Below are 70,039 nucleotides of genomic sequence, written 5' to 3' on the forward strand. Positions count from 1 at the left end.
CTTTCCAGCCAAGAGGATGAGAAGGGACTGGGGCATCTTCAGGTGACTTGGAGATGCCCCCAAGAACTCAGGTCTGTCTCTCCTACTCAGTTATCTTACAGGTCTATTCCAGGGCACTCTTGAGTCACCCTTGAATGAGCTGACTTGTCCACTGGGACTGACTGAAGCCTCTTGTTCCTTGTCAGCCAGTACGGGGCTGATGAAGAAAACCTCCCCTGCTTGCATTAATGCAACACTGGCCAAAGAAGTCAGGCCAGAGTTAACTAATTAGCTGGTACTTAGTGATGGCTGCAGGCACCTGCCTGTCTGGTGTGTGCACAGCCCATGCTGATGGCAGAAGGAACTGGGCTGCAGAGCTGCAGCCAAAGAGCAGCAGAGACCACTGTGCCCTGTAAGTGTTGTGAGGAGACCTGGCTGACACCTCAGCCAAGGAGGTCTGGTAGAAACCCTGGTCAAGGACAGCTGGTTGATCCCCCAGACATTCTTACCTGGATCTGCAGTGAGGTCAAGCATATCCAAACAAACCCCAAGAGTGTGCTCAGGGAAACAAGGACTCACAGAACAGTTTGGGTTGGAAGAGACCTTAAAGATTATCCAGTTCCAAGCCCCTGCCATGCAGGCAGGGACACCTTCCACTGGATCAGGTTGTTCCAACATGACCTTGGACACTTCCAGGGATGGGGCAGCCACAGCTTCTCTGGGCAACCTGTGCCAGGGCATCCCCACCCTCACAGCCAAGAATTCCTTCCCCATATCCCATCTCATCCTGCCCTCTGGCAGTAGGAAGCCATTGCCCCTTGTCCTGTTTCCCTCCCTGTCTTGGAGCCCCTTCAGGCACTGCAAGGGGGTTTAAGGTCTCCTCGAGCCTTCTCTGCCCCAGGCTGAACACCGCCGGCTCTCCCAGCCGGGCTCCAGGGCAGAGCCCCGGCCTCGCTCCAGCAGCTCCACATCCTCGCTGTGCTGGGGACCGGGGAGCTGGAGGGGAACCGCCCCAACTCACCCCCAGGCTCGGCTGCTCCTGTCCCAGTCCGACTCCCTGCCCAGGGAGCATCTCCGGGTGTCCCCAGCGGGGTCGGGATCCGCCGCTCTCCCGCCCCATCCCGGGAGCGCTCCCGGACCGCGGGCCGGGGCTGCCCCCGCCCGGCCGCCAGCGGGGCTGGACCCGCCCGGGCACCCCGCAGTTTTTATTCCCACCGTAATTTTTCAATTTACAAGGCTGTAAATGAAAGAGGAGGATGAGATTTGCTCAGCGCATTTTCCAGAAGTATTTACTGCTGAGAGCCACTGCAAAAGCCATTTAAACAATTGCTTTTATGACACAACACACATTAAAGAAACTTCCCTAATATTTTTTTTTTTTCACCCCTCTGCCATTTCGTGCCGTGCTGCTGCTGTTGTGTTCAGCTCGCTGCTTTATGGGCTGTTTGGATTTTAATTGGGCTGTAGCCCCAGGGAGCAGTGAAATTTTGGAGACTCACTTCGCTCTGAGTATGCTCACAGCTAATCGGGCAGAAAGGCTGGGTCCTGCCTTCGTGCCGGCTGAAATCCTGTGAGCTGGAGGAGCCGGCGTGTGGGGAGCAGAGCACACCCTGTGGGGGATGTGGGAGCAGAGCACACTCTGAGGGGGATGTTCCTCCAGCCTGAGTGCTGGTGATCCCCACATCCCTTGCTGGGGGATTCCTGGGGTGGGTTTTAGAGGATGAGCACTACGGCCATTTGATGCAGCGAGAACTGAGGACTGGGATGGTCAGGAAAGGGTTTTCACCAAGGAGGGGAGCACACCCCTAGCAGGAGACAGGACTAAAGACCTCTGGAGCTCCCCATGGTTTTTAAACTATTCTCATTACTTATAATTTATTTAATTATATTTTTCTTAATTATACTTCTATTAATTTTAATGTTTATTAATGATAACTTATTATTTATTTGCATTTTAACACACTGTTCCCAGTGGCCAGTAAGTGTTGCCTCGGGAAAGGGACAGCCCCCCACACTGGGGGGATGTGGACTGGGAGCCACATCCCATCTGCCTTGTGGCCACAGGAACAGCAGCCTATGGAGACAGCCTGGGAGAGATGGGGTTGTTCAGCCTGGAAAAGTCTCCAGGGTGCCTTTAGAGCCCCTTTTAGTGCCTAAAGGGGCTCCAAGAAAGCTGGAGAAGGACTTTGGACACGGGATGGAGTGACAGGACAAGGGGGAATGGCTTCAAGCTGACAGAGGGTAGATTTAGATTGGACACCAGGGAGAAATTCTCGACTGGGAGGGTGGGGAGGCCCTGGCACAGGTTGCCAAGAGAAGCTGTGTCTGCCCCTGGATCCGTGGAAGTGTCCAAGGCCAGGTTGGACGGCGCTTGGAGCAACCTGGACTAGCGGAAGGTGTCCCTGCCCGTGGCAGGGGGTGGGACTAGAGGAGTTAAAGTCCCTCTTACACAAACCATTCCACGATTCCACGATGCTGTGACAGGGATGTGACGACAATCCCAGGGACATCCCGCCCTATTGTCTCCCTGGCCGTGCCCCTCAGTCCCGGCGGGTTCGGAGGGGCTGGGGCGGCTCCCGGGGGGCTCAGGCCGGGGGGTCCCCGCAGGGTCCGTCCCTGTCCCGCAGTTCCTGCGGCACCCACCGGGCGGTGCCCGCGCTCTGCCAGCGGAGCGCACCCGCGTCCCGCCCCACCCCCGGCACCGCGGAGAGCCGGGCTGCGGGAATTAAGGCAGAAAAAAGGTCAAAAGAGCCCCGCTGGAGGCCAAAGGAACCGTGGTGGAAGGTCTCACGCAGCAGCTCCTGTCTGCGCTGGCCATCGAGCTGTGGGACGTGGAGAGCCAGGGAAACAGCGTTCAGCATCATCCAACCCAGCAGTCAGCCCGAATGAGACAGCTTCATACAATTACAGAATCGTTGAATCTCTTGAGTTAAAATGGACTGACCAGGATCATCAGTCCAACTCCCGACCGTGCCCAGGACACCCCAGCTATCCCACCAAGTGTCTAAGACCATTCTCCAAACGCTCCTGGAGCTCTGGCAGCCTTGGGGCTGTGCCCACTGCCCTGGGGAGCCTGTTCAGTGCCAACCAGCCTCTGGGGGGAAGAACCTTTCCCTAATATCCATCCTGAGCCTGCCCTGACACAGCTTCATGCCAGTTTGGTTTGGGGGGACATGAAGGGGATGTCAACTCTGCTTCAAATCAGAGGCAGTTCCCTTTCTTACCCCTTCCAAAAAAGATTCAACCCCTCACACTGTTTCCACTTTGAAAAGTCACCTTGTTCCATGTGCTTCCAAAAATGAAGCAACTGTGCAACCCCAAGATCTGCAGTGATGTCACTCACTTGTTTACACTGTGAATGGCCAAAGAGCAGAGGCTAAACTGGGGCACTCAGCTTTCTTGTGCCTTCTGAGATGCTGATCCAAAGTGAGGAAGAGCATCTTTAATTTCCCCACAGGAGGGGAAAAAACACTTGTGTTCCTACCTGCTCCTCAGAAGGGAAATATTTGTCTCCTTTGCCAGGTGCCAAACCTGACAAGACACAGGATGAGCACTGGGACCAGGATGTTGCAGTGCTGCAGCTCACAGGGCATTGGATGCTGCTTCAACAAGTGAAATCCCCTCCCAGGTTTGTCAGAGCTCAGCAAAATGAGCACACAGGAAAATGCACTGTGAGGGTGGGGAGGCCCTGGTACAGGTTGCCCAGAGAAACTGGGGCTGCCCCATCCCTGGAAGTGTCCAAGGCCAGGTTGGACAGGGCTTGGAGCAACCTGGACTAGTGGAAGGTGTCCCTGCCCATGGTAGGGGCTGAGACTGGATGATCTTTAAGGTTCCTTCCAATGCAAACCATTCTGTGATTCTTTGGTGGCTCATGGCAGAGAGTTAGAAAAGATGGTCTTTAAGGTCCTTTTCAACACAAACCATCTGTGACCCTATGAAATACTCCCAGCTGTTACAGCATCACCAGGAACCCTGGCCACCAAGGGTGGTCACACAGCGCTGCCCAGGCCCTGGCAAAGGGGGTGCCATGCAGCTCCTGCTCCTTTCCCTGGGGATGTGGCTGGCCTGAGAGCTTTGGGATGTGGCCTGGTGTTAATAGGTGGCCTCAAGGGACGGCCTTGCAAGAGCCATTGTGTCCCTGCCAGCAGCAGATCCACATCAGGCCGGGTATTTAACGGAGTGAGGGAGCGGAAGCGCGAGTGGATCCATGCCAGTCATTCCGGCTGCGCACTCTGCACAATGTGCTAATCCCCCCACGGCTGCAACCCCACACTGGGGGGTTGGCACTCAGGACTGAAAGGCTTCTGCTCTTTGTGCTGAGTGGTAGAGCCAGCCAGATCCCCCCAGGCAGCTCATGCTGACCAGAACCATCCCTGCCCGGGGGATATAACCGTGGTCCTTCCACCCACTGGCTTTGGGACATCGGTGGTGGCCTTACTGTGGTATTCCAGTACCTGAAGGGGCTCCAAGAGAGGTGGAGAAGGACTCTGCATAAGGGTATGTAGTGATAGAACAAGGGAGAATGGGTTTAAGCTGACAGGGTGCAGGTTTAGATGGGATATTGGAAAGAAATTCCTGACTCTGAGGGTGGTGGTGGTGAGCACCCAGCACAGGTTGCCCAGGGCAGTTGTGGCTGCCCCATCACTGGAAGCATTCAAGGCCAGTTTGGACAGGACTTGGAACAACCTGGTCTAGTGGAAGATCTCCCAGCCCATGGAGATCATCACCATGGGATGATCTTTAAGGTCACTCCAACCCAAACCATTCTGTGATTCCATGATTCCATGGGATAGCCGTGGAAGGGAGTTGGTGGAGCACAGCCTACCTCTAACCCCCAAAAAACACCAAAAATCAGAAGCACTTGAGTTATTCTTTTATTTCATTGCTTCTTAGTCCACACAGTCGGTATAAAATCAGAAAAAGCAAAGCGGGAAAAAAAAAAAAAGTAGAACCCCAAAAAACCCCAAAATTAAACAAAAAACAACAGCAACAGTGTCTGGAGTCCTCAGAGGCAGCCTGGGGTCTGTGCTGGTGCCTGTTCAAATCATGGCCAGACACTTTGCTGACACAGAGGACAGACATCTCGCTCTGGCACCAGAGCTGTTTCTGTCCCTCTGGACCACGGAGGGGGAAAAGGGAATCTCGGTTATAAATGCTTTATTAAAAATAATAGTAAGAGCAAATCGAAGTACAAAAGCAGTTATAGCTCCATTATATTACACAGAATTATTTCTCATTTCTAGCTCGGTTGTTTTACCTCAAGGTTGTTAACTGAATTTCCAGTGACTAAGGGTTAAATGGCTTAGCAGGATAAGGAATGGTAAATAGATAGCACCATTTCATACAATCTGGGGGGTTCCTTGCAGGGATAGACTGGGTTGGCTTCTTTCTCATGGGCAGTTTCGCTCCATGGCCAGGACAGAGCACGTTTTGATGGGTGGGAGCAGCAGTTCCTGGTGGCCCAGCCTGGCACGGCCTGGCACGGCTTGGCACACACCCCAACCCCACCAGAGGATGGCTCAGGCTGGATTGCAACTCCACCTAAGGGACTTAAAAGCCCAGATTCCCAGCGGGTGTGGTGGCAAGGCAATGGGACTCAGGCACATAAGTCATTTAGGCACTTGGGGCAATCAAAGCCTTTGCTCCGAAATCCTTCCAACCCTTTGGAAGCGTCTCCCGTCAGATCTGGACGTGCACTTCGGTTACCAGGATCACAGCATGTGGCAGGGGCAGGGAGCAGCCCCTCTGGCTGAGTAAACAGGCCTAACTCTGATTTACACCAGCCTAAAACCAAGTCAGAGCCGGGGGTTCCGATGGTTCAGCAGGGGCTGGGAGAGGGGAGGAGAGTTCAGCTCAGAGAGGATTTTGCATGAGAGAAAAAAAAAAATCACTGCGCTCTCGTTACACTGTTAGGAGTTCTAGTTCCTTAGGCACTTGCTTCAGGCTTTAAAACAGCGCATGGTCAACAAAAGCAAACAAGACTATGTACATATATGTAAAAAGTGTTATAAATAGGTTTTTTAAACCATAGATACTATATACATCTTCAATTAACAAGTAACCCTTTGAGTGTTTCCTTTTTGGGGTGGGTTGGGGTTGGGATTGGTGGGAAGGTTTATTCCTTCTCTCTTTTATTTTTTTTTAATTTTTTTGGGGTGGGGTGAGGGGTGAGGAGGGTGATGGGTGTGGGTTGGATTTTTTTTTTTTTTTTTTGGTTTCTGGTTAATTTTCTTTCCCGTTTTCTCGTCTATTTTCCCTGTCTCCTCCGCGGACGTCACGAGTGCCCCTTGTCACACCCCACCACGGCCGGGCCTCACTCGCGTTTCCGTAGGATGACGTAGATGATGCCGCTGGCCAGCGCCAGGGGGAAGGCCAGCCACGCCAGGATGTAGGCGAAGCCGTAGGTGGTGTTTTCCGAGGCTTGGTGCCAGTCCGTGTGCCTCACTGTGAAGATGGCAGCGCCGCTCATCACGCACAGCCCTGCCGGGAGCGACACGGGGAAGGGGGTCAGTGATGCCTCTGCTGCCTGAAATTCCTTACAGGAATCACGGAATCGACCGGGTTGGGAAAGACCTCTGAGATCATCGAGTCCAACCCTTGATCCAAACCCTGCTGTGGTTCCCAGACCATGGGAATGATGCCCCATCCAGTCTGTCCTTAAACACCTCCAGGGACGGGGACTCCACCCCCTCCCTGGGCAGCCCATTCCAAGGTCTGAGCACTCCCTCTGTAAAAAATTTCTCCCTAATATCCAACCCAAACCTGCCCTGGCGCAGCTTAAGACCATGAGAAATGCCCTAAGACTTGATTTGTGAGGTTTGGAAGGCAACATTCCCTTCTATCACAAGAATCTATATTCTTCCAAAGAGTGCATAACTGAGTTACAAAAAACCTCTTGCTTTTATTTAGTTACCTAATTAACAATTCAAAGCATTGCCTAACACTGCTACACCCACTTCCAAAACCCCTCCTCCCACAGCACTGCCCTCACCACACCTCCCACGTCTGAGCTGGAAGTCCCAGAAGACCCCTATCTTCATCTCCCTGAAGACCTCACTCCCTGAAGACCTCACTCCCTGCAGACCTCATTCCCTGCAGATACCACTCCCTGAAAACCCCATTTCCTGAAAATCCCAGTCCCTTAAAACACTGTTTCCTGCAAACTCTGTTCTCAGCAAACCCCACTCCCTGGAAATCCCGATCCCAGAAAACCCCACTCCCTGCAAACCCCACTCCCTAAAAACCCCACATCCTAAAAAACCCAGTCCCTGAAAGCCTCATTACCCTGAAAACCCCATTCCCTTGAAAACCCCACTCCCTGCAAGCCCCGCTGTGCCCGTGGCTCGCCCCTCTTCCCCCCTGCTGGCACCCACCCTGTCCAGCCAGAGGCCACTGTGGGTCCCCGAGGGGTGCCCAGCCAGGCCCAGCTCTGGCAGGCAGAGTTGAAGCTTTGTTGCAAACCCCCCGTGAGCGCTGGGCTCACACAAAGCCACCTCTATTCCTGCCCGAGAACAAGCTCTTTTAGTCGATCCCAGCAGTTCCATTATACAGCCGTGGGGCTGTTGTTGGAGCCGAGTTCCAAATCCCCTGCACGGACCTCAGGACCACCTACATTTAACCACCGTGATATTTGAGCTGCAATTCCACTTGACACTGCTCCTTTTGTTCTGGGAAAGTGCACAAGTGGGAATACGCTTCATTAAGGCGCTGCTGGAGCACTTTCCATTCTCCGAGCACGGAGCCGACTCCCACTGCCCAGCCCATGCACAGAGAGCACAGCCATTGTCTGCCCAGCCTGTGGGACAGGGACGGGCGTGTGGCCACCCCAGTCACCTCCAGACAGCGAAAATACAGCAGCAATTGTCCCCAGGAGGAATTTGGCAGAATGGAGGCGATGGCTGAGACTGCACTTGCACAGCATCTGCGCTGGTTTGGGCACTGAGAACACACTGGGAAGTGAGGGACAGCTGGATCCAGCTGCCTGCACCAAGGAAAGCAATAATGCATCACCACTTTGGAGTGTGATTTTAAGGACACGCTCCAGCCTTGCTCTGACAGGTCAGGAGGGCAAACCCTTCCTGGAATCTGTTCCCACAGGTCGGTGTGTGCTGGCACTGCCCCAGCCCTGCAGAGGAACCAGGCTGGGTGCTCCAGGTCAGCTCTGCAAACCCAGGGGTTTGCAAACAGCTGTGGGATATGTGGCAGGCACAGCCCTGGAGGCTGAGCCCAACCTCTCCACCCCACAGCTCTGGGGTGGGAGGGATGGGAGAGAAGAGATAGAAGTGATGATGAGATTGGAAAAGAATGGAAAAGTTGGGTCAAACCCTGGTAAATCCAAACCAATGTCTCTCCCAGGCTGGAATGACACAGCTATGAGGAGTGACTGACCCAGCAAGGGTGGAGGGGAGCTGTCAAGGGTCTTTTGTTGCCCTTTTGTCAGCTGCAAATCCCATCAGGGCAAATTCAAGTAGTCTTTATGATTCCAAGCAGTGTGGAGAAGGTGCTGGTGATGATCCTGCCTGGCTACTGCACAGCAGACCCAAATTGGCCTCATGCATCGCTTCTTGCCCTTCTCTCCACTTCCCACTGTCCTTGAGCTGAAGTTCTGGTGCAAACCAGTCCCTGTCCTCCTTCCTGGCTCTCAGGGCACCACTGCCAAGCTCTGCCACCCAACAGCACCCAGTGGTGCTGCCCCTGGCACCCACTGGTTCAGGTCCAGCACTGCTGCTGCCAGGCTCCAAAGCTGGAGACCCTCAGCCCTGCCAGGCTGCACCACCCTGGGAGGAGGTGCAGAGTGATGGAGGCAGAGCCTCCTCATCTCCTCCCAGAAGGAGGAAGGTCCTCTCCAGCTCTGCTGGAGCTGAGAACAAAGCACTCAGGTGGGTAAGACCCTGTCCCTGGCAGAGCTGCTGCAGGGCTTTGTGGTGGCAGGGCTTGGCAGGGCATGGATGAACACCTGCAAAGCCTGAAGGCCTCAGGAATTCCCTTCCTTGGCTTCAGGCAGCAGTGGCTTTCCACAACAAGGTGCAAGGAGAGCACATCAGGTTCAGCTCCTGTGACCAAAGCTGTCTGTACCCCCAGAGGGATCTCCTGGCAGCTCTGTGTCCTGTTTCCTACCAACAGCCCTGAGATTTAGGATCCCAAAGGTCACAGCTGTTCTGTGCTCCCTCCTCCAGCTCTGGAACCTTCGTGGGGATCAGGTCACACTTCTTCTGTCCTTCATACTGGCTGGGGATGGATTTGACCCACAACTCAGGCTCAACAAGGAAAGAAGCTGCGTCCCCTTAGGACACCCAGCACAGCATGGACAGGAGGGCTGCAATCCCCATTTTCTCCTCTTCTGAGATCAAGGATTCACCAGCAATCACTCAGGAGAGAGAAGCCTTCTGCTCCCAGGCCTATTAGACAGGCTCTCAGGCAGGTAATTGCATTATTAATGCCCATTTCCCCTCCTTGTCTCCATGGCTCTAATGGGTTTTCTACACATCCACCTTTCCAGAGATGCTGAACTGATCTGAACTCACCACCTGCATCATGGCCAAGCAGATGCACTTATCATAGATTTCATGCCAATAAAGGTTAGTTCTAAACTTCTCCAGGGTTTGTGAAGGCCAGGCACTTTGAGGATACTCAGAGACTTTGTCTATGCTCAGTGGATGAGTTTTACCACTGACTTAGTGGTAGGACCTAGGGTGGCTTCTAGTTTAACATCTAAAGCTCTAGGAAGTGATTAATCTCCTTCCCAGACACCCTGTCATGATGCAGCCAGAACCTCGAAGCCCAATTAAATTTTTCTGAAGCCTGAACACTTGAAAATCCTCTCCACTGGTTTCATATGTGGAAACATAAACAGAGTCACAGGCTTTACAGCACCTATATTTGGGAACTGCAACATAGGACATGAACTGTGGCTCATTTCCAGCAGCAAGTTCTTTAAGAGTTAAAAATAGTAGCTGACAGTTCCAAGTCAGCTGGCTCAGCCTGCATCTCCTGCAGCTCTTTGGTGATGTGGAAAGCACCAGGCCCCCTCATGGCAAGTTTATAAATAATCACTGGGTCCTCTTTTGCCAAAACAGGATCGCCAGGACTTCCCCCACCCTGCCAGCTGCTGTGGAAGCCTCACCCAGACTGGCAAAGGTGGGTCCCAGAGCCAGCACAGCCACCCTGGACCCTCCCTGTCCCACCCTGAGCCCTGGGGAGAGCAGGCAGAGCCCTCAGTCTGGCAGCCCCCATGACCTGATTGCCCCCAGCTCTGCTCCCAGTGGGTCTGGCACCTTGTCCCTCCAAAACCTCCCTGACTGGGGCAGCACCTTCCATGGTGCAAGGGCAGAAGAGCCTGGATATGCCCTGGCAGACAGATCCCATCCTGGGGTGTGGGGGATCTCAACACACCCAAACTATTCCTGCCCCCTTCCCTTCACTGGGCCATGCAGGAACCAGCTCCATGGCCCTCCTAGGCCTGCACCCAGGGCTGTGCTCATTCCCACACCACCCTCTCCTGTGCCTGGCAGCCCCATCCCCAGCAGGGGCATCCCCACCCCTCAGCCCCCTCTTACCAGCAAGGATCTGGAAGACTCCAGTGATGTAGAACCTGCCGCCCTTGGTGAGCGTGAACAGCTGGCAAAAGAACAGGAACAGGGACAGGACGCTGAAGATGACGGAGAGGATCATCATGGCTTGGACAGACTGCAGCCATTCTGGGGACAGACAGACAGACAGACAGATGGACACCTCAGTGTGGGAACTGCACACCACAACCCACCACTGCGCCCGTGGCCCCGGCATCAGGTCCTGTGCCACCATCACACCCCTGGATCTTGTGGATTGGGAACAGTGCAGGGATGAGGCCACATCCAGTGCTGCACAAGCTGGGGAGGGTCTCAGCACTCAGCATGGATGGGATGCTTCCCAGGATTTAGGATGCCACAGGGAAAAACGAACTGCAGGGCCAGGCGCTGCCTCGGGGAGCGTTTTGCATTGAAGAGGAGCAGAGAGATCAGCCCTGACCTAAAGCCTGCAGAAGACAAAGCCTCTCCCCCAGCTCAGTGCCAGGCCCTGGTTGTTCAGCTGTGCTGCAAACACAAAGCCATGTGCAACAAGCTGTGAGACACCGTGCTGGCCAAGCTCCGAGGGCAAATAAATAACACAGGCAGCGAAAACACCCTCTGCCCTTGTGGAGTCAAACCTTTTGGAAGAGCCTTCCCCAGCTGCCAAACGCAGCTGCCTCCCCGAGCAGACCAGTTAAACCAGCCCCTGCATGACTCACTGCCCAGCTATTTCCAGGCTTAGTGGGTGTGTAACTCCCCACGCAAAAAAAAATATAAATAAACAAGCCAAACGAGGCTCCATCCCATGAGCTGCTGCAGCTCCACAGAAAGAGGCAGCCCCCGAGAGCACCAGGACGGGCCACGCTCACAAATGCCTCTGCCTTCCCCTTTCCTTAGTGAGTCTGAAACTAAAGTGTATGTTTTCAGCCTTCCTTGAGAGGTCTCTGAGGATGCAACATCAATTAACTCACCATGAAAACCAGCAGGACTCAGAACAGGTTAACTGAGGCACAAACCACACAGTACGAGGCAGAAGAATCGTGCTTTGGGCTGGATCCTCAGGGAGGATTAGGGAGCACTGAAGCCTCAGACTCAGTCCCATGTTCCTGCCAGTTTTACTCCCACCATTCCCCTGACTGCAAGAACCAGCTTTCTGCAGCAAAGAGCTGAAATGTAGCAAAATTTCCAAATAAAGCTGTGCTGCAGCTTAGTCACCTCTAACACTGGGAGCAGCAAACAGGCCATTGGGACTGTCCAGGGCAGTGTCTGCTCCAGGGAACTGATCACTCCTCCCCACCAAATCCCTGCAAGCTGCACTCAGGGAGGTGAGAGAGGAATTGGAACTGGAGAGCGAGGATGGCAGTAATGATCCCTGCCTGAGCCCTCCCAACAAATCCATGCCTGTGGGGAACATCCTGTGCCACTCAGTCACGTCTGCTGCCTTTGACTTTGGACCAGCAATGCCTCCCCTTGTCTTTGCCTCTTGCCTCAGGGCCTTCATGTAATGGAGCAAACTCAGTCCCTGGAACCACCCAGAGAGGCCCCCTGCTCATCCCAGACAGCCTTTTCCTTCCCCTCCTTGTCACACTTCCCGTGCCAAACTGCTCTGGAGCATCAACAAGCTGCTGCACTTCACTCATTCCAGGGCATTGGGTTCCCTGTGCACCAGCTGCTGCTGTTCCTTAGGAAGGAGTAGCTATCAGTGCTTCCAGGAAATCCCTGTGTGGTGGGATGTGCACACAAAATATCCAATATATTTCACCCATCTCATGCAGCCAGGCAGGGAAACCCCCTTCCCTCACCCCCACCTGCCCCTTCATCTCTGGCCATGATGCATCAGTGGGAAACAGGGATGAGGCAGATCCAGCACCACCAAAAATCATCATATCTGGGAAGCTGAGCTTTCCCCTCACCCTTTCCCAAGCCCTGAAGCCACGTCCAGCCCCATGCACCAGCTGAGCCAAAGTCAAGCCCTGCAGTTTCATCCGGGACCCAGAAAGCCAAGTCTTTTGTGATTCCAAAGGCCGTGGGATCCGGCCTGGAGAGGAGCCCTTTCTGCTCCAAGGTGGACGCTCCAACTGCCGGTTATTTTCGGAGAAGTCTGTCTAGACAGAAAGCTGAGCCGAGCTGAGCTGCCCTTTAATTGCATCCGCCTCCCCATGCCTGTTTTTTGGGTTCTGAACGCAAATGATTTACGGGGGCTTTGCAAAATCCCATTGTAATAAAGGGCCGTGCCAGAGGAATATAAAGGCAGGCACTGAGGGGGGGACCCCACCAGGGCTGGAGGGTTTCGGCAGCCAGAGAGCAGCGTGAGCCCGTGAGCAGGGAAACCAGGAGATGATTCCACAGGCCAGAGCTCTGAACCTGCTCACATCCAGCCCTTTGATGACTTTGATTGGCCTCCTTTGTGAAAACAAGGGGCAGCATCCCCAGCCCAGGACTCAGAGATCCAAAAGCTGCTCCTCTCCTTCGACTCCAAGCTCAGCTTACCCCAGATCTCAGCTGTATTAGGACAGCTAATTGCCTCTAATTCGTTTAAAACCAGCCCTATGACTGCAGATAGGATTTTTACCTCCTCAGCCCCACACCCTTTTAACTCCTTTGCTGTCAGTGCTGTGTCCTGCCCACAGCCTTTCACAAACACAGCGAGTTTCCCGGAGGGAGGCCGGGCCCCGGGAGCTGCCCCACGGGCTGTCAGCACTGTTTACTCCCAGCCTGTTATTTGTGGTTTCCCCTGGGCAGCAAGTCGGTTGATCCATTTTTCTCCTGCATCTCTGCTGCTCTGTGTTTGTATCTTTGTTCTTCACGAGGAGGAAGAAAAGGAAACAGCGTGGAAAGGACAGATAACACCCTGCACGCCGCTTCCGGAGAGGACCCGTCGAGTGGCTTTAGAGCCCTTTCTGAGCAGTCAGAAACAAAGCAAGAAGTTTTTACAAAACAAATTCGAGTTTTCCCCGAAGTTCTGCAAGCCCTGGTGCGCCCACACCACTGCTCACAACAGCAGGGAAAAGACTTCACCCCAGGGATGCTGCAGAACACATTTCACTGCCCTAAAGTCCAATATGAAGGAAAGAAATCCAAAGGAGAAACTGGAACCTGGAGCAGAAATTACAGCTGAATCCCACAGAAATACAGCAGCAAACCCAGCTCCTCCCAGCAGAGCCTCAGCCCTGCTTGCAGGGAGGTTTTACACCCAGAAAGGACTGGCAGGGAGAAACATGCCCAGGGCCTTAATGGACAGGCATTGCCTCCCCAGGGTTTAATTCACACACTCCCCACCCTCTTTGGACCCAGCCAAGGGGAAAGAATAAAATGCAAACTGCAAAGACACTTGCTTGAGCAATCAGCTTATTCCATCACTGTAAAACACCATTACATTAGTGCTGTGCTTTATTTAAAAGCACCTGAGTGCTGGGACCTGCGGCGGATGGGAGCATTTTGCAGATAGATTTTCCCTTTACAAACTGTGTATGCACCGTACACTTAAAAAGCAACCACTTCTGGGGAGGAAAACATCCACGAAGGAGGTAACTGTGGCAATTATAATATATACAAAGCTAGAGGGAGGGGAAATTCATGATCAACAACTGCATGGTAAAACCTGCTCCTTCAATGCTGCAAACTAAATATCAGCAGGGTCAGGAACAGCATAGGCACCTACTGGCACAAAGGTACCAGCCCAGATCTGCCAGGAAAAGCCATGTTTTTTGAGCAGAGCTGCAAGAGCAGACCCCCAGGTTTCAAGGTCTGACCAAGAAGCTGAGCCCACCTCACATCCTTGGCCTACGAAGTGGAGAGGTCGCATCAAAGCAGTGGGTTTGATACTGAAACACCCCTTAAGAGGGCTGGAAAAGGGTGAGCTGAAGATGCAGAAATATCACTTCGGTTGCCTCATTCTCCTGGGGCTGCACTTCGGACCGAGGCCCCTCAGCAAATTGCCGAAGCAACTCAGAAAGCCGAAAAGGCTCAGCACCTGCAGTGCTGTTCCTGCACTGCCCAGACCCCTCTGCTGCCTCCCACAGCCCCAGAGCTCCCAGGGAACATCTCTCCTGTGGGGGAGAACAGCACCACAGTCCATCTAGCAGGGCCTCTGAGCTCTCCCAGGGAAAATCCAGCTCCATGACATGGCAACTTCATCCTGCTTTGGCCCCAGACCTCCAACAGGCACACAGGCAAACCTGCCCCTGCTGGTGCTGCTGGATGCTCAAACCAGGAAAGGCAGGGTTTGCACCCAAAAGACCACAGGGTGCTGGATTGAGGCATTCCTGGAAATCCCACCAGAGAAGGGCTCCCAAGGCGTTTGTAAGGGTCAGGGGATGAGCAGGTGGGAAACGCTGGTGCTGCGAGGAGGTAATGAATGAACACGGTGCTGTAATTCCTGCCCAAGACCTCCTGGGGCTCTTCTGTAGCTCCTTCAGAAGGAGATGAACCTCTCAAACCTGTATTTTCTTCTCTCTTCCTCTTCTCCTCTTGGCTCTCCTCCTTCTGCCTTCTCCTTGAAGCTCCATCCAAGCAGTCCATGAGGCCAAGCTGTCCATAGCTCTCCACAGCTGCCACCCTCAGACATCCCATCAGATCATCAAAGCTTACATCCTACAGGGGCAACCTCTGATGCAGCTGAGGCAGCAGAAAGCTCTGGCACCATGAAAACCACTTCCCAACAGCTCCACAAAGCCCAAACCAGCTCCTCTCCAAGACCCTCGGCGTGGTGGTTCTGACTCCCTTTGGCTGGTGTGTGAGAGTGAGCTGAGATCCATCATTCCAGACTCAGGTCCTCCAAAGGCCTTGGGTACCAGCTCCCAGGGATTTCAAGCCCAGGCACCAGGAGCAGGGATGGGCAGTGGTGGTGCCCTGACCCACAGGCACTTTGCAGGGGGACGCTCAGCCTGTGGCCACAGGGACATCCAAGAGTCTCATCAAGGCCAAAAAAATGTTGGATTAAGGGTTTTCCAGCACTGCACTCTGCAGAGGACTCCCCCATCCATTCTTCTGGTTTGACAGTCATCGTTTGCTCACGTGTTACCTTCATCCTCCCTTTCACTCCTCTTCCATGGGCCAGAGCACAGATCCAGCAGGGAAGGTTGTCTCACCCCCCTTACACAGAAAAATGGGAGCCAAAGAGCTCTGGAGCAGCTCAAAAAAACACAGCACCAGTTCCCCACCACTCCTTATCAGATGCTCTTTGTAAGAAGAACAAACAACAATAAAACATGGGTTTATGCAGAGGAAATCCCTTTCCTATCAAAGGCAACAAAGTTGTGGGAGAAACTGATCTGGAATACAAAATACTCTCCTGGAATAGGAGATTTTTAGATGTTAGGAATAAATTTGTAACTCAGAGGGTGGGCAGGCCCTGGCACAGGTTGATCCAGAGAAGCTGTGGCTGCCCCATCCCTGGAAGTGTCCAAGGCCAGGTTGGATGGGGCTTGGAGCAACCTGGGCTGGTGGAAGGTGACCCTGATGAGCTTTAGCAACCCAACCCATTCTGGGGTTCTGTGAATGTCCTGCAGTTTATTTCAAACAACTAAGGGACAAGTGACTGTCACCCACAGCAGGAAGAGAGGGTTCAACCCTGCCCGAGTTCGGCCGGTGCCACCCATTATTAATGACAAGGTGGGTGTTCTGGACCCACTAAAAGCTGCCTCTTTGCTACTCTGCTGCCAACTGCAAAGAGCCTGAAGGACCAGGTATGTCCCCAAATCAGGATATCTGTACATGGGGTCCACAATCTGGATGGGACCAGTTACAGGCTGTGCACTCTCCCACAAACAAGCCATCCGGTATTCATTGTAGGCCTTCACTCCAACACACCCAGCACCTTTAAACAAGGGTAATTTCCTGCTAGTTGGTAATTTCTTCCCTGTTTGCAACTGCCCAGCATAAGTAAAGCAAAAGGCAGCAGCAGCAGCAGCGCTGTGGCCACAGATGCCCATCATGTAGGCAAATGGTCACTTTAGCTTTCCAGGAAAAGCTGAAATCATTGTTTAAATCTTTGCATCAATAAACCTTTGAACTTTTAACTTGCTGGGGTGACTGGGCTCTCACCTCCTGTGCTAGGAAGTGTCCCCTTACTGCTGACACACTCTCCAAGCCTTGATCCTGTTGGTGCAGTCTCAGCCTTCCCAGTGGGCTGGGGGGAATTCCCTGTCCCCATCTCTCTTTGTTGAGATACTTTATACTCACTATCAATAACGGAATTAGACATTGTGAAATAATTTTCCTCTGCACAAGGCTACAATGAAGCCTTGCAACACCATTTTCAGCCACAAAAAGGATTACAACCAGTTAAACAGCACTTCCATCTCTCCCTCCCACCTTTCCCATGCCATGTGAGTTCAGCACCGCTGGAAGAAAGAGTTTGAAAGAATAAAGGCTGCAAAGCCACTCTGGGGGAGCTGACAGAGCAAAAGCAACGGGTTCAGATGTTTCAGTTATGCATTTTAAGGCGGAGGAGCAGCAGCACAATTCCTCCTGGGAGCAGCAGATGGGTCAGGGTCCAGATGTTTCTGCCTCATTCCAGGGATGAAAAGCTTTCCCGCCTCCTTCAGCACAAAGAAAATGCATTTACGACACCGTCAGTGCTGCTTAGGGACCCATCTGCCAGGGGAAAGAGGCTCTGGAAGAGCCAGAGTCGGTGTGCAGAGGAGCAGGGCAATCCCTGGGGCGTGGCAGTGGCTGCCCCATCCATGGGAGGCCCATCCCTGCTTGCTCAGGTTGTCCAGGGCAGATCTTTGCTCTGGGCAACCCCCCTGGGCTTAGCTCGTGGCCATCACATCAGTAAATGAGTGGGTGCATCACACAGCCCTCAGCACTCGGCAATCATGCGGATTGGCAGCCCGTGCATTTCCTAAGGGTGAGGATTTTCTTCTCCCTTCATGAAAAAAAAGCCAAAAAACCACCAGCCTGCCTGTGAAGAAGCCAGTCATGGGAAAGCCACAGAGCAGCAACAGGAAAAACTGTACAAAGACAACAGGAAAAATGTCTCCTGACATTACAGAAGGATGCAGGGATCTCCACGGATGCCCCCGACGCTTCCCCACTTGCAGAACTCTCACCGAAATCAGAGGAAGAACAGAAAAAAAAACCCAAACCCTCTTCTTGTCTGCATAAATAATTCAGCTGTGGCAAGAAAAAGCCATTTTTGGAGGAAAAAACTATCAAACTGTCTGGACATTTGGGGTGGAACCTACTTGAGAGCACTTGAGCAGCTCAGGCCCGGCCGCGTGCCCCGTGCCGGCAGCGGGGGCTGGCACAGGGCCCTGCCGACACACAATCCCGGGATTCAGAGCTGAATTCCTGAGATAAGTCTTTTCCAGGAATGTCTGACAGCGCAAACGAAGCAAAGATTGCAACATTTTTTCCATAGTTTTCGGCCTCTCGTAAAAAAAAAAAAAAAAAAAGGCATTATTATCTACCGAGCAAACAGCAAAATCGAAGCAACAAGCGGGCAGTTGTGTGAGGAGGAGAAGTGGGCACCTGCCCTCAGCTCCCTCCCCAGGGGTGGCTCAGCCCTCACACAGGGTTTGAGGCCTTCCAAGAGGAATTTGGGAGGTGGGAGCTCAGCCTCCACTGACACCAGAGCCACTCTGTACCCAAGGTCTGATGTCCCAGGAAGGCACCGTCTGGCAGTGCTGCACTCAGCCCTTGGGTTGTTCTGGGGATTATCTATAGGGTTAGGGGCACAGTCCCAAACCTGCCTCAGTGCTAAACAAAAGCAAATCCTGCTGGCACTTGGTTTTTAAAAAGTTCAGCTTCTTGTTGTGCATCCACAGGACAGGGCAGGCTCATCCGTGCTGAGACCAAGAGGGGCATCCCAGCACAACCAACCCCAAAGCCCCCATGCACGATGAACACAGGAGACCCAGCACTACCTAATTACCCAAACTCCACTTACTGAGTTCCACTGCTTTTGGAAAGAGAGGAAGGAATAACCACACCACAGCGGCCACTGCGATGGCCAGAAGAAAAACTGCCTCTATGTAAAGAGTAAGTTCTGCCAAAACTCCCAAACGAGGATTCCTTGCTCTTAGATCAGAGCAGACCTTGGCACTCCAGGATTAACCATTAAGTACAATCCCTGGAAGGGGGAAAGGAATTCCTAGGGCTGTCTACATCCCCCTGAACCACAGCTCATGTTCTGAGAGGGACGGAACCGAGGACGGTTTGTGGTATTTGATAGGGGATCATTCCTGTTTTTGAAAGTAAGCATATTCCTAGGAAAGAGCATATGAAGAGCATAAGGATGAGGCAGGAGACAAGTGTGAGCCTCAGAGGTGGCTCTGCCACAGCATCCTTGCCCTGTGTTGCTACTGCTCCAAGCAGTGGCTGACAGCAGCTCCCCTGGTAGCAGTGGGAGCCAGGGATGGGGCAGCAGGGAGGGAGGGAAGGAGCAGGACCTGCTGGAAAGGATAGGTGGCATTTTTGTTCTGTTTCTACAAACCTTTTTTTACAAATACAGATCTTAAAAGCCTTGTGTAAGCCCAGTAAAAATCCTTTTGTGTTCCTACAGCAGCAGTGAGCTCGAGACCCTGCCTCCAGGGCCCCACAAGGTGAAGGTCCTCAGCTGCACTGCTCCCACACTCCTGCCCCGGGGTGGATGGGGCACAAGCTTTTGCTCAAGCAAAACCCCCTTCTCATGAGAAATAAGAGCTGCCAGAGGGCTGTTTAAGCCTTGAGCATGATGCACTTCAACTCAATGAGCAGCTCACTGGGGCACCTTATCATAGAATCACACAATCATGGTTTGGGTTGGAAGGGACCTTAAAGCCCATCTCATTCCAACCCACCTGCCATGGGCAGGGCCACCTTCCACTAAATAAGGGCCATCACCCCAGTTCAGCTGCTCGACTGCATTTTTAACAGGGTCATCTTGACTACAGTCCCTTTAGTGATAAAAAACCATCATTGGAAAGGGTTCGTGGGGAAGCCCAAATTTGGGAACAGGGCAATGATAGAATCACAGAACATGTTGGGCTGGGAGGGACCCATCAGGATCATCCAGTCCAACTCAACGTAGACTCAAAACACACTGCAGGACGTTCAGAAAACCAGCCAGCCACATTTTGGACAGGCCCCTCTCAACACTGACAACTCCAGCACACGAACATCCTGTAAACATCCAGAAAAAGCCGTGCAGGTTTGAAAAGCACAAAGATTTGGGGAGGCTTTAGAGCCCTCGGCTCTGGGACTCCTGGGGGCAGTCGCTGCCTTTCATTCCAAAGCACAGGCTCAGCAGTTCGGGAGCTCGCATGACTGGCCGAGCACAGGCTGCCTACGCTGCAGATAGCCAGCACCAGCCAACTGCTGATGAAGGACATGGCTCCAGAAGGCTCCTCGCCTGGGATGCGATCCAGCCGCTTCCCGGCCGTCCCGGACACCACCAGGCGTCAGCAGAGACCAGCGGTGGGAGCTCCACTCCCACCGAAACCAGATCCTGGGCCCGCTCAGGGACGCGCTGTTGCTTTCAGCCCGGGGAAGGCAAGAGGGAGACGTCAGCATCCACCTTCCTGCGTGGGGCAACAGGAATGTTTTGCCCCCAGCATTAGGGGGAGAAAACTCCCCAATCTCCAAAATCCCTCTGACAGTCTCCCATCGCTCCAAGACCCTCTGGAAGCATTTAGTGCTCTCAGCGTGACTGTTTCCCTCCTCGCCAAGACCACGGGGCATCACTTTGCTCCGATGCCAGGACCGTTTTCCGGCACGAAGGGACTGTGCTCCCAGTGTCAGCCGTGGGATTCCCAGTTGCTTTCACTGGGGATTGCACTGGGAGTATCTGTTTCCACAGGAAAGCAAAAAAAACCAGGCTAACAAAACAATTGCTGGCCACAGCAGCACTGGCATTAGCTCTCTCTCCTGGAGAAGCTGAGGCACGGGCTTGCCTGACTCCCTGAGCATGGATTTTGTGTTACTGGTACCATAAATCACCCTGGAAACTCTATGTCATGGTGTCTCCTCCCCTGCTGACCTCAGCAAACAGCTCGCTGGCTGATGTCACCCAGTGTGACATCAGCCTTCACCCAGCTTGGTCCAGAGGTGGCTGTTGAGCCCCCCAGATGTGCAGGTGCCACGGGAGCCTTCCAAGCAGCTTCATCCCATCCCAGGGATAAAGCAGGACCCGAGCACTCAGCACATCCCACAAAGTGCCCAAAAGCAAACCACAGGGCAAAAGTTGTGCCCCAAAACTCAGCCTGTCACAGCAGGAAAGCACCAGGGCAGCTTCCTGGGTAGGGGTGGGGTGTCCTCTGGAGACAGGCTGTCCTTGGAGCATCTTTAAAACCCCCTCACACCAGAGCAAGAGGGAGGAGTGCCCAAAATAGCCCCTCTGCTCCCAGCAGGGCAACAGGGCCAGCCCTGCTCCAAGGGTCACCTCGTGTTTGTACATCCAAGTGGAAAACTGGGCTGATAACAGGAGAGCCCTCAAAAGGGTTCGAGCAGGTCACGTCCACCATGGCTGAGCATGCCACAGTGCCTGAGCCTGAGGGCAGCAGGGCAGGTGATGGGCAGAGGGTCTGGTTTCCATGCTAAGCCCCATCACAATTTCAAGGTCTAGCAAGGGTGGGGGGAGCAATCCCCCCTTTGTGGTCCACCAGGACCACAGCAGAGCCATCCCCCTCCATTTGGGGACAGAGCAGAGGAGGCAGGGGGAAGAGGTGTGGGGGGGAACAACTTCAGGGATGCAGGGAAAACCAAGGAGAAATCGCAAATAACCCGCACAGGCAAATCCCCCTTGATTCCATGAGTCCCAGGAGGAGAATAAAAGCGATGGGCAGCAACAGGCAGCACTCACCATTGTTGGATGATGCCAGGCAGTGGAAGACGTTTCCAGAGGTGCAGTTCTGCCAGAGATCCGCCGTGTGCTCGCCGTTCACCAGCCATTGCTACGAGAGAGACATAGCCCGGTGAGCAGGGCCCTGGGGGCAGCAGGACTCCGTGTGTCCCCCCCCTCCCCGAGCAGCCCCAGCACACCCCGGCACGCGTCTGCCCGGCCAGGAGCTCCCAGGCACACGCTTCCCTTTAGAGAGAGGTTTGGAAAGTAAATACTGATATTTGCTTTTAACTGCTTTCGCCTCAACGGCAGAAAAAACAGAAGCCCTTTATGCTCTTTAAACACGGAGCGAGTCCCGAGGGGATGCGCATTTCCCTCCTCTCGACCGGGATATTCGAATGCTTCCACGTGATTCGTTAACGACTCGGAAGATTTTTGTAACGTCTTCTGCTACAATTACCACCAAAAAAAAAAAAAAAAAAAAAAAAAAAGGCGAAAAAGCCCCTGGTGAAGCAACCCTGCAAGTCATCATCTCCACAGAACGGTTGCCGTAAAACCAAACCTTTTCCCAAGCAGCTGACGTGTTCGCTGGGCTCCAGCCCGAGGACAGTGCTGGGAAGACTGTGCCGCATCCAGCCCTCAGTCTTCCCGCTACTCGCAAAGTTTAAGCATTAGAAGTCGCCAGCAGGAGCCCGTCTGGGTTAGGAAACAGTCTGTGCCTAATTCACAGCCCCAGAGGAACAAAGCTGGGGAGCAGAACTGCTGGTGCCGAGGAGCCAGTGCCCAAATCAGCCCCGTGTAAAGGGGCTTCGCTCGCACGGGCTGTCCTGGTCCTGTGGGCTGGAGCCCCTTAGCAGGTGGAGCTCCTTCATGAGAGGGCAGTGAAAGCAGCATCATCCCCATGGAGGGGATTTTGGGTGCTCTGAGGCTGCTCCGTGATAGGGACCAATGCAGGGATGACGAGGAGATGGGTTCCAACAGTGCTCTGTCCTAATGTGGGTGCCCTGAGCACCCACCACACCACACACAACCAAGAAACCCACCAGTTACACCTGACAGCTCAAAGTCCGAAATCCCCAAATCCCGCTGTTAGTGAGACCAGCAAATGGCAAGTAAAGGCTTCCCCCTAAAAGCCAGGCTGTAAAACAAGCCGTAGATAAAAATACCACCTTCTGCTCTTGCCATGCCATGCCCCTGGCTCGCTGGCACCCCGGGGCCAGGGGAAAATCCGTACTTACACTGACGATGGTGGAGACGAAGAGCAGCACCAGCACGGTGACGTGGAGCACGATGATCCCCAGCAGCAACAGCAGCATCTTGGCGGCGGTGGAGGGCAGAACTGGAGGGGGACAGGGATGCTGCTGAGTGTGTGTGCGTGTCTCTGTGTCTGTCCGTCTGTCCTGGCCGGCCGGCCGGGGGCAGCAGGAGCCGCTCCGCTCCTCCCCGCCGGCTCCGGGGCATCCTGCTGGGGCAGCGCCCGCCGCCCGGGCCCCCTCCCTCGGGCCCCGCCGACGGAAGAGGGGTCCGAACCCTCTGCCCGGACCCGCTCCCGAAACCCCCGGGGATCCTCCGAGCCCTTGCCCCGAGCCGGATCCCCCAAGCCATCTCACCGAGGATTCCCCAAGTCACCTCACCGAGGGGGCTCCCCCAGCCCCCCTCTCCAGGATCCCCAGGGGGACGGTCCCCCGGGGAGGCTCCCTCAGTCTCTCTCCTCCAAGGGGGGCTCCGATCCCTCTCCGCAAGGGGAATGTGCTCCTGGCCCTCCTCGCCCGCGGCGGGAAGGCTCGATGTCGGCGCATCTCACCCGAGGGGCTGCCCCGGCCCCACACCGCGGGAAGAGGGGGTGTCACCTTGCTCACCCACCCATGGACCACCGGGGGTGATGCTGTCGGCGCCCTCCCCAGCGGGGGCTTTCCCGGACGACCCCCGTGGGGGTGCGGGGGAAGGGGGCGTCTACCTCGGCCCGTTTCACCCGAGCGAGCTACCTCGGCCCCTCTCTCCGGGGCTGCCCTCGCCAATCTCCCTTCGGCACCGCCAACAGAGGCTCTCCTGGACCCTTTCCAGGGGTGGGGGAGACTTTCCTCAGCTATCTCCCCTTGGCACGGCCAACAGCGGCTCTCCTGGACCCTCTCCCGGGCTGCGGGAGGGAGGTTACCCCAGCCCACCTCCCTTCGGGACCCTCAGTGAGTAGGGGAGGGGGCTGCCCTGACCGTTTTCCCCAGAGGATCCCTGGAGCGATGGAAGGGGGGCTCCTCCACTCTCTGCCCCAGGGTCTCTTCAGCCCCTCTCCCACTCGGTGTGGTCCTTCCCCTCCCCTCCCCGGCCGCCCCCCGCCCATCGCGGCTGTGGGAGCGGGGCTCTCTCCCTACTCACGTCGCTGCGGAGCCGAGCGGGGCTGTGCGGCGGGAGCGGAGCGGGGCGCGGAGCGGAGCGGGCGGCGGCGCTGTCAAGTTTCCCCTTTAACCGGGGCCACCGCCCCGCTTGCGTCTGTGGGACGGGGAGGGCTCAGCCCTCCGCCCGCCGCCCGCCTATAAACGCGGCAGCGCCCCGGCCCCGGCCCCGCCGCTCCCCCCGGGAGCCGCTCACCGTCCCGCTGCCTTCTCCCGGGCTCCGCATCCCTTTCCCCGGGCTCCGCATCCCGGCCCCGAGCCGCTCCCTGTCCCGGGCTCAGCGCGGCCGCTCCCGCCAGCCAGCGAGGAGATTTGACGGGGAGAACGCAGACCACCCTCTCTCCCCCACGGTGGAGCCCCGGCACCCGTGGAGGAGGGAGAAAGGAGAGGGAGAGGTGGTCGCGCCCCGCTCCGGAGCAGCTCTCCATGAGTGGGTGTCCCCGGGGTGCCCGCGGCTGCAGGGACAGGACAAGCTGTCCGAGCTGAGCACATCGGGGGTCCTCTCGCCCCTGTTTCTGCAGCTCCGGACAGATTCCGTGGGACACGATTTGGGGAATGGGCAGTGCTGGAGGGATTGTAGCTTTTGGACTCGATTTTTTTAATTATTTTTTATTTTTTTTTTTTTTTAGTACTTGAAAGCCAAATGAGGTGGAACTGAGCAACTTTCCACTAAATGGAGGGTGAGATTTTTCAAAATGCCAGAGGACACTGGCAGAGCTAGGGTTGTTCAGCCTGGAGAAGAAAAGGCTCTGGGGAGACCTTAAAGCCCCTTCCAGTGCCTAAAGGGGCTCCAAGAAAGATGCAGAGGGCATGGAGTGACAGGACAGGTGGGAATGGCTTCTCAGTGACAAAGGGCAGGGTTAGACGGGATATTGAGAAGAAATTCTTTCCTGTGAAGGTGGGGAGGTCCTGGCACAGGTTGCCCAGAGAAGCTGGGGCTGCCCCATCCCTGGAAGTGTCCAAGGCCAAGTTGGACGGGGCTTGGAGTAACCTGGACTAATGGAAGGTGTCCCTGCCCATGGCAGAGGGTGAAACAAGATGATCTTTAAGGTCTTTCCAACCCAAACTACTCTGTGATTCTATGATTTAGGTGCTCGAGGAAGAAGGAGGGGCTGCACAGCCGCTCTCACTCATTCCTCACCCCCAGCTAATCTGTTGATATAAAGCTCACACACAGTCCATCCCCCGGGGACCTGCACGCTCCTGGGAGTCCTGAGCACTTACCCCAACCTCCCCTTCACCTTTCCCATCCTCACACACCAGTTCCAAACTAACCCCACGTTGTTGCACAGACGAGGGAAGTCGGCGTCCAGCCACCGAGACTGTAAATCTTGGGAGACAAGAGGGAGAGGAGCGTGCTTGGCTCCCTCCTCCTGGCAGGCAGAGGCGTGTTCCCTGCAGCACTGGCTCTGGCTCCCCACACTCACGCAAGGGGTCCCGTCACAGGCATTAACCAGCAAGTGGGAGTTCAGAGTGCTCCGTGGGGGTCGGGGGAGGAGGGAACAGCGGCTGAAACGATGCATCCAAAGGATGCAATCTGCCCTCCCCTCCAAAAGATGCCCGCCCATTTCTCTGCTGCTTCCACCCCCCGCACCCCGTGACGCTGCTGCCTGCCGGTGCCGGCCGTGGCTGCAGGTCCCGGAGGACCGAAACATCTGGGCCAGAATCGGTACATTCCTGGCTAATGAGGCTGTTTCGGGCTGTTTTGCCTCTGTGCAGAAGGAGCCCCCACACTCGGGGCTGCACAGACAGAGCGAGAAGGGTCTTGTCCCCCAGGGGCTGCGATCCAGTCTGCTGTTAAAGACCCTCTTCTGATTTGGGTTTGTGTTGTATCTGGATTTGGGTTTGTTGTTGTATCTGGATAAAATATCCAACCTGTTCCCTGAAAGCAGAGGGGGATGATGCACAGTGGGAGGAGTGTGGGGGTTACATTCTGCTCCTGATCTCCTCCACGAATGTGGGAGAGTAAAACCACTGCAGCTTCAGTTCCGGCAAAGGTGCCAAAAGCAGCTTTTTAAGCACGGGAGAAATATCTGAAACTGAAATCGGGGAAAAGAACAGCCTGCAGGTAAGGAAGCCTGTTTTGGCTGGGAGCCGTGGGTTAGGAACAGTGGAGGGCTCCCAGAGAGAAGTGCACATCACCCCTGTGCTCCTTGGACCCTTCTCTTGGAAAAGTGCACGGTCCAAACAGAGCAGGGCTTGGGAAAAAACATCTGCTGAGCGCGTGCTGTGACAGCTCCGGTGACAAGGACCCTGCTGCTGCAGGGAGTGAGAAGAGTGCTGGAGGCACCTCCCATCAGCCAGAGATGCTGGAGGGTGACTGTCCAGGGGGGAAAAGGAGGCGAGACAGTGAGGATGGTCAGGCAGAGCCCTCGAGGTTTTGCTGGAGAGACATCACCAACACGGGCTGGGGGATCTCACGGTGTTTCCCACCGTGGGAAAAGCTGCCCCTGCTCACACTCGGTGTGAGCTTGGCCATCACTGCCTAAATAAAAGCAGGCGCCACAATAAATGGGAAAAATGTTTTGTGTACAAACAAGGTTGGCCCCAGGCTGTGCTGGGAACACTCTGAAGATCGACGGGTTGTATAAACACTGGGTAAAAAATGTGGATTTCTCGCTTTGAATCTATTCCTCGGGATCGCTCAAAATGCAACGCTTCAGCTTGGAATTCTGGAATAAAATAACGAGAATTGGGGAGAGAAAGTGGGGTTTATAACACTTTAAGGGGCTCAGATGCTAATCTGACATGGCAGTGATGGACTGAAAAGGACCTAAACCTCATTTAAATGTGTCTTGGCATCACCTCAACCAGAACATCATCCCCTACCCTGGACCAGGTGAATGAAACCACTCCTAAACCAACCATTTTCAAACTACATAAAAAGACAAGATCTCCTCTGTATGTCTTCATGTGGATGAACTTGTTTAACCCCAAAATTTTGCTCTGTCATCACAATTTTAGGGACTTGCTTCCTGTTTCCTATCCCGGTGATTAGCAACAGAGGATTGGGAATGCAAAGGGAAGGGGCAGAAATCTGCCCTGCCATCAGTGATCCCATAGCTCATGTGGGGCTGGGAATGGAACAAGGAGGGGAAAACCCTGTTTTCAAACAACTGGGCAACTGGGAAAAGGAGCAGAGCAAGGTATGGTTTGACTGACATTTTGTAGAGAATCTAGAGTGCACCCCCAAACAACACATATGCACACACACAAATATATATATATATATATAAAAATAAACACATATTCACTGGTGGAATGGCTACTGGAAAACCCATTTCAAGCAGAAAAAAATAGAAGGGGAGATTTTACATTCAGCAAATGTCTGTAACAACAGGTCTAATACCTCTTGGAGGAATTGACTTACTTTTCCTGACTTTTTGTTTTTCAACAAACCAAGAAGAATTTATAAAACATTTTAGTCCTGTCTGCATTCATGCCCCAAAAACAACTTTACCCAACTTTTTCCTTTCCACTCCAAGCCAGTTGTCAGCACTGATAGAGCCAGGCTGAAATCACTGGAGAAAATCACACTGACTTCAGTGAAACCAAAATTTGCCCACTGACCCCAAAGCCCACAAAAAGCCAAGCAAGCTTCCCAGCTTGGACATGACTGAACACACTCAGATCCTTTCAGAACTGGTGGTTCATGCTCATCCTCTGAGAGCAGATAACAGTACCCAGCCTGCTGTGAGGCTGAACCTGCCGAGGACACGGGTCTAAACCAGCTTTGAGCCACATTTTGCCCAAACTATTGATTTTTACACTCTTGGCTCCAGCAGTCCCAGGTCCGGCCCCTTTTGGAGTCTCCTCCAGGGTCCCCGGAGCGGTCAGTGCTGCCCCGAGGGGGAGGATGCTCCGTGCCCGCAGCTCCTGCGGGGGGATCACAGCGGACACTGCGGCTCCGCACGGGCTCGGAGAACAACAGCAACGAGAGCATGTGAAACAAATCCATCGGGGGATATCAAACCCAAGGACGGCCCTGGCAGCTCAGGAAGTCCTGGAGATGCTAATTGCTGGGAGCTGGGAAAGTAGACTGGGAAAATATCACAGAGTGCTTGCTGCCTTCTGTGCTTTTATCTCAGCATCTCCTGTTGGCTCTGGCAGAGGCTGCATCAGGCGCTTGCTGGACTCTGCTCTGAGCCAGCACAGTCATTTCTGTGATCCTCCACTGCCCAAATTTTCCTTTAGTCTTTTGCCAAAGTTTTCTCCCCTTTTTTCCATAATAGCAATGAGTTGGTTTTGTTGTTTTTTGGTTTTTTTTTTTTTTTCCTGACTGCTGATGCTCTTTGGGGAATTCTGTCTCCCTCAAGCATAATAATCTCCACTAGTTATGCAATATAGTGTTAACAGGGGGGTTGGCAAGGTTTGATTTCACCCAAATTCATATCAGACTCTTCCAGGAATTCAAGGATTTTTATTTTCTTAGACAACAAAACCTTCTTTCTGAAAAGCTTTTTGATAGACCTGCCTGGAGTGTTCACCTGGATCCTGGACTGACATGAATCAACAGTTTTATTATTTTATTGTCTTTCCTCCAGTCAGTAAGCAGTCTATTTACAAACACAGCTCTTCAGGAATGATTCAAAAGGAATGATGCAGAAGGGTGGGAATATGGCTGTAAGATGCAAAGGAATTTCCACAAACTAACTTTCTCAGCAACTTGGCTGATAAAGCCAGCAATAAAGCAGCAATAAATAGCAATAAAAGCAAACATGTTGTTCTTCAGACTGGAGAAAGGAGACATCACATCAGTGCAGAAAGGTGGATGGGGTGGCCAGGGATGTGATTTAGAAATGATCTACGAAAGCAAATCATATAATGGTACAGCAGCAGAGGCATCTCACACGTCAGCACAGTGTTGTTTCACGCTCCTGGAATACATCAAAAATAGAGGCTGTTTGAACCCCAAACCCAGCCCTGAGGGGTTGGGCTGAGCAGCTTCACTCAGCAGCAGCTCTGTCATGGGAGACAAATCCATCCGTGGGCAGGAGCCCCAGCCATGAGCCACGTGTCTGTTGGAATTTCCCCCAAACCCCCTCCCTGGAGAGGCATTTTTACAGGAGTTTTGTGGCAGGGCTGGCTCCAGGCATGGGAAAAAAAAAAAAAAAAAGACTCACATGGAAGCACACGTAGGATTCAGTGATCAAAGGGTTTGGGGGAGATCTGGGAGTATCAGCTGCCAGAAGTAACATCAGTACTGTCAACTTATGGAAAACTGGCGTGGAGGGAAGGAAACCCCAGAGGGACCTGGGAATTCTCTAACGTCTGGGAAATCTGCTGCAGGAAAGTGGAAAGTATTTGTGAAAGAAATTAGAGAAGCTGCAACTGAAATTCCTCTGGTCGTGGCTGAAACAGAGGAAAGAAATGCTCTGGCAATGTTGTGAGAAGGAGCATCGGGAGGGCAGGACAGCAAGGGAAAATTAAGAGTTGGGGAATTGTGACACCACATAAATACTGCCAGTTAGGAGAAAGCCTTAAAGGAGTCGGGCCAGTGGGAAAGGTGAGTATTTGGGGAGCTCTGAAAGCAGCACTGGAGGAAAGAGGAGGCTTTGGGTGCTGACTGATACTGGTGTGCCCTTGCTCAGATATTTTTTACGTGACTCAGAAAGGAAGGTGGAAGTGAAATGAAGTGAAATGAAGGCGAAGCTGTCGCTGGTGCCAGGACTGGTCTCCGGTAACTCTGGAGCTGGAGCCTTTCAGGAAGGGGCTGTGGGTGCCTCTGCTGCCCCACACTCAGCTGGGCACAAACTCACAGGGCCCACTGCCCGAAAAACAGGCAGCGCAGCCTACAAACCAGCTGTCTGGAGCTTCAGACCAGGGGAGCAGCCAAAATCACCAGAGGTTGGGAAAGGCTTCAGGAAAGGAATACAAGGAGAGTAACAGCACAGAGCTGGGGAGGATGCTAAAAAAACTAGAGGTGCCTGTGAGTTCAGTCTGCCATCAGTTTATTTTGGGGAGGCAGATCAGTGGAAAAAGGGAAGGTGTGATCAACTGGGCAGTTTTTCCTGCTTACATTTGGATCTTTCCTTTAGAAAGGGTGGCTGCTCCCTCCGACAGTCTCCAGCTCCAAGATACACACAAAGTAGAGGAAATCTATTTTTAGTCTCCTTGAGACAAAAGTGCTAGTAAAAAAAAAAAAAAAAACAAAAAATGTTAGAGAGACAATTGCTTCCTGTTTAGAGCTGCTGGGAAGGGAGATCCTGCCGAGACACTGAGGCTGGCCAGGACCTGGGTACAGCTCTCAGGAGCTGCCCTGGAGGAGAGCAGGGGTGGCAGGGGGGTCTGTCAGATGAGGAGGAGTCACTTGGGGATGTGAGACAAGGAAAGATGTTCTCAGCTCCTGGGAGCCCCCACACTGGGCTGGGAGGTCCCTGCCCTGGATTCCCGAGGGAGGGGAAGGGATTTGAGCTTCTGCTCCTTTGGGATTCTTGGTGCCTACAGGTTGAGCTCAACTGCTCAGGTTGAAAGACTCCAGAGGGTCTAAGTGACACCTGAGTCTAAGGAGACAATTTGCAAAATGACTTTCACACTGATTGAAGACTTATCTCTCTGAAAATTCCAATGCTTGATCAAATCAGTCTGATTCACAGCAAGAGAGCAGGTTGTGTGTCAGCTGGGGGGTTTGACTTAAACACTGATTCATCTCTACATCTTCAAAGTGTTGCTTCCACCAACAAACTACAACACCAAGAGGTTGAATTAGGAACCCAAAATTAAATTCACAACATTCTCAACAATTAATTAGTCAAATGTTCTTCCTCATTTGTGATGGCATTTTAAAATTTTTACAAAGCAAGACAATTATCATTAGAAATCAGCTTAAACTGCTGATTTTTCTGTTTAGGGACAGCACATACTGCAGCTCCTTCCGGGACAGTTTGTGTTTCTTCGGCTGTACTATTAAAAATACATCATGGATGTCAGCAGCTAATTATTCTGTCAAGCAGCTTTACTTCCCCTTGTGCTCTTTTCCACATCACACACACTCAAAAAGAGGAAGACATGGCAGTTCTTCTCCTAAAATCGCAGACTGGAAGGGTAGGAGTGGATCCCTGTGGGTGGATTTACTCTTAGTGTCATACAGGATATTTTCAGCTCCTTTCTGGCACAGAGTGAAAGAGAAAAAACTAAAGGGGGAAAAAAAAAATGTCCCTGGTATAAACCACACACCAAAGAAACCAATCATTCGACTTCTACCCAGGGTTCACACGAGGAAATGAAACTCTGAACGCGTCCGTGAAATCGTAACAATCTATTTGCAAAGAGCCTTAACAAAACCGGGAATATGTCCCACCACAGACACTCTGTGTGTTCAGGTGAGCCCTGCTGAGACATATCCCAGGATCTGCACGGTGCTGGGATAGGTCTTGCGCATCCCCATGCACCTCTCCTGGTCGATGAAGAGCGAGTTGTTTTTGACGACCAGGTCGTGCTCCAAGACAGCCTTGGAGCGGACCAGCATCTGCAGCATGTCCTCAGAGGCTCTGAGGCACTGGTGAAGGTTCCTGAGCGTCTCATTGATTTCATTGACCTCTTGGACAAGGCTGGAAAACAGCAAGAACCCTCGTTAGCAGTCCCGTCACGGGGGTGGTTTGCAGCAGAGCGCTGCTGATGGGCCCTTGGGGCACAGGATTTCCCCCCTCAGCAGGCTCAGACCAATGTGGACCCCCCATTCCTGTCAGACACAATGCTGAGGGAAGAGCTCCTCCACGGAGAGGAAGGGGTAAGTTTGCTCTGAGGCTTCAAACTTCCTCAGCTTTCAAACTCCAAAGATTTTCTGAGTTGGAAGGGACCCACAAGGATCAGCGAGTCCAGCTCTTGGTGTTATCAGCACCATGTCCAAACAATGGAGCTGATCTCAGGGTCAGCCTTTGGGTGTGTGCAGCCATCCCACTGAGAAGAGGGGCGAGCAGCTGTGGTTTCCCATCTCTGCTTGGGTTTGAGGGTCTGTTGGTTCACCCTCCTGCACTTCCCCATGCAGGGGCCCTCCCTACACCCACACAGGCTCACACAGCAGAGCAGGGCGGCTGGGAGAGGCTAAAAGTGAATGTGAAACAAGTGCAGGATGGAAAAAACAACAGCATGTGAGATGCTGAACCAGCTCTGGGGCTGGGTTTAAATCACTGTTAAAAGGGAATTACGCTCAGAGGGCTTCCAGGAGGAGATGTGAGCTTTGGGTGCCTCACAGGGGGCACTGAGAGCAGTGTCCCCAGAACCAGTAAGGGAGAACAGCCCTTACTGATTCTCCATGTGGTGAACCCTTCCTTGGAGTTACCCAAAAGGAAGGAGCTAAGTGCTCTCAACATGAGCCTGTTGGAAAGTAGAATCAAAGAATTATAGAATCCCAGACTTGTTTGGGTTGGAAGGGACCTTAAAAATCATCCAGTTCCACTCTCCTTCCACAGGCAGGAACACCTTCCACTAGCCCAGGTTGCTCCAAGCCCCATCCAGCCTGGCCTTGGACACTTCCAGGGATGGGGCAGCCACAGCTTCTCTGAGCAACCTGTGCCAGGGTCTCCCCCTCCTCATAGGGGAACAATTTGTTCCCAATATACCATCTAACCCTGCCCTCTGGCAGTGGAAAGCCATTCCCCCTTGTCCTGTCACTACCTACCCATATAAAAATTCCCTCTCCCTCCTTTCTGTAAGCCCCCTTCATATACTGGAGGGCTACAGTACAAAGAATAAAGGGCTAATCCCACAAAACTGAGCACATCCAGCCACCTGGGCGAGGCAGGAGAGAAGCTGAGTTTTATCCAAGTGGGAAAAATCCAGTCCCTTGTGGGGTGGCATCAGGTTGTGCCTGGCCACGCTGTACAACCTCAGTCATGTGGGCAGAGCTGGCCCAGCACCCCCAGGCTGGGACAACCACTCATTGCTTTGGATTCTACCAGGGCACTCAGGGAAGGATTATTTAGGAAAAGGATAAAAAAAGAGGATTTTTGTCACCCCCAGTGACTCCTCAGGGACCCTGCCAGCCCTGCCCTCCTGCCTCACCGGATCTGGGCAGTGTCCCGGCACAGCTCCACATTTGGTCTCCTCGTGCGCTCATCCAGCCGGGTCTGAGCCACTTTTAGCTGAATCTCTTTGTCCTTTATGGTTTTTTGGATGACTTGGATCTTCGTCTCGAGCTGGAAGATTTCCTGTCGTGTCTGGCGCGGAACACAAACACGTGTATTAATTAAAAAACATCTGCTCAAGTGATCACATCATTTCCCTTTTCTCCTGCCTGTGTGCAGGGAAAAAACCAAGCTCAGTAAGCAGACCCTGGGCTCAGATCACTGTCACTGTGCCACACATCCAGGCACAGATCCAGCAGAGTTTTCAGGGAAAAGCCTCTCTTTGCTGTTGCTGTCACATCAGAGGAGGTTTAGAAGCAGTGATGGATCTATTGAATTACCAGCTTCCCAAAATTCCTGCTTGCAAAAACTGATCATCCCTAACAGAGGGAAAGTTTTTAACGGCTCCTCATTTAAAGATGTGGCATCAGCAAGCCCAGTCTCAACCAGCACAGCCTCGAGCACTTCTCAGGAAGCTTCCCATGAGATCCCCTGCTCTGAGCCAGGTGCCCATCACCGACCTCCCCTTCCTCTGCTTGGCAGAGCAAGGACACGGAGACAACCACCCCTGGGGACGAAGCTGAAGTGGGAAGGGGTCCAGGCTACCTTGGCCAGGTGGGTCTGGATCTTGCTCTTGGCGTTGGCGGTCTCGGTGATGCGGCTGGTGAAGGCGTCGTTGACCTTGCTGAACTGGCGCCACATCTCGTCGGCCGTGCCCATGAGGATGCTCTCCGTGCTCGCCCGCAGCTTGGCCGAGGTCGCCCGCTGGCTCTGGGAGCGGAAGATGTTGTTGTCCGTGAACCTGGCCCACGTCTCCGGCACTGAGATCCTGAGTGGGGGGAAAGGAGACGCCCTGGATCAGCCCCTGCTGCTGAGGGTGGTCGTGTCCCTCACCTGCAATGCTGCTTTGGGTACCACAGTGTAGGATATTAAGCTCTAATGGAGCGTCCAAAGAAGGGCACGAGGATGGGGAAGGGCCTGGATTTGAAGCCATGTGAGGACACTGAGGGCACTTGGGGTGTTCAGCTGGAGGAGACTGAGGGGAGACCTCCCTGCAGTTCCAACTGCCTGGGCAGGGGCAGAGGAGGGGCAGGACTGAGCTCTGCTCTGGGGGGACCAGGGACAGCCCCCAGGGAATGGCTGGAGCTGTGTCAGGGCAGGCTCAGGGTGGATCTCAGCAAAAGGTTCTTCCCCCACAGGCTGGTTGGGCACTGAACAGGCTCCCCAGGGCAGTGGGCACAGCCCCAAGGCTGCCAGAGCTGCAGGAGGGTTTGGATGATCCTCTGGGGCACAGGGGGTGACTCTTGGGGATGGGGCTGTGCAGGGCTGCAGGTTGGACTGGATGATCCTTGTGGGTCCCTTCCAACTCAGCACATTCTGTGATTCTGTGATGGATCTTGTCAGTGTGCAGTGACGATGAAATGTAGATTAAATCTATGCTCTTAATTAAATTGCATGAAAGTGAAACATCTGGACCCGATTTGTTCAATGCTATTCATGAAATGATGATCTGTTCATGCAGACAACTCATGAAAGCTCAGACAAATGAAAGATTCTCCCAGAAAGAGTAGGGATTCCAATCAGATCTCCTATTTCCACGCTTGAGGCACTGAGTGCCAAGGGATTCCCAGCTCCATGACAACACACAGATCGAAGTCAATTCATTTTGCTCACAGCCCATCTCAGTTTCACACTAAACTGAACAAGCATTAGATCCCACTCCATTCCCTGTCTGTGTGTTTGGGATGAAGTTCCTGCCTATGCAATAGTCCAGAACAAGGTCAACAAAAGACTTAAATGCCACATAAGCTCCATTTAAAACCTGCTGATTCTCAGCACATTTCACCCCCCTCTGAATTTTAGCATCAATCCCTTGCAATTCATTTGCCTGCCTAAATACATCTGAGCTCTACTGTGAATAATTATTCAAACTATTAGAAAAATTGAATCAATCTGTGCCTCTCCATAAACTGTGTGTGTCTGCGTGAGCAGCAGATTTATTCCCTCAGCCCTTTGCCACTTAAGGCATATCTCTGCAAGTGCTTAGTTCATTTACTGCAGAGCCAAAGCTGAATTCCTGGCACCCAAAAGCAGCTGAACCCTGTCCCAGGACAACACTCTCTATTTCTTCATCTTGTGTGTCATTCCAGCTTGCTGCCAGGCCCTCTGCACGCAGGGGTGAACCCCCCAGACTTTACATCAGGGAAGAGCACTCAGGCAAGCAGTGACACATCTCTGAAAACATGCATAAACTTAACGGGCTGCGCAGAGGTGCTGGGCTGAACTCATTTGCAGGCTGATCTCTGTACCCTCATATAATGTTTAATTAGGCTGGGCCCGCTTTCCCCTGCTGGGTGTTCAGCAGAGGGTTGTTCTCCTTTCATGGTGAGCGGAGAGGAACGACCCCTTGGAGGTGATTTTGGGATGGATGTGCCAGGGAGAGGCACTGTGCCTCCCAGGGACCCCCCAGTGCCACCCAGCCCGCGCTCACGTGGCATCGATCCGCTCCACCCCTTTGTAGTAGTGGATGCCCCTGGAGGTGTTCTTCAGCTGGTAGCACTTGTTGTCGATGTGATGGCCCATCTGCTTGTCTGCCAGGTCCTTCTCCAGCTCTTGCCGGGCCTCCTTGTTGCACCTGCAGCACACAGACAGCAGGTCTCGGTGGGGGTGTAGGGGTGGAAGGGTGTCCTGCCCATCCCAGCTCCCACTGGGACAGCTGTGTGCATCCCTCCCACTTCCCATGGAGCCTGCACGGCTTTTACACCTGCAGGGGGTGGGTGGAGCAGGGCCCTGCTGGGGGTTTCCCATTAAAGTGCTGCACAACATGACGAGCCCCTCCTTACATGAGCTGGTTATTCACTGTGTTCAGGCACTGCTGGAGCCTCTCCCGGACGGACCTGATGATCTTGATTTCCTGGGCAAAGGTAAAGCACAGCTCCATCAGTATCCATGGCCTGGACACACATCCCCTCGAGCCTCTCCAGCCTTGCACTCCGTGAGAACTTCCCTGCCTGCCTCTCCCCCAGAGCAACGAGGGGGTGCAGAAAGGGCCCCCAGCCCCAGTGCACGTGTTTGTGCAGCTGAGCCCGGACCCAGTGATGGGAGGGGACAGGAGGGGGCTGTGCCCACTGCCACGGCCTCTGAAATCACTTCAGGGTGGGCTCCTAAGTGTTTTTTCGTCTTGATATGCACATGAAGGGCTGGTTAGATCCACTACAGGGGATGAGTCCTGATCCTGACCTGATGTGAACAGGCACAGTGGTTCCCTGGATCAGCAGTGTTGCACATCCCCATCCCCATCCCCAATCCCAACATATCTTCCTCCCCACAAGAGATCCCATCCACAGGGGACAAAAGGAGATGGAATTTGGTGCAAATCCCCAGTCCTTTCTAAGAAACACTCAGCCCTACCAGGGGAAGGCTCGTGCTGCTCTCAGCTCACTTGACTCCAGCACAAACCTATTGCACCTCTGAAGCCCCAGCTTCCAGAGGCAGGTGATCAGTGCTCCAAACTCAGGAATTTTTAAGCCCTCCTGTCTGCAGGAGCCAGCTGAAAGCAGAGCCTAAATATGTCCCAGCACTTAAAAACCAAAATGCCTTTATGGAGGTACCAGCTCTGATAACTTTCCTAAAAGCTCATGACTTTTAAACTAAGGTTTTAATGTTTTAGGGACTGATTCATAAGGAAAAATCTTTCAACAGAGCTGTGGCATCACAGTCCCAGGGGCTGCAATTTCCTTCCCAGCTTCATGATGCCTTTGCAGTGATTCTGTTTTGCTGTTCCCTGCATTAGGATCCCCTCTGCTGTGCCAGCTTTCATTGTGTTGGATTTTATTCCTAGTTTAAAGCAGACTATATAAAGGCAGGCAGGAGTGCATGTTTTTACAATTTCTATCAAATCCATTGCCTGAGCACACAGAGCAACAGCCCTACTGCAGCCACACTGCTCTGAGCAAAGCAAGGATGGGGGGAGGTGTAAAATCTTTTATTAGACCAGCTAATATAGTTGGGAAAACCAGACAGGCTGCTGGGCACCCGCTGCCTTCTGCATATCTGTGTGTGCATCTGTGTGCAATATAGATAATGTTCTACAGATAATGTTCTATAGATAATGTTCTAGAGATGTAGAGATATATCATAAAGATAGGCACTGCTCCTGTGCTGGCAGGGCTTGGAGAGGCAGGGCTGCCTCACAAACTCCATGGAGAAGGACAGAGGACCCCAATATGCCACACAAACACAGCTGGTTTTCAGCTACTCCTCCCTCTCTTGTCTCTGTCTCAGCAGGTTTGGGGGGGGGTTGAAGAGTTTAGCACCTCACCAGCACAAAGGAGCCAGGGAGGGAACAGGGCTGTGAAACCTGTTTAGGGTAGTTTAGGTAAAAATAACTCTAACACATGACCTGTGCTGCCAGAACTTACTGTGATGAGCTGTTTCTCCACGTCGTCATGGACTAGGTCGATGCCCATCCTCTTCTCCCGGTTAAGCAAGCACTTGTGAGCGACCTGTTGGGGACATGCCGTGCCATCAGCGCTGGCTGCAGGGGCAGGGTTCCCCACAGGGGTGGTGCCCGTGTCAAGGAATGTAAGAAAAGACGTTACAGGTGGGCACAGAGACGACAGCATGGGAAAAACCACCCTGGTTTAGCTGACAACGAGCAGCCGAGTGCAACATCAGCGTTAAATGGATGTGAGGGAGCCCACGTGTCCCTGGTGCCACCACAGCTGAATGCAGGGACCTGTGTCAGGCTCCATGCTGACCTCACCAGAGCCTCGTGGTAAGACACGGGCTTTTATCTCCCAAACCAGGATTTTGGAGATAAAAATGTTTGGTTAAACAATCCCTGTCCTGATGTGCTCAGCGTGCGCTGGAGCGGGGAACACGTGGCAGACGGCAGGGGATTTGTTTATTCCTAACAGAACTAATGGGCTCCTAATAAAAACTTTCTAGATGTTACAGAGCCGTAATGAAACTTTATTAGACGTTTGAATGGCTGCAGATGGTTTGGCAGGAGGCCACGGGGGCAGGGTCCTTACCTGGAAGGGGCCCTCGGTGTCGGCCAGCGCTCTCTCCAGCCGCTTCTGCATGTCTGCCAGGGAGTTGGTCTCCCTGATCATGGCATCCAGCTCGAGGCAGAGCTCCGACTTCCAGTACTCTATGTCGTTGACCCGTTCCCCCAGGTTCTTGGTGCTCTCTCCCTGGGTCCTCTTGGCCTGCAGGTACACGTCCTTGATGGCGCGGTTGAGGTCGGCCCGCAGCCGCTCCGCGTTGTGCCGCGTGGTCTCCGACTCCTTGTAGTTGGTCATGTTGGACCTGTGCCAGTCGTCGAGGGTGTGCCGGGTGAAGACGCCGTTGGGCCTCTCGGAAATGAAGGGAATTATCTTGGTGGGGGGTAACCCCGGGAAGCTTTCGGAGAGGGGGGCCAGGGTTGGGTTGAGGGCAGCGGCTTTGTAGTAGGCGTTGGGCATCCAGGGGAGGCTGATGCTCTCCGGCTGGTAAGGAATCCGGTTCTTGTAGCTGGCGGCCACGGTGCTGGTGGCAGGCAGGATCTTGGTGGGTGGTGGTTTGGGGTAGGTAAACTTTGCCTTTAAGGGGTAGCCGTAGAGCTCCATTGTGGAATGCTGCTGTCAGGTGCGTGTCCTGCACAAAGGAGGCAGAGGAAAACCTCGCTCAGTCAGTTCCTGCCCGTGTCCCACCTCTCACAGCAACAACTTGTGACACAGCCAGTGATGCCCAAGGAACCCACAAGGTGCCTGTACAGACCTAAATCTCTCAAAAACAAATCCCTCCTGACAGCAGCCCAAGTGTCTGGATGGACAGGGGTTTGGCTTTGCTGGTGGTATCTAGAGTCAGGTCTTGAAACGAGGAGAGAAACAAATCGTGGCTGCCAAGGAGGATGGCAGATCTTATACCTTCATTTTCCTTAATCCTTTAGTCTTTATTCCCTACTGCTTATTATTCCTTCATTTTCCCTGTCAATCTAGAGAAGTTCTTATGTGACAGGGACACGTTCTTCCCGTAATGCCCTTAAATTTAGCCAAAAAAGCTTTCACAAGCACAACCCTCTGAGCCAGTTTGGCAGGACCGAGGATGAGATGTCTGTGCTCAGGTCCAATAAAACCCACCTTGTGGGGGTTACCACAAACCAGTCACTGCTGGGGAAAAGCCACTGCCATTCCCTAGCTCCAAGCCACTTATTTGTTGTTATTTATCATCAATTTTATTATTTATCATCCATTTTATTATTATAAACTAATACCTGGGAAACAGCATTCGGAGAGTGGGAGATGGTTCCCCTGCAAAGAAATCCTTCCCTTTCAGACACTGACAGACAAGCATTTAAGAGAGAAAAAAACCCTTGGGAATGGCCTGGAGTTACTTTTCCATGCATTTCCAGCTGAATTCAATGGCTCTGCATCCCCCTCAGGATAAGCCATGCCAGGGTGGTACTTTCTACCCTCTCTGAACACAGGCACACACCAGGAGCTGCTGACCACCTAGTTTGGGTACAATTAGATGATAAAAGAGATACTAGGGGCTGAGGAGAAGTACCTGCTTTGCTGGTCCTGCCCTCCCAGTGGAAGCACACTCTCCCCTTTTGCTGTGAGCGTGGGTGTGCTCAGGGTTGTGGGGGTGTGGGGGTGCTGCTCCTCATCGCTGCAGTGCTGCACGTGGTGGTGGCACTGCCTGGCTCTGCCCCAGCCCCAGTGTGTTGGCACCACAGGGACAGGGCACTGTTGCTACGGGCAGTGGGTTCTGCAGTGGGTGACCGGGTTCTATGGTGGCTCAGGGGGTTCTGTGACCTGTGACTGGGCTCTGTGACCTGTTCTGGCCATTGAACCTCCCTGTGATGGCCACAGCAGTGGCCACAGGGCAGCACAGGGCCAGTAAACTCCCTCACATGCTACCCTAGATCCTGCCCTGGGCACCCTCCTGCTGTCGCTGGGCAGCTTTGTGCAGCCCCTGGGCAACCAGGTGCAGCTGTTGGGTGATGGATAGTGATCTTGGCCACCTGATTTAGTTGTAGGTAGCCCTGCGAGGAGCTGGACTCGCTGATCCCTATGGGTCTCTTCCAACCTGGGATATTCCATGGTCCTATGAACTCAGTGCCCTCAGTGGGCAACCCAGTGCCACCCCAGGCAACCCAGTGGGGGCCAGGCTGGACAGGGCTTGGAGCAACCTGGTCGAGTGGAAGGTGTCCCTGCCCGTGGCTTTAGATGAGCTTTAAGGTCCCTTCTAACACAAACTATTCCAGGATTCTAGGAACCCTGTGTAACCCAGTGCCACCCCTGGGCAGCTGGACCCCATCCCTGGACAGCCCTCAGTGCCATCAGTGGGCAACTCAGTACAGCCCTTGGGCATCTCAGTGCCACTCCTGAGCAACCCAGTGTGAGCTCTGGGTCTCCTGGGCCATCCTGGCTTCCCTGGGGTGGGGGTTAGAGGTGTCCCCAGGAGCCCCACCACAGCACAGCCTCCCCAGCACCAGGGTGTCGTACACCAGTCCCCCAGTGACACTGGGAATGTTTCTGGGAGCGGGTCCTTCCCCAGTTCTCTCTGGCTTTAGCCTGAGGACGGGCACTGAGACAGGGGAGTGATGGTGGTGGTGAGCACAGACACTCTGCTTGCCCCAAGGGGGTTTAATGCAGCTTTTAAAAACACCATTCAGTTCTGCTGGGTGGACTCGTTTGTCCCTCCTTATCCAGGGGAATATTTTCATTTTCCTCATTTAGCACCCTGGCTGAGCTGTGAGCCACGTTCAGGGCTCAGCAGCTACCAGGCTGGTAACTGTGCCCTCTGCCAGCTGCCTCAGTTTCTCCTCATTCTCCCAGTACTGCAGCTGCAGACTGAGACTGAACCAAAGTGTTTCCCAGCTCTGGTGGGTGCAGTGACCCCCAGCCCACCCCTCCTGCTGTCCATGCACACACACTCTCAGCCTCCACAAGGAAGCAAAGCCTCTTGCCAGAGAGCTGACATGAAATACAACCCAAACTATTCCATGTATACACTTCAGCACATTTTCATTTCACTTTAAACACACGTCTTGCTCTGGCCAGGTGGAGTATCAGCTTCATCAAACTGAAATAAAACATTCAGCACGTTAAGTTGTTTTTTCTATAGCTAAACCAGATCAAATAATGTCAGTTAAAGCAAGCCAAGCTCTGACCCTGTGCAGGACTCGTGCCCACCCTCAGACCAGCCCAGCTCTCTGCCCCTTGCTCACTCCCAGCCTCCCTCTCCGCTCTCACACCCTGCCCGTGGCTAATTCTGTTCAGATGAATCACTGCAGACAAGGAACACCACTAATTGTGGTAGGACACCACATGGGTTTTGAAGTATTTGCTAAATTAAGCAAGAATAATTGGCTAATATTGTAAATGGCCCACAGGTGCTCTGCAAAGGACACTCAGGACCTTCTGGGGAAGCACGAGAGCAGGAACATCATGATGGGGGAGGCTTTGGGTCCACCACAGAAGCACAGAACATCCTGAGCTGGAAGAGATCATCCAGTCCAACTCCTGGCCCTGCACAGACACCCCAACAATGCCACCCTGTGCCTGAGAGTGCTGTCCAAACCCTCCTGCAGCTCTGGCAGCCTTGGGGCTGTGCCCACTGCCCTGGGGAGCCTGTTCAGTGCCCAACCAGCCTCTGGGGGAAGAACCTTTCCTAATGTCCAGCTTAAACCTTGCCTCACACAGCCTAAAAGCTACAAAGATGAGGAGAATTGGCACAGGTGAAACAGCCAAATTCACAAGTAAGGTGACTCTCCAGTAAGAAGCTGCCAAGGGCACACAGCACGTGGTCCCAGATCCCTCGTGCTCTGGGTACCACACTGAATTAAACAGGCTGTTCACACCACCACCATTTATTTGACTAAATAAACCTGGTCCCTTCATTCTGCCTACAACTCCAAGAGCTGCAAAATCACTACAATTACAAGAGGTCCACACCCAGTTCTGGTGGGGGCACATCCAGTTTTGATGGACACGTGAGAACAGCTCGTGCTAAAGCCTCGACTGTTTTAGCTCAGAGTTAAAAAACAGGCTGGACACGTGAGGCTGATGTGAGGCAGAGGTGCCAATTCCCAGCACCTCAGCCCAGGTTTGCCTGGCTGACCAAACTGGAATTTCAAGGGACACATTTAGATACCTCAGTACAGAATCCACTGCCCAAAGCTGTCAGTCTTTCTGTCACAGCTCTACATTCTTGCTGTCTATTAATACAGCATTACACTGGATCCTGAGCTGCCCTTCTGCAAATACTCAGGTCCAGATCTTTTATAGCATCCCTCACGGGGCTGCTTGTACCCATAACATTGCCCAGTCACAGTTTTACACACAGTTGAATACTCCTGTCTCTCCTGTAAATGCTGCACCTGCCTGAAAGGGCTCGATTGTCAATTCACAGAATCACAGAATGGTTTGGGTTGGAAGGGACCTTCAAGATCTTCTCATTCCAACCCCCTACCATGGGCAGGGACATCTTCCACTAGCCCAGGGTGCTCCAAGCCCCATCCAACCTGGCCTTGGACACTTGCAGAGATCCAGGGGCAGCCACAGCTTCTCTGGGCAACCTGTGCCAGGGCCTGCCCACCCTCACAGGGAAGAATTTCTTCCTAATATCCCATCTAACCCTACTCTCTGTTAGTGGGAAGCCATTCCCTCTTGTCCTGTCCCTCCATCTCTGGTCCAAAGTCCCTCTCCAGCTCTCTTTGGAACCCCTCTAGGTACTGAAAGGGGCTTTAAGGTCTTCCTGCAGCCTTCTCTTCTCCAGGCTGAACAATCCCAATTTTCTCTCAGCCTTTCCCTGTAAGAGAGGTTTTCCAGCCCTCTTTTCAATGGCAGAATAATTTCCCCAAGTCACATTAACTCACTGAGATTAAAAAAAAACCCTGAAGTGTTTTTGGAGATCCCCTGGGGCTCTCCTTTCTTCTTCCAACAGCCCCTCGAAGAGCTTGTGTCCTTTTTCCATGGTTGGAGAAGCTCAGCTGTTCAGGACAACTCCACAGCCCTGTGCAGCATCTGGAAGTGCCACCATCCTGCTGGTTGCATTTTTTTGAAAATCCAGCCTCCCAATCTGCTGGCAGGCCCCTCTCCATGCTCTGCAGGTGACAGCTGAGTCCCTGCAGGGCAAATCTCCACGTATAAACAAGGGAAAATGCCAAATTCAAATGGGTGGTTAATTCCAGCTCATTTGAGTCACTTTCTTGGCATCCTTAAACAGCTCCAAAAGTACCATCCATCAGAAGGGTGCCCTGGAAGGACCTGACTCCTCTGCCTTGCTCTGGTTTGAGGTGGGGTGATCTCTGCAGGGCTCACCCAGGAGCTATTCCTTGAAAAACTGTTTAAAAATGGGTGTTGGGAAACCTTTCCTTTCTCTGGGGTGGGTGTAGCTGTGTGTGTGTCCTGCTGCCTGAAAGAGGTGTGAGCAATAATCCAGATGTTTCACACAAAGCTGTGACAGTCACCTGCCTGAATAATTCCTTATGTGTGTACTTCGTGTGCATTTTGTTTGGCCTGTGGGACACGTGAGGAGTGGGAGTCACCTCACTGAAGTTCAATAATTGTCCTTAACAATCAGTAGGAAGGAAAAGGCCTCTCCAGGGGTCGTTATCTGAGCTGTCCTGGGTGATTCTTTAGGATTAGGCAAATGGTGCTTGGAAAGGTGCAGTTCTCCCACGTCCTATAACAGATTCACCCAGACTTGGGCCTGTGACTGACCCAGGAGAGATGAGCCCTGTGTGTAACATTTTGTCCCTTTTTTGAGAAAAGACTTCCTCAAAAACATCCTGAGTCCTTCCTTCAGCAAGGTCAGACCTACTAAAAATCCACCCTTGAAGTTTTTGGTTTCCAAAGATATCAAACCTCAAGACTAAGCAGACTTAGAAGACTTTAAAGCCCTCCAGTGCCTAAAGGGGCTCCAGGAGAGCTGGGGAGGGACTTTTGGAAAGGGATGGAGGGACAGGACAAGGGGAATGGCTTCAAACTGCCAGAGGGCAGAGTTAGATGGGCTATTGGGAAGGAATTCCTCCCTGTGAGGCCCTGGCACAGGTTGCCCAGAGAAGCTGTGGCTATCCCATCCCTGGAAGTGTCCAAGGCCAGGTTGGATGGGGCTTGGAGCAACCTGGGCTAGTGGAAGGTGTCCCTGCCCATGGCAGGGGTAGAATTAGGTGAACTTTAAGGTCCCTTCCATCCCAAAGCATTCTGTGATTCTCTGAGATGATCTTCACCTCTGAACACGAGGCCTTTACCACAGAGAGAAACCAATAAAGAGATCAAAAGTAGGCTGGCAGATGAATTATTCAGTCTAACCATAGCACCATTTGATTGAGCTTTCCAAACAATAAATGTGGCGTGAACAAATCCCTGCAAATCCCTCCCTGAGCTCCAGTGATGAGTCACAACCACCAAACCCCAGGTGCTCGTCCCCAAGGTTGAGCACGGATCACTCGTGTCATTACAGCAGCTGTGATCTCAGAAAATGTTTGGAGGAGACAGTTCTAGGCACGCCCCCTGATTCACAGTCATAAAAAAAGGGTCTAGACATCAGCAGGAGAGAAGATGAACACATGTCCAGAGCAGAGGGTGAGGAGCATCACACATCTCTGCATCCCTGGGATCTGATGGAGTTTTGGCCTTCCAGCCAAGCTCACACAAGGTCACATTTTGAGGTCACCTCCTTGTCACACGGGACAGGCTTCATGAAACCATCCCAGGTAGCTTTCCTTTGTACATCCCACCTTGCTGCAGCCCTCCATTACCAAACCTTTCAACCACCCCAGGAGTTCCCTTCTTCCCAAGGAGTAGTCCAAGCCAAAAACTTGTCTGATAACTGATGGGAGGGGGGGAAAAAGGGAAATTAAACCAGTTTCTCTATATTTACCCTGAAATATCCCACCCATGAAAGCATTTACCCATGTGCTGTCTGTTAACATCACCACCAGCCCCATTATTTCAGGGCAATTTGAACACAAACTGAGCCCCAGCATCTGAGATCTCTGAGTTGTAATAGCTGGCCCTCATGATTGATGCTCCACACATGCTTTTGTGCTTAGCTGAAGTTGAGTTATTGGTGGCCTCTCCACGCTCGTTTACACTCCTCGTTTCTGAGCCAGATGTGAAAGCAATTAGCACACTGAGAAGACTATCTTTAAGGCTGTGGGGCTTTTTATAGGTTACTGTTTATTTTTGGACCTACTTTCTTGAGGTGAATTTTGGCAGGCCGCTCAAGGACTGGTTTATGTCATGACTGGCTATTGTTTAAAGTTTTTTATTGCTTTGGCAAAGGGCTTGGGTTGGAAAGGGGAGGGGAGAGTTACTGTATTTTCTCTCTCTGTCATCGTATTCAGGCCACTATTTCACAGACTGCAAAAGGATCAAAATGTCTGCAGGGCTGATAGAAACCACCTCAGCTCCTGCCTCCTCAGGAAATAGCGAGGGCTGAGCCCAGTCCTGCCGTGGAAGGGCCCAGAAAGCTCATCTGGAAAAACAAAAAACAAACCCAAAAACACAAACCAACGTTCATGGAAATTGCTTTTAAATAAAGGGATGGGAGGGAAGGTTTGGGAAGGGAAGGTTTAGGAAGGGAAACCTCTCAGTAAACAAGATGAGCCATTGGAGTGCAGTGACCTGACACTCCCCAGCCCGGGGGAGAGCTTGGCCAGTGCTTGCCTTGCTCCCACAGAGGATTTAGGGTACAAGCAGCTCCTCAGGCTGGGGAGGAAGCAGAGGGAACACCTGCTCCTCTCCATCCTGGTGCCCCTCTGCTCTGGAGCCAGGCTGGGAGAGCTGGGGGGGTTCACCTGGAGAAGAGAAGGCTCTGGGGAGACCTGAGAGCCTCTTCTAGGGCCTAAAGAGGGGTTATAAAAAAGAGGAAGAGCAACTTTCTACCCTGGCAGAGAGTGACAGGATGAGGAGTGACAGTCATAAACTGAAAGGGGAGACATTTAGATGGGATATTAGGAAGGAATTGTTCTCTATGAGGGTGGGGAGGCCCTGGCACAGGTTGCCCAGAGAAGCTGTGGCTGCCCCTGGATCCCTGGAAGTGTCCAGGGCCAGGTTGGACGGGGCTTGGAGCAACCTGGGCTGGTGGGAGATGTCCCTGCCCATGACAGGGGATGAGAATGGATGATCTTGAAGGTCCCTTCCAACCCAAACCATTCTGGGATTCCATGATCTGCCCTGGGAAACCTCAAGAGTCTGCAGCCAAAACACGATGACTTAAATATCAGCTGCTTTTATTTGGACTTCCCAAAATACAGGTGGCCTTGGCTGGTGTGTCCCTCACACACACACACACAACAAAGTACTTTTGACCACAGTTTGTTTTAAAACACCCCCTGGGCTGCACTTGACTGACTTTAACACTTCTGCAAAGGGATCACCTCCAGAGTGACTGCTCCTGCCAAAGAAGCAATAATTCCACGTTTCAGTATCACTTATTATTCAGGATCACTTGAGGGATTGTCTAATTCCAGACAAAGTTTCCTGCTATCAGATCTTGCCCCTGAGAGCTCTGATAAACAGAAAGTCTGTGTATCTAAGAGCCAGTTCAATATGTGATGTGGAAAGCTCCAACTACACCAAGATGCTGAATAAGAACAACAAAGCAGCCGCCCTCACTGACCGAATATTAGGCTGGAATTAGAGCCTGAATCTGAACTGGCTTTTTCTTCCAGAAAAGTTTGCCTTTCTTACCATACTGGTGACTGGCCCTTGTAGCTGTGCCAGCCCCAGCCAGGATGCCAGAGCTGGATGTGCCAGTGAAGTATGGGATGAATTTGGATGTGCTCCCGTGACACCCAGGCCCTCGGTGCTTTGGGTCAGCGTCGCTCTCTGGTTTCTGTGCAGCAGGCTGAGGATGTTTACAACTCCAAAACAAAGGGAAACCATTTCCATGCAGAGCTGAAACATAATTAAGACAGCTGTGATCAGATTAGATCCCTTAAATTACTCAGTATCGTTTGGCAGATCGTTTTTGCTGGAAAGGGCAGATCAGATTTCCTAATAAACCCATTTTTCTGACCCCTGTGAGTGCTGTTCCTCCTGCATCTGTCCCCTCCTGTGACACACCAGTGAGAGGAGTGTCTCTTTTCTGCCCTGCCCTGCCACAGACCTTTAGAACAATTTCATTACATAAATATTTTGCCTGATGCTTTATCTCATATTACATGTCATTTTTATCCTTGGAGCTCCGTGGTGCGCTCAGCCAGATGGAGGACACAGTGCCTGCTAAGGAAAATGGAAAGCAGGGTTGAAGTGATGGGTTTCTTCCCCTGGAAGGGATAAATATTTTAAAGGAGTTTGAGGAAATAGTGTTTTCTAGTTGTATCCTGAGCAACCTTCAGAAAAAGTTAATTCTGGCATGTTTTGGAGACATGAATGCAGCAGACTGATAAGTAAGAGGATGGAAGGTCTTTGTGGTCTCATTCCATCCCCTGCCATGGGCAGGGACACCTTCCACCAGCCCAGGTTGCTCCAAGCCCCCATCCAACCTGGCCTTGGACACTTCCAGGGATGGGACAGCCACAGCTTCTCTGGGCAACCTGTGCCAGGGCCTGCCCACCCTCACAGGGAAGGGTTTTTCCCCAATAGCCCATCTGACACTTTTAGGGGCACCTTTGAATTGTCACTAAAATGAGACCTTTGGATCCCTGTGGAGGGGTGAGAGGCAGCTCCCAAAACCCTCAGGGAGGGGGAACCTCCTCCCTGACAGGCACACGGTGTGGGCTGCCCTGTTTGGAGCCAAATCCCATGGGAATTGTTTTTCCTCTTGTCTGTGCACAGAGTTTATTCCTTGGAGTGTGTGAGCAGCAGGAAGGAGCCAGTTCAGGCTGGACCAGCCCTTCCCACAGTGAAGGTTTGGCCTGAGCTCCGTTCCTTGGCTTGGCTTTTCACAAACAAGCACCGAAAGGTTTCAGGTTTTTGCAGCCTGGTGGAGTTCACATTTTTCCACCTTATTATTTTTCCCTCTTTCCGGAGGGATTCAGCTCCTGGGGGCTTTTCAGGGGTTTGTGCAAAGGCATCTTTCAGATTTGGGGTTTCGTGGTTTTGTTACACCCACCTTGGGTTTTATTTGAGAAGGGCCCAAAACACGAAGTAATTGGCCAAACCCGGTGGGTTTTGCCTGTTTTTTAGACCAACATTTTTCAACCCACCTGAATATATAAATCATCTCAGTTGTAAAGCTGGGCTATAAAAGCAGAGGCAGTTCATTCACTTGCTTGTACATTTAAAACCATCACGGCAGGGAGTGATTCTGCCCCAAAATGTTGCCTGTTTCTGCTCCCTGAGAGCCGAGAGCACCTGCACAACCAGCTCCCATGAGGACACTCGCCCTGTGGGCATGAACTGGGACAAATGACACCCTCCACCAGGCACGTGCAGCCCTCAAAATGGTGTTTTTAAACTAAAGATGCAATTTGGTGAAGCCAAAATCATGATATTTAAGCTCTGATGTAACACTCTCAAAAACTTAGGATGATGTTTAGTGTTGAGCATCACCTGAGTGTGGTTATGGACTTCTGGGGAACAGCCCAACCCAAATGTGGCCCTAAAGCTGCACAGAGAAAAGCTTCCAACAGCTCCAGGAGAGGTGAACCAGGAGCAGGTACAACATTTAGGAGCTGGGAAGGTGCAGCTTGTACCTCCAGGAGATGTTGGGCTTTTGGTGCTTGAGACTTGGGAGATTTAAATTCCAGTGCCAGCATTGAAAGGGAGGAACTTGGGGGCGGAAGGACCTGCCTGTGCTGTCAGTTTTTATTGTTTCATTGAGACTTCCATGGAAATTTGGAGTTGTCTTAAAGCCACAGCTCTGGGGTTGTAAGGATAGATAGATAGATAGATAGATAGATAGATAGATAGATAGATAGATAGATAGATAGATAGATAGATAGATATGAGAAACCTGTCTTTAATGCCAGGATTCCTTTCTAAACCTCATATGTGCGCAGCAAATATGACCCCAAAAGGGAAATATTGAAGTCAAAACTGTTCAAAACATGCAAAAGTGTCATTTGTAGGGAAAAAGGGGTGGGACTACAGACTCCATCCATCCAGTCTCTTCTTGAACTTCATGGAATTTCAGGTACTCCAGCATTGCACTTTTTAAAGTGAAAGAAGTCATAGAATAATAGAATGTTAAGGGGCTGGAATGGGCCTTAAATCTCATCTAGTCCCAACCCCCCCTGCCATGGGCAGGGACACCTTCCACTAGCCCAGGTTGCTCAAGGCCTTTTCCAACCTGGCCTTGGACACTTCCAGGGATGGGGCAGCCACAGCTTCTCTGGCAACCTGTGCCACCCTCACAGTAAAAAATATCTTCCTAATATCTAATCTAAATTCCCTCTCTTTCAGTTTGTTCCCATTATTCCTTGGGCTTTCACTACAATCCCTGATGAAGTGTCAGGATGGGAATGAGTCCTCCCTATCCCAGACAGCCACACACAGATCCCTCCAGCCTGGCAGCACCTGACCCAGGATAACTCACACTGGAAGCGACCTCAGTAGAGGTAACACCTCCCAACTTCGTAATTCCTGTGGGATGCCTTTGCTTCTCTCTGTCAGAGCACACTGAGCACAGCTGGGGCATCCTCTCCTTTCCTGGAGCACCTTCAGCAGCCACATCACGGGCTCCAGTGGGCTCTGATGGCACAGGAGAAGGACAAGAAAGATCTGAAGCCATTCAGGAGTGTCCAAAGGAGGGAAGGAGGATGGGGAAGGGCCTGGATTTGAAGCCGTGTGAGGACACTGAGGGCACTTGGGGTGTTCAGCTGGAGCAGAGGAGACTGAGGGGAGACCTCCCTGCAGTTCCAACTGCCTGGGCAGGGGCAGAGGAGGGGCAGGACTGAGCTCTGCTCTGGGGGGACCAGGGACAGCCCCCAGGGAATGGCTGGAGCTGTGTCAGGGCAGGCTCAGGGTGGATCTCAGCAAAAGGTTCTTCCCCCACAGGCTGGTTGGGCACTGAACAGGCTCCCCAGGGCAGTGGGCACAGCCCCAAGGCTGCCAGAGCTGCAGGAGGGTTTGGATGATCCTCTGGGGCACAGGGGGTGACTCTTGGGGATGGGGCTGTGCAGGGCTGAGGGTTGAACTGGATGATCCCTGTGGGTCCCTTCCAGCTCAGCACATCCTGGGATTCTGTGAACCACTGTGGGGTGGCCATCAGGCCTCTAAGGAACAGCTCCTTCAACCCAGGGAGCCACTGAGCTGCTCCAGTCCCTGATCCAGAGGGCCACTGGCAGCTCCAAGCCACCTCAGTGGGATGGGATGCTCTGGGGACAATCACCCACAGTCAGAGTTAAAACCCTGCCCAATTCCAGCGTGGCTGTTCAAGGAAAGCATTCCTTGTTTTCCCCCAACCCCTTTTCCTCCTGGCGGGCATCCTGCCCTGCAGTGGGGAAGGGCTATTCTTAGAGACGTCTATTTTGGGTTGGAATGCTGGAATTAAGATCCTTCCTTCCTCTAAAGAAAATATGCCTGATGATATTTAGAAAGCTTCACCCCAGTTTGAAGGCTCAGCTCTGGCTGCTGAGCAAAGCAGATTTATTTGTTGGTTTAACATTTACCAGAGGCTGTGACGATCCCAGCTCCACTGCCCAGCACCAGCACCACCCAAACACCCTCTGGAGCCTCTGGGAAGTTGGGTGATATTCCCTTTAACATGCAGAGCAGTAGCTCCACAGGGTTTACTCATTCCCTCTTTCTTGGCAAGGCTTTGTATCAGCTTTGAATAGATTTAGTAAAATATTTTCCATCAAAACCTTTTTTTTTGACAGAAAATGGCTTTTGGACACAATGGAAACTTCTGTGGAGAAGAAAAAATGAAAATAAAACCTACTCAGCTTATGTTGGAGACCTTTATTAGAAACAGAAAGTTGTTTTCCTCCTTGAAAGGTTTTGGGGAAGGTTCTGTTGGGGATGCTTTTTCTAGGTGAATACAAGTTTATCATGGAATTATCAGACAAGTTCTCATGCCATTATCACCCCTGGAGCAGGAGTCACTCATGGTGGGTGAATGTGACAGCAGCAGCTCCAGGAAGAGCTGGGGGCAGACCCTGGGGACATCTCTTGGCTTTCTGGCTGTGTTTGCTGTCCCAACACGGGTCCCCTGCCCCTGCAGAGCCCAGGCAGGAGGCTGGAGGGAAGGGTCCCAGTGACTGCTTTTCCCTCCAGGCTGGACCACGCTGTCCCAGGCTCAGGCACTGAAGCCTCTGTGTTTTCCCTCCCCATCCTGGGGCAATAAAGCAACTCTGGTCCTCTGTGTGACAACACTCACAGCTTAAACTGAGGATGGAACACGCATTTCCTCCCTAATGCAGCTTTGCCAGGGCCACAGGTTGCCACAGGGCTGCACAGTGGAGCTTTAAAGGTGTCTCCAAGGCCAAAATAAATGTGGCTTTTCTGGAAACTCTATAACATAATACACCTTTGAAGCCTATTATCCTGAGGACCTGGGAAGGTGGCTGGTTTTATACAGCAGCTGAGATGCTGACATAGCCACAGCACTCCAAGATCCGGTGGCTTGAAAGGAACAAACCCAAACACCTCAGTGCTCCCCATAAAAATCAAATTAGCTGGTAGTGAAGCCTTCCTCCGAAATCCTGGATCCAATTACGTGGCAGAAACTTAGAGGCAACAAGTTTTGTCTGATGGCAGCAGCTCTGTGTGTATCCCACTGCTGCCATTTCCTTGCCCTGGCAAAGCTGGCTCAGCACCGGCACTCAGGGCTTGCCTGGCCTTGGGTTCTCCTCACTCCTACCCTCTTCCACATTTCCCCTTTCCAACAGCACTGCCAATGCAGCAACTTTTCTGGAAAGCTTGGAAATTCTTCAAAGAGAGTCCTGTACAGAGAGTCCTTCACAGAGGGAGTGATCAGACACTGAAGGGGCTGCCCAGGGAGGGAGTGGAGTCACCGACCCTGGAGGTGGCATCAGTGCCATGGTCAAGTAGACAAGGTGGTGTTGGGTCAAAGGTTGCACTTGTTGATCTCAGAGGTCTTTTCCAACGTGGTTGATTCTGTCCATGGCAGGGGAGTTGGAGCTGGAGGACCTTTAAGGTCTCTTCTGCCCCCTCCACCATCAGACCACCACCATCCATCCCCAGGTACTGCAAGCTGAGCACCCCCTCTGCTCCAGGTCCCCAGGCAGCCAGGGATGTGATATGGCTTCAAAGCTGTTATCCCAGGTTTCCTCTGAGTTATCTCCCCTTCTATCTGGCTCCCATGAATAATTAACACAGGCTACATCCTGAGCAGGGCTGGCTCAGAGCTGCAGTTTCCATTACTTGGGAAATCCTGACATGAAGGGAGAGATTGATTCTGATTCTGCACAAAGAAAAAAAGCTGGAATTCTTGTGTTTGCCAAGAAACATTTCCTCCCAGCAAGCAGTTTAAGACCATTACAGTGTTTCATTCCAGCAACTCTTTTCATTATTCCTGCCATTCCTGTGCATTTCTTAAATCAGGCACTCCATGTGTGCAATGGTACAATCTGTAAAGACAATATAATATTAAAATTTACACTCCACATTACATGAAATTAATTTAAGTGATGGAGCAGAAACATTCTGCTGGAGTTTCAACACAGTCCAAATGAAATATTCCCCCCCCCCTTTTTTTTTAATTTTTTTTTTTTTTTTTTTTTTGCTGCTGGAAAATCTTGTTGGAATCAGCACATTTCTACTGCATGGCTCGAGTTCAATTAACCTGCTGTTGCATATGGAAAGTTACCCTGAGAATAATTTTTCAGTGGCTTTAATACCTGAGATACTCCCATCCAACTCACCCCCAGAACACTCTCACCCATCTTTTATCTGCTGGTGTTAAAATGCTGTGCCAACAGCCAAGCAACGAAGCCAGAAACTGAGACCACGTTTTTCCAACCTTATAATCCAGAAAGCTGGCACAGAAAAGGCTACTGAGGGGCTCAGAGCAATCCCATCCCCATTCGCTTCTCCATGGGCTACTCAGGATTAAATAACCAACTTTTGCTGGGCTTGATGGGCAAAATCTCTGCTTCTCCAAAGCAACAAAATGTGGATTTGGCCTTTTGTGTGACTTGACTGAGCTGGATGCAACGTGATGAGAAATGTGGATATGGAGGTCTGTAGATTTAGACACTTCAGGGTCATTCAAACACCTCGATTTCACCAGGAGATGTGGGGAAAAAAGGGAATGCAGAAAGAACAGGCAGTGAGGGGGATTTGCTGCACATTGGGATCCTGAGGATGCCAAAAGAGATGAAAAGCCACCCCAGATCAGAGCAGGACTGCAGAGTGTGAGGAGCAGTGACAGAAAATGCCACTTCTGTTTGCCCTGCAGCCCTGGGGCTCGGTGCTCTCACTGCCTTCCCAGGGTTTCCAGCAGAAAATGTTGCTTTGTGGAAACACCCCATGGCCAAGAGGGAAGGACAAACCTTTTGAGTGTACCAGGAGGTGTCTTGGTGTCTCCTTTGGGGCCCCTGGGCTCGTTTCTGTAGGGCAGCACAGGTCACCCTGCCCTGTTCCATGAGGGCTCTGCCCCCCTGCCTGACCTGTGGGTCACAGGCCATTTTCCAGCAACAAAAACACTCTTTTTCTTCCAGCAGCTTTTAATATTTGGCACTCAGAGCCTGTTTTTCACTCCAAAACTGGTTGTCTTCAAGCACATTTTCCCCCTGGCACCCTCTGCCCGTGACCACAACACAGGGCTCAAGTGCAGCAGGAGCAGCTTCCCCTAAAACCCACGGACAACCTTTCCAAAAGCAGCTGTACAGGGTGGGCAGAGCAGCTCCACGCTCTCCCCTGGGCTCTGCCAGGACAAAGCAGAGGATGCTGGAGGATGCCAGACCCCAGAGCTGGGCAGGGAACCATCCAGGCCCCACGGGTGCAGAGCAGGGATGTGCCATCAGCACCCTCTCACCAGCTCCACGGTGTCCCCAAGCTTTGTGGGCTCTGTGGGGACGTGTGTGTCTGTCTGTCAGCTTGCAAAGCTACCTCACAGTGAGATCCAGACACTGCACTTGGAAGAAAAATCCCATCAGGCTGCATTTGTCAGACTCAGGGTGAGTGAAGCCAGGCCTGGACAGTGCCTTCCAGGAACAGCCCTGCTGCACAGCCCATCCCTCCACCCCAGTGATGGGTCAGCCCTGCACCAGCCACGGGAGACCTTCCTTCTCAGCCAGCAGATAAATCTTCATCTTATGAAGGAACTAAGTATGGGTTTGGTTTTCTGCAGCTTATTCCAGCTGCTGACAGACATCCCTGGATTAATCCCAGAGAAAGGAGAACTGAGGTTGGGTTGATATGGGGGCAGCCCAAATTTGGCAGGGCTATCATAAGAACATAGGGTGGTTTGGGTTGGAATGGACCTTAAAGCCCATCTACTGCCACGGGCAGGGACACCTTCCACCAGCCCAGGTTGCTCCAACCTGGCCTTGGACACTTCCAGGGATCCAGGGGCTGCCACAGCTTCTCTGGGCAACCTGTGCCAGGGCCTCTCACCCTCACAGGGAACAATTCCTTCCCAATATCCCATCCAACCCTGCCCTCTGGCAGTGGGAAGCCATTCCCCCTTATCCCATCACTCCAGACCCTTTTCACAAGTCCCCCTCCAGCTGTCCTGAAGCCCCTTTAGGTACTGCAAAGAGTCCAAGATCTCCCCAGAGCCTTCTCTTCTCCAGGTGAACCCCCCCAGCTCTCCCAGCCTGGCTCCAGAGCAGAGGGGCTCCAGCCCTCTCATCATCCTGGTGCCTCCTCTGCACTCTCTCCAACAACTCCACGTTTTTCTCATGCTGAGGACCCCAGGGCTGGGGGCAGCTCTGCAGGGGGTCTCACCTGAGTGGGGCAGAGGGGCAGAATCCCCCCCTCACCTGCTGCCCATGCTGTGGGCTCAGCCCAGGCCATGGAAGGCTCCCAGGCTGCCAGCTCTGCCAGCTCACAGGGACACCTCACCCACACATGTGAGCTTGGTGAGCAGCCAGCCTGAAAACAAGGACAGGGATGGAGCACAAGGAAGGGCCCAATCCTGCACTGCTCCTAGGGAAAAACCCGTTTTGCAGCAAAGGCAGGATAAAAGCAGCCTCTGCATTCCCAAAACAACCAACAGCACAGCCCCAGGAGGCTGCAGTACCAAGGGGGGGGGCACTGCCAACTCAGCATGTCCAAGGGGTTTCATGAGCAGCTGATGAAAATACAAATACTGTCCCCAAAGCTCCCTGGGAGCCAGTGCTGGGGAGCTTTGCTGTGAGGAGACGTGATGGGATGTACAAGAGGCAGTGCCCTGCTCGTCCCAACAGCTAAACCCTGCCCTGGAAATCTTCCAAGGAGAGAAGAGGGAGCTGACACACAGCATGAAAAATGTCGAGGCTGATGGCCACGCTCTGGCAAGAGTGGAATCAAATAAAAGCACGACGGGCACTGTTGGGCAAACACAGAGGAGAGGTTGCTACGAGCCCCACCTGCAATAAAGCCGCATCTTGGAATGGAGACAGCGGGCTTTGAGGGCTCATAAAGTACCAGCACAGGTACAAAAATCACTGTGAGGGCTTGGGAGCAATGCCAGAGCCAGTGTCCCTCGTGCCTCTTGAGCACAGAGCTCTGCCCGGCCCCGCTCCGCTCGCTCTCCAGGAATAATCCCAGGGAGGTGTTTCCAGCGGAGCGCTCCCCACACCACAGCTGCCTGCCCCCTCCTTGGCTCCAGGGATTCTTAAATATAGAAATAAAAGAGTGGATCACCACGTCCCTCCCTCCTCCCTGCTGTGAGGATGCCTGTGATGGCAAAGGGACAGCGGTGATGGAGTCCTGCAGGACACTCCCATTCCCTGGAAGTGTCCAAGGCCAGGTTGGACGGGGCTTGGAGCAACCTGGGCTGGTGGAAGGTGTCCCTGCCCATTGCAGGAGGTTGGAAGCAGATGATCTGTAAGATCCATTCCAACCCAAACTGTTCTGTGATTCTATGACAAAAACTTCCCCAGTTCACTTTTAAACTGCCCTTGCCACAACCTGCACACCATTTTGCTTCCTTTTTTCCTGGGAGAAGCCCCTCCAATGGACAACATTGCTTTGCATCCTCTCATTTCCAGAAAGCTGCCACTAAGTTGCTCCCTACTGCCCCAGGCAGGGAGATTTGGGGGAAGTTTGGGTGTCCAAGGTTTGAGTGTCCAAGGTTTGGGGGATTCTAGCAGGCTGCTGAAGTGCCTGGTGGGGAAATCACACCACCTGGCTGTGGGGAGCCTGTGCCATCCCTCAGGGCACCCACAGCCATCCCCTCCGTATCTGACACCCACGGGGCCACGGGACAGGAGAGGAGAGACACAGGGACCTGCCCAAATGTGCTGGCACGGAGATAAGGGGGGGAAAAACTGCTACCTCAGCAAAAATCCCAGATTTAAATAAAAAAAAAAAATCAAAGAGCAGGAATGCTGCTGACTCACCAGCCAGGGAGCCTGGCAAACACCACAGCAGCAAATAGCTGGGGAGCGTGGGGTGCTTTTGCTTGGGAAAACCTCCTGGAATTTCAGGTGCCATCTCTCAAGGTAGACGTGAGCCAGCAGCTCCGTGCTTGGCCAGAGGGGGAGGAGGAAATGCTTTTTCCAGGCGAGCTCTTGGCATGCCCCGAATACGCCTCTTAAGCAGAACAGCACGAGGGAAGATAAATCTGAGCCCTCTGCAGGAGCGTGTGCTGAGCGCACGGCGGGACCTCCCGGAGCATCCTCGGGGGCTGAGGAGGATCAGCCCCCCCCATGCTCAGCACCACTGGGGAGCAGCTTTTGTTCCAGCCGCAATTAGCGCATTCCTGACGAGCCCCAGGCACAGGGAAGTGTCCCAGCCTGCAGCCAAGACGCCCAGGCAGGCGGGGGGATGATGGATGGCATCCCAAAACCAGGCTGGGGGTGCTGCCTCTGCCAGCCAAGCAGCCATGGAATGCGAGGAGGACACGGCAGAAAAGCGCGGGGTGGGGAGGCATCCAGAGCCGTGCAGGGATGGCACGGGGCTCCACAGGGACAGAGCTCTGCCCTGGGATGGGGATGGGGATGGGACCCTGCCTAGCCCACCCTTAGTGGAAGAGTGGGGCTCCTGGCTTAGTCCACCTGCAGTGAAGCCTCATGTCTGGTGGTGGCCCAGTCCCCAACCTGCCCCCCCACCAGTAACATCCACCAGGAGACTGCTGGTAGGTGTCTAAGAAATGGATAGAGGGCCCAATCTCCTCTGAGTCACTGAAAGTCAGCGTGGATGAGACATCCTCAGGGATGTCACCATCCTGAGGTGGTTAAAGCAGACATAATTCTTCCCTCTGGGCATTTACTGTCATCCTATGAAGCAGCCTCTTCCCAGGAGCACAGCGTGTGGCTTTATCCCATGGGTGTGGGAGGTCCTGATCCTGCCCCCAGCACTTCTGTTTGCTGACAAACCCAGCAGGATTCCCAGTGTGCCCAGCAGAACCAGCCTGGTGTGAGCACAGAGAAGATCGGGGGAAGGCTCAGAGGGCTCTGAGTTGCTAATGGTGTGTGCAGCCTTTAGGATGGACAAAGAGTCTGCAGGAATTTGGGAATCCCCAGTGGAGGAATGCCCTTCAGAGTAGAAAATATTATAATGCCCAAAGTCCTGATACAACTGAAAAGGCTCTGGTTACAAAGAGCATTCGGCTTCTGCTTATCAACAGCAAAGGGGGAATTTCTTGCCCTGTGAGGTGCAAACCTGGTTCCACCCTCCCCTCTGATGTGGGAAAGTGTCAGAGGGGAGAGGAGCACAGACACAAACCCACCCAAAACTCACTCAGGACCCACAGACACTGGTGAACTCTGTGTCACTCTTTGCCTGTGCCCCTCAGCAGCAGAGCTCCAGCAGGTCAGGAGCACGAGTCCCACTTCATGTGGGGAGGGATCTCTGCCCCCAGAGCAAAACCAGACCCAGTTTGCACTGGAACAGCTCCTGTGAGGTGCTGGGGGTGTGGTGCAGCAGGGCACAGGGCTCACAGTTCCACCCCAGCAGTCCCACGGGGCACCAGAGGGTGTCAGCAAGGGCAGGGCCCTCAGCCAGGCTCGGGGAGACACACCCGGGCTGTCCTGCTGTGACTCACCTGCCCTCGGTGCCACAGGGATGGGCTGAAAGGTCTCTGCCAACCCAGGGTGGCACTGGGGCATGCAAGGGCATCACCTGGGCTGTGCCAAGTTGTCCCCAACGCTGTGTTTCACAGGAACAATGAAAGCAGCCCCTGCACATCTGGCACAGGGACACCCGAAACATCACCCGTCAGTCCTGGACCGGCCCCATGGGAGCATCACTTGAACACCCCTGGCTCTGACCTGCCTTTAAAGCCTGTGCTGCACCAAGGTTTAACCACCACCATCGCCACCAGGAGGCTGAAGGCTATTTCAAAGGAGGTTGGACCTTCCCAGGCTTTGGGATCTTGACAGGTGCTGGGCAGCCACTGCTGGGATTGTGGGGTCGTGGCCACCATTCATGGATGAATCCCATGTGTGATGTGAGCAACACATTGACCTTAGGGTGGTTGGCAAGGAGGGAACTTTGACTATTGTTTGGGGTGTTTGGGAAGCAGAATCACAGAACCATAGCATCTCCTGAGTTGGAAGGGACCCATAGGGATCATCCAGTCCAAACCCTGACCCTGAGAGCATTGTCCAAACCCTCCTGCAGCTCTGGCAGCCTTGGGGCTGTGCCCACTGCCCTGGGGAGCCTGTTCAGTGCCCAACCAGCCTCTGGGGGAAGAACAACAACACTGTCCCCCGTGGGTATGTCTCAAGTGCTGGCACAGTGGGTGACACCTGAAGTTAAGGTTGGTCATCCACACATGGAGAGATTCAATCATGGAACAACAGGATGTCCCAGTTTAGGGGGAAAAATTAAACTGCCCTTATAGAGCAGAGGTCTGTGCTGGTCACAGCACACACACAGCCTTTTTAGCACCCCATTTGCCAGGTAGGTTCACAAAAAGGGACCCAGCACCCAAAGCACAGCCTTGGGGTGCAGACTAATCAAATGCAAAGCTAATCAGATCTAATTGTACCATCCATTTTATTTAATTACGCTCTTGCATTCCCTAATTCACTTGCACTCCACTGTGCCATCCATCCCAGGGCTGGGATTGCAGGAGGCTGCCCCTGATTAGGATCTGAATGATGCCATTCAGAGCTGCCTGAGGGTGTTGCACAGCAGGGTTTGTGTGCAAGCCCTTCCCTGAAATGCAAACTAGGGTAGGGATGAGTCCAGGAGCAAGAGGAACCCCAAAACCAACGGGGTTTATCAACGCTGTGTTTGGCTCCAGGGCTGGATCAGTCTGGGTCTCACAGAGAGGAAAAGGTTCTAACAGGAATTGGCAGAGCAGCCTTGCACCACCTGAGTCTGTACTCAGGTTTTTCAGCTACACTCTGAAAATACCTCAAAAAAACCTTCACACACATAAATAAATAAATACACAGGAGAAAACAAAACAAAACAAAAACAAAAACACACACCAAAAACCTACAGAGAAAGAATAAAAAAATTGTGAGCTTTCTTCTGACTTAGCTTTACATCTCTCCACCTCCCCTCCAAATAATTTATCCTTAAAACATTTTCTACTGGAATAATATTCCCATTTAACTAGCTCTGCATTTTTTTTTGGTAGCTAATAATGTTATATTGAAGGGCTGGATCACATTATAATAATGTCACACTGGCAGCACACATGCCATCCATGGGATCAGTGCCCCAAAGCCAACACAGGAACCTCCCAGACAGAATGGGGGGGGGGGAAATAATTGCAGTCTTATCAGCCCTGCACGGGAATTTATTGGGATGATCCCAGACAGAGCCTGGGCACAGCTGGTGTGTCACCAGGATAGGGACACTCCTGGTGCATGCCAAGGCCAGGGCAGGGGTGGCACTGAAGGCACTGACACTGCCCAGCAGGGATGGCAAGGAAGAAAGGTCATTGCCTGGGCTCTGCTAAGAGCACTTACAGATTTGGAGGGGTCCAAACAGTTCCTTTTGGTTTACACAAGGTGCTGCAAAGAAATAGTGTTCCCAGGCATCAGAAATTAAGGGAACAGCAAAAACTGGTCATCTTCCCCTGTGACAGGAGGTTTGTAGGACTTGGATCTGGAGTCTCAGAGTAGAACTTAATGATCTCCAATATCCACTGATGAAGAGAAGGCAGTGAAATTAATGGAGAAGTTTTTCTCAGTGTTTTTCTAGATTCGAAAGCTTGAGTTAATCCATCATCAGGTTATTCACTCTTGATTTTAGTGTGGATAAAAAGTGTCTTGTTTGGAATTATTTATTCATTAGAGCTCGTTGCAAGGGAATTTTGCAGATACAGATTCAAGAGGCAGATGGAGAGTAACTCAATCCCAGCCACTCCCAGTGGGGACCAGTCCCTGCAGTCACCTTTCACACGGCCTTGGCCGGTCCCTCTGGGCATCCTGGCTGGGAGGGAAGCATCTAAATATTTTATCTTTAGTTCATCAGCCCTAAAACACTGTCTTCAGGTGTTGGCAGCATTCAATGAGTCATCCTGGGGAGACTTCCAGCTCATCCTGACAGGTCGTCTGCTTTTTGAAACCAGGGTGAGCTGTCCCTGTTATCCCTATCCCTGGTGCTGCAAGGGCAGGAACATGGGAGATCATGGAGTCACAGATTCACACAGAATCACAGAACCATAGATTATAGAACCACGTAGAACCACAGATTCTATGATCTGGGTTGGAAATTTAGGGCTGGAAAGGACCTTAAAGCTCATCTCATTCCAGCCCTGCCATGGGCAGGGACACCTTCCACCAGCCCAGGTTGCTCCAAGCCCTGTCCAACCTGACCTTGGACACTTCCAGGGATCCAGGGGCAGCCACAGCTTCTCTGGGCAACCTGTGCCAGGACCTATCCATCCTCCCAGCCAGCAATTCCTTCCCAATATTCCATCTAACCCTGCCCTCTGTCAGATGCCTAATCCACCCCACAGAGGGCTGCCAGAAGATCAGGGATGGGAACTCTGAATGTCTTTATTAGAGGTTTAATTGTCTTATTTCTGCAGTGTGCAGGGCAGGGGAATCTAGGACAGCTGGGATTCCTCCAGAGGACATTTCTGTCCTCACAGGGTTGGGTAGATGAAAAACCTTCCTCTTGCAGCTCGCTGTGCTCGGGGACCCCAAACTCACCGGGCAGCCTCACACAGGGACCAGTGGTGAGGAGAGGAGCCTGTGTGGGCTCGTGCTGTGTGACAGCAGAGCTGGGTGAGCTGCTCCCTTTGCTTACTGTTATTTTGACCAGCTTTTTATGAAGGTTACAGATCAAGGCCCCGCTGCCCCTTTGGGCTGAGCCCTTCACATGTGAGAGCACGTTCAGGAAGGCTGCAGGGCCGGCACCCGCAGGCAGCTACCAAAACAAATGGCTGTATTATCCAACAGCTTCCTCCCCAGAGACCTGATTCATGAAAGACAAAACCCAAGCCAAGAAGCCCAAGGTGTGGAACAGCAGCCCTGCACAAACACAGGGCCCGGGAACGGGGCTGGGCCAGGCAGCACCTCTGCTTTCCTTCAGCACGGGCGTGTGATTGAAACCACACAGGTGGGGAAAGGCAGGGTCTGGGGGAAAAGGAGCTTTGCCAGGGAAGAGGGAAACTACAGCAAAAATGTACCAGGGTGGGGGAATCATAGAATCTCCTGAGCTGGAAGGGACCCACAAGAATCATCCAGTCCAACTCCTGGCCCTGCACAGACACCCCAACAATTCCATCCTGTCCCTGACAGTGTTGTCCAAACCCTCCTGCAGCTCTGGCAGCCTTGGGGCTGTGCCCACTGCCCTGGGGAGCCTGTTCAGTGCCCAACCAGCCTGTGGGGAAGAACCTTTTGCTGAGATCCAACCTGAACCTGCCCTGACACAGCTCCAGCCATTCCCTGGGGGCTGTCCCTGCTCACAGAGAGCAGAGATTGGTGCTGCCCCTCCACGGAAAGTTGTAGCTGCTGTGAGGTCTCTCCTCTCATCTTGGGGAGTCCCAAGGTGACTGGAGATGGAGCTCTGGTCTTCAGGGCTGCCCTCCCCACTCAGCCAAGCAGGCTGTGGTCCCCTCCCTGCTCAGAGCCCGGCTCCTGCCACTGCATCCCACCCCCACACAGCCCCCACAGGAGCTCAGGGGCCACTTCCCACCACCTGCACACTCGAGTGACTTCATCACATCTCTGTGCTTGCAAAGGAACCCCCACACATCAAAACCAGATGTCTGTAAGGTGGTGACAGTGGTTGGGGTTCAAGTGTTGTGACAGTGGTACAACACCAGTTGGGAGACACTGACACCGGTTGGGAGATGCTCTCATTTAAAGAGAGGGACTATAGGACTAATATATCCAGTGTTGGTTCTTCTGTAGTTCACAGCAACACCTTCTCAGTCCTGGTGGTTTTAATCTCTTGTTCTCCTGCAGAGGTAAAAATGAAACTGCACTGAGGCAAAAAGCAAAAGATTTCGCATTCCTAGAGGGAATCCCACACTTTCAGCATATTTTGGGTCAAGAAAATCATCTCACTTCTGCATCTGCCTGCCCTTATCTGCTCAGGGGGCCACAGCAGGATCAGGAGGAGATGCCAACAGGCAGCACTGGCCACCACAATGTGCCTTCCCTGCCTTCCAGCCAGGCCAGGCATGGACCACAATGCCAGGCATGGTGTCTCCATCCTGCACCAGTGTGGGAGTTCCCACCCAAAATGGATTTTTTTTCAAATTTCTTTGCTCTCAGACCAACCTTTCGCTTGACATAAGGAAGCCAGAGCAGGAACTGGAGCATCACATGTGGTCAATACAGTGAATAACTTGCTCCTGCCTGTGAAAATCCCCCATCACTGCCACTTCCATAATTAATACCTCTCATCCCACAAGCTCCTGAATTGATTGAAAGATGGGGAATATTGGGTGTCTCCTGCAACAGGCACACAACACTAAAGGAAGCACAGGTGTCCCTGGGAAGAAGCAGCAGATGTTCTAATGCTACAGAACCAAAATGCCAAGGAGGGTGTACAAGCATTTGGCCCTAAAAATGGCCTTAACATCTCCAGTCTTGCAAAAAGCATCTTAGAACTTCGAAGGGTCACAGGGACTTTGATTTTATCTCATCTGAAAGACGGTACCTCCCCCTAGCTCCATGCTGAGGAACTGGTTCAGCAATGGCTCTCAAAACATCTGTCCCTTGGAGCATCTGGGGATTCCTCCAGATCCCCCAGACCAAGCTGGGATGTTCCCAGAGGACCCTCTCGAAATGTTTTATAGGAAAAATGAAAGAGAAAGCAGATGAAAAGCATAGCAGGATAACAAGTCCTTGGATGCCACAAGTGAAAAGACACAAAGAAGGAGGTGGGTCTCAACTCCTGAGGCTCTGTCCCTGTCCTGCAGCTCCTCTCTGCCCAGCTGCACATTCCTTCCCCAGATCATCTGGGGATTATCAAAAATAAAGCCCAAAAGTGATGGGATGGAAAGAGAGAGCAGAGTTCAGGGAAGGTGGGATTTCTCCAGCACTGAGACTGGTCCCTGCCTGCTGGAATACCCACAACACTGGAGACAGCAATGTCCTCACCTCCAGGGTACTGAAAATACCCTTTCCAAAATTTAGCTTGCAATTAAACAGCATTGATCTCCTCTCTCTGGTGACCAGGGACAGCACCCAGGGACAAAGTGATTTAATCACACCTCTGTAATTCCTTAAATTTTAACTGCTGACACAATCCAAGGCTAAGAGAGGACTCAGCTGCACTTAAGCCCTTCTCTGGGAAGGAGTTTAGAAAGCAAAGAAGTCCTTTCTGCACCTCGACAGCAGGGCTTTTTTTTATTAACTTTGTCTAAGCCTTCCACTCTCCTGTGATGGTTTGAAGACCACTGGTGGTGCTCAGAGAGTGAGCAGAGCTGGAGGCAAATCACCACCTCAAGATCCCCGTTGCAGACTCCTGGCTTTCTCTGGGAAGCAAACCTGTGGCTTGGCAAGGCTGGGGAGTTACTTTTGGGTAAAAAAACCTGTGCAGAAATGCACAGAACACGCAGAGTTTTGCCTCTCTCAGCAGACAACTCGCAGTGTGATCTCCCACCCACCTGGCCCTGGCCCCGTGCAGGATGCACGGAGAAATCACTGCCAGCCGTGGGGTTTCCCTCTGCTGCTGTTGCAGGAATGGGAATGGAGAGGCCAGGAGCAGCAAGAGCTCCTGGAGGTGTCCAGGGGCTTGAAACCAGAAGGTCCAGCCTGGCAGCAGGGCAGGACAGTCCCTGCAGGGCATCACAGGACCATCCCAAAGGTCACCTCTCCCTGCCACAGAGGGTGGTGGTTGGATTCATTCCAAGCAAAGTGGTGACTCAGGAAGCTGTGCTGGCAGGACACAGCTGGAACAGCATCTGGAAGCAAAGTACAGCGTGCTCTGGGAGCAGGGGAGCACAGGGAGACACCACCCCCAAGAGGTTCCAGCTGGGCCAAAGAGGTGGAAAAGGGGAAGGGAGGGAAATCTGCCACTGGAGCACATCCCTGTCCTTCAGGCTGGGAAGCAACAAAAGCCGAGAAGAGGAGATGATGTTGGAGCATCCTTTCAGACAGGGAATCACCCAGGAGACTCTCCTCCTTGGGCAATCCCTGCCTTTTCCCAGCAGGGCGATCTAAGTCTGGTCATGTCATGGTGCTGCAGCTCTGACAGCTTGAGAAACAGGAATTTGTGGGAACAAAATGAGGTTTCCGGGCTTGGTTTGGTTCCAGGGCTTTTTTGGTGCAATCTGGGACATCATTCACCCTTTCCAGACCTTCTCCCCATCCCTCCCAGGAACAGCTCAGGGCACTGTGGACACCCCAGGAAGGTGGGCATGGCAGAGCTCAGCTCAAAGGACACAGAGCTGGGTGCAGCCCCATCCCAAGGCCACTCTGACCAATGGGTGCCCATCCCTCCCTCTCTGACAGTCCACTCTAAAACTCACAAACCTTCTGGACAAATACTTCTCCAGGTCAGAGAGATTTCCAGAAACAGACATCTTCCAAAGGGGTAAGAAAAAAAAAATTTAAAAAAATGCCAGTAAACTTTTTCAATTATTCAACTTCAGTTTTTTGGCTTATTGCCCAGAGACACCACTAATTTAAATCCAGGGGAATTTACAGTACCCAGTAAGGCATCCCACCACTCTTTGGAAGACATGACACATATTCCTATATTCTCCACTGCTATTTCCACCAACAGACCTCACTCCACATCCTCCCTCTTCCTTATTAGCAGTGTGCCCACCCTGGCTCCCCAAGGCCAACTTGAGATGGCAGGAAGGGAATCCTGAGGGCTCTCCATCACCTTCCTGGAGCTGGTTCTCAACACATGAACAAAGAAGCATCAGCAGAGGGGAAGGGAAAGGAGGAGGCACCAGAAGCTGCTTGCAAATTGTGACAAATGGTCCCAAACAGGCAAGGGACACCTTCTGCCCCCAGCCATCCTGCAGATCCAGTCAGAGCTGCACCACCTGCATCCCCAGGGAAACCACAGATGGAGAATATCACAGAATTCCAGAACGGTTTGGGCTGAAGGGACCATGGGCAGGGACACCTTCCACTAGACCAGGTTGCTCCACCCAGGAGCACCTCTGAGGTTCTCTGCTGATGTCATAATTGAAGTTTGGTCGTAAATGACTCAGTGTCTGTCTCGCCTAACTTTAGGCACTTTGCTAAGTAAGGAGATGTGGCTCCCTGGGGGGGTTGGTGGGAGTGGAACATGGACAAGGCACAGCCCTGACACTCTTTGTTCCCCCCGATGCAAACACACACTGCTTGCACTGCCACACACATCCTCCTCCTCCTCCTCCTCCTCTGCTCCGTTTAGAGAGGAAAAGAAACATCCCGCCAGCAGAGGCAGGAGCTCCGCTGCGGTTTTAATTTCACTACAGGCTTTTTATAGCTCCCTGGGACAAAAAGCTCTGTAACCTGAGAAGGTCGGGGTAATGCAAGCAGCGTGTTCAGCGCTGCCAGGGCCAGAGGCAAAGGCTGCTGAAAGCACAGAAACACAACCCTGCCACCAGCAAACCGGGGGGACGCGGTCCCAAACAGCCCCCGAGGCGACACAGAGCCCACCACCCCGGGGAAAGGAGCTTGTTCCTGCTGATTCCTCACGCTCTGAGCCCCTGAGGGGTCACTGGGCTCACTCACACAGGGAACTGGCGCTGGGCTGGTGTTCAGGAGCAGCAGGATCAGGCACTTGAGTAGCTGCTCGCGAGTGCTGGGGCAGGACGCGGGGTCTGGTCCTTCATCTCATCACCGCAAAGCACTTGGAAGGAGCTGTTGGCTCCACGGCTCTTTACATTGGATTGCAGAGAGCATATTTGTGCTTGAGTCAATACGATACTAATTGTTCGGGAAAGTCAAGAATTCAGACCCCAGATTCTGTTTCCCCTTAGTGCGAGGAAACTTCGGGGGGAGGGGAGGGAACAACGTGGGGAAAAAAAAAGAAAAAAAAAGATTTTATCCAAGCTGGGTTGGAAACTGCAAGAAAAATGTGGAGGCACAAGGGCAAAGAGTGAGGAACAAACTGGTTGGACTTCCCTGAGCATCAGAGGAGCTGTTTGGGAGCAGTGAGGGGTCCCGGGACTCCTGCCCATCCCGGCCCTCCCACCCTCCATCCCTTTCCAAAGCGCTCATTCACAAACTCCGGCCCAAAGCGCACCGAGCACCGCAGGAAGCCTTAAAGGGAAACAGGAAAGGCAGGGAAGGCTGAGCGGAGCCGTTCTCCGACAGCACCACCCACCAGCTCCCCCTCTGGGGTGTTTCCAGAGCGCCACGAAATCCCGAATAACCCAGCGGCGCTTCGCTGCGCTCCGCAGTGCCCGTGTCGTCACAGAGCCTCATTCATCACACACACGCTGCTAATGAGTTTTCCACTGAGCAAAGCCGGGGATGCTCCCAGGGACGGCTCCTGAGACACAACCCGAGTGTGGATCCAGCCACCGATAAAAGTGGGTCCCTTGTTTCGCATCAGATTTTTTTAAAAAAACCCACCAGAAATAATAAAAGACAATATCCACGTGGGGCTTTCAGCCCCTGCTTCTACTCCTTCCAGAGATGAGGCAGCTTTCCCTGTCTCACAGAGAAGGTCCCCTCACTGGAAAGTCACCTGAGACTTGCAGACAACCCAGGGAAAGGAAGAGAATTCACCCCAGCAGTGACAGAACAGTGCCAGGCCCACCTTCAGACAGGGATTTAGGCACCAAGGAGCCTGGTTTTGAGATTTTAACACCCATTTCTCTTTCAAGTCAATACAAAGCAAGAATCTAGAGTGTTTGGTGCAGAAATCTCTTCACCAGAGCAGGACCTCAGCCCGGGCAAGGACAGAGGAGACATTTGGTGACTTTGTGCCATTTGTCCCTTTTCCTCCTCTGCCCAGAGCTCACTCCCAGGTCAAACCCAGCCATTTGGCAGCTCGCAGCAGGAAAACCAATCCCCCACGTTTCATGGGGAGATTGCATTTCACAGAGAGAAAACCTCGGGCGTTTGGCTCTGTGACCCTACAGTGGATGAAGGGGGTGGGTTCTCCCAGAGCCCCATCCAGCCCTTGGAGAGGGAGGTATCCACACAAACAGCAGTGTCCTCACCACTGCTCCCCACGGGAAGGCAGCTCAGCGGGACTTGCAAATATTTTGTGTTCTAGAAGAGCGGGCCCTCGCCAGGAGCTCTCATGAAGGCTCCGGCACACTGGGATCTGTTCCCAGCTCTCAGTCCAAAATATCCCTTCACATTAATGCTCGAGGCATGCCACGAAAAAACAATTATCTGCTGGGACCTGTGGTAGGGACTGACTCCCTGGGGGTGTTTTCCAGCCCATTTTTAGCCTCTATATGATTCGAGCTATATTGCTCTATGCATATCCTGATTTATCCTGCAAAGTCCATCACGTCTTTAAGGGGAAGCTGCACGTTGATGTGTCATGACTGCTTTTCCTAAAGGCCTGGATTATGTCCTTGCAAGCTTTCCCCAGAATGGGAGTCACCCTTTTGGAGCTCAGATACAAAAACTATATTAAAATGAAAACAGAAAAAAAAAAAAAAAAAGAGGCAAAATGAAAGAGAAAGGAGGAGAGGCAGAGCTGGAGCCCCAAAGGCCCAGGAAACACCAACAACCTGACAAACCAAGGAGCCCCAGCCAAGTTTCTGGGCAACAGCAGGGTGGGATGCTGCAAAAGAGAGGCAAAGGAAATGCACCCTGATGGCCAGAGGTTGCACAGGGAGGAGATATTCCATTCTCTTGGAGGATCAGGGAAAGCACTGGGCAGGAGATACTGATTCCTGCTGCTGTTGGGATACCCACAGTCTCACCAACACCCACAGGAAACCCTGGGTTTGCCCCAAAGGAGCAGGGGCCACAACCCCATGTAAGGTGAGCTCAGACAAATTACGAAAGAAGTTGCACTTGGTGACCCCAGTTTGTCACCAGCCACAGGACCAGAGGGGCAACCCCACCGAGAGAAAGGCTGGGAAACATGCAGTGGCTTTGGTTTGGAGCTGGCAGAGGGTCTCATAGCCCCTGGGAGACCCACATCCCCCCAGAAAGTGTCAGCCCTCAGAGTGGTGCAGAGAGGAGGGGAGGTGGCTCTCCTGGAATTCAGGCAATGTGGCCATTGGTCTTGGAGGACTGTTCTGCTACAGGGAGGGGGAGGAAGAGTTTTCCAGGGCAAAAGTGCTTATTCATCACCAGAACTCATCTGGAAATTGTCCAAAAGCGGTCTGCTTGAAGAAGTGAAACTTCTCAGCATGTCCCTCCTGTGACATAATTCTGAAGGAAGGTTTGTCCTCCCTGCAGGACGTGGGATCAGGGCACAGGCTCACCCTGGGACTGTCCCTCCCAGGCACAGCTCTTGGCTCTGCTTTTGGATCAGAAAACTTGTACCAGTCTCAGCCTGTCGGGCTGCAAGACAAGAAATTGAGTTGTTGGGAAATGTATTAGTTGGGAAAAAAATCTCTTCCAACAAAGCCCATGTCCTTGTCCCAGGGTGCACTCAAAATTGTCACCAAGCTGCTCCCCAGCACTGCAGGAGCACGAGCACAGACTTGGGCAAGGCTCAGGGTGGTGGGATGGAGGGATCTGCATGAAAACAAGCAGCAGGATGCCTTTTATCCCAGGGGGAGTCCGTGCGTGGAGAACATCAGCTGGAATGTGTTCCAGCAAACCAAGAGGCTGGAACGAAGCCAGGGGAGCTGTAATTTCCACTTTCTGTTTCAGAATAATTGATCTGCCTCATTTGCAGCGCTGGAAGCGAAGAGTCTGGCCAAAATTTGGAGTGAAGTTCACTTCTGTGTGAAGTCTCACTCTCTACCTACCTCGAAATCCTACCTCTCAACAACCCCTGGCTGGAGAAAGAGCTGGAACCTCTGCTCTGCCCACTCAGTCCTGGGCCAGCTGCCTGCAGGCAGCGAAGTAGGGGCTGGGTTGGACCCTGATGGGTCCTCAGCAGCTTGGAAAATGGAGCAGTTTCAGGTTAAAGTCAGCACAAAGACAAGTGAGACCTTAGTGCTGTTCTGCACGGCCCAAAGCACCAAACTCACTCTGAAATCCCACTGTCCCACTGAGGGGGAGCTCTCAGGGATCCACTCGGACCAGCTTGGCCAAGCAGGATGCATTTCTCCATGCTAAGCTACAGACAAATCTCTGTGCAAGACAGGATCCTATAGTGCATTCTCCAAGCCTTTTCCAGCAGGAACTTCCCCCTCCTGGGAGTGATGTGATCCCTGCTCACTCCCTGCCTTTCCATTCCTGCCGTGGTGCAGATGGGCAGAACACCCTGGGTGTTCCAGAATCACAGAATCAACCAGGTTGGAAAAGACCTCTGAGATGATCCAGTTCAACCCTTGATCCAACCCCACCTTGTCACCCAGACCATGGCACTGATGCCACATCCAGTCTGTGCTTAAACACCTCCAAGGATGGGGACTCCACCCCCTCCCTGGGCAGCCCATTCCAGTGTCTGATCCCTCTCTCTGGGAAGAACTTCCCAATGTCCAACCTAAACCTGCCCTGGGGCAGCTCAAGGCTGGGCCCTCTTGTCCTCCTGCTGGTTCCTGGGAGCAGAGCCCGACCCCCCCGGCTCCCCCTCCTGTCAGGGAGTTGCAGAGAGTGAGAAGGTCCCCCCTGAGCCTCCTCCTCTCCAGGCTGAGCCCCCCCAGCTCCCTCAGCTGCTCCTCACAGCACTTGTGCTCCAGACCCTTCCCCAGCCTCGTTGCCCTTCTCTGGACCTGCCCCAGCACCTCAATACCCTTACCTGCCTTCAAGGTCACTGTTACAACAAGTCTCCTCTAACTCCTGCCTCACCCAGTTTTACAGCCTCATCCTGTCATTCCCACACCATT

The 70,039-nt window shown here is 52.7% G+C and overlaps 2 protein-coding genes across 2 annotated transcripts; both read right to left on the reverse strand.

Annotated features, from left to right (window-relative positions):
• Nucleotides 1-4,835: 4,835 nt before the first annotated feature.
• On the reverse strand, nucleotides 4,836-23,769 carry PMP22 (peripheral myelin protein 22). Its single transcript, XM_050318945.1, has 5 exons — nucleotides 23,665-23,769; nucleotides 22,530-22,630; nucleotides 21,313-21,403; nucleotides 10,536-10,676; nucleotides 4,836-6,459 (listed from the first exon to the last, which is right to left on the reverse strand). Exons 2-5 carry the CDS (start codon nucleotides 22,605-22,607, stop codon nucleotides 6,293-6,295), a joined length of 477 nt encoding a protein of 158 aa, XP_050174902.1. The 5' UTR covers nucleotides 22,608-22,630; nucleotides 23,665-23,769; the 3' UTR covers nucleotides 4,836-6,292.
• A 7,230-nt stretch (nucleotides 23,770-30,999) lies between these two features.
• Nucleotides 31,000-38,358, reverse strand: TEKT3 (tektin 3). Its single transcript, XM_050318938.1, has 7 exons — nucleotides 37,783-38,358; nucleotides 37,168-37,251; nucleotides 35,590-35,660; nucleotides 35,238-35,381; nucleotides 33,353-33,575; nucleotides 32,685-32,839; nucleotides 31,000-31,231 (listed from the first exon to the last, which is right to left on the reverse strand). Exons 1-7 carry the CDS (start codon nucleotides 38,356-38,358, stop codon nucleotides 31,000-31,002), a joined length of 1,485 nt encoding a protein of 494 aa, XP_050174895.1.
• Nucleotides 38,359-70,039: the final 31,681 nt, after the last annotated feature.

The sequence above is a fragment of the Myiozetetes cayanensis genome, unplaced genomic scaffold (genome assembly GCF_022539395.1).
Source record: "Myiozetetes cayanensis isolate MyiCay16 unplaced genomic scaffold, myiCay2020 scf22, whole genome shotgun sequence".
Classification (NCBI taxonomy): Eukaryota; Metazoa; Chordata; class Aves; order Passeriformes; family Tyrannidae; genus Myiozetetes; species Myiozetetes cayanensis.

Bases quoted from the DNA above. Each gene is read 5' to 3' on its own strand.
- TEKT3 (XM_050318938.1), bottom strand. From the start codon at position 38,358: ATGGAGCTCTACGGCTACCCCTTAAAGGCAAAGTTTACCTACCCCAAA. The intron at 35,661-37,167 runs GTAAGTTCTGGC...ACCTTTGCCCAG, and splicing joins TGGAGAAACAGCTCATCACA to GAAATCAAGATCATCAGGTC. The intron at 32,840-33,352 runs GTAGCCTGGACC...GTTCCGCGCCAG, and splicing joins TCCAGACCCACCTGGCCAAG to ACACGACAGGAAATCTTCCA.
- PMP22 (XM_050318945.1), bottom strand. From the start codon at position 22,607: ATGCTGCTGTTGCTGCTGGGGATCATCGTGCTCCACGTCACCGTGCTG. The intron at 21,404-22,529 runs GTAAGTACGGAT...TCTCTCTCGTAG, and splicing joins TCGTCTCCACCATCGTCAGT to CAATGGCTGGTGAACGGCGA. The intron at 10,677-21,312 runs GTGAGTGCTGCC...GTCTGTCCCCAG, and splicing joins CCTGGCATCATCCAACAATG to AATGGCTGCAGTCTGTCCAA.